Source organism: Apis laboriosa, unplaced genomic scaffold (genome assembly GCF_014066325.1).
Source record: "Apis laboriosa isolate Shangri-la unplaced genomic scaffold, ASM1406632v1 scaffold112_cov148, whole genome shotgun sequence".
NCBI classification, from domain to species: Eukaryota; Metazoa; Arthropoda; class Insecta; order Hymenoptera; family Apidae; genus Apis; species Apis laboriosa.
In genome coordinates, this window is record NW_025220865.1 from 2,035,353 (window position 1) to 2,099,297 (window position 63,945).

General features: G+C 27.3%; 3 protein-coding genes across 5 annotated transcripts; 1 reads left to right on the forward strand and 2 right to left on the reverse strand.

The window, feature by feature from the left end:
- Positions 1-7,402: 7,402 nt before the first annotated feature.
- LOC122712741 (transport and Golgi organization protein 1) lies at positions 7,403-14,897 on the forward strand. Of its 2 annotated transcripts, none has more exons than XR_006346411.1 (16): positions 7,403-7,810; positions 7,902-8,035; positions 8,312-10,010; positions 10,118-10,194; positions 10,283-10,420; positions 10,602-10,718; positions 10,791-10,868; positions 10,990-11,214; positions 11,470-11,637; positions 11,715-11,937; positions 12,008-12,146; positions 12,250-12,339; positions 12,419-12,515; positions 12,616-12,739; positions 13,220-13,919; positions 14,357-14,897. XR_006346411.1 is itself a non-coding variant. In XM_043932593.1 (16 exons), exons 1-16 carry the CDS (start codon positions 7,651-7,653, stop codon positions 14,413-14,415), a joined length of 4,002 nt encoding a protein of 1,333 aa, XP_043788528.1. In that variant the 5' UTR covers positions 7,403-7,650; the 3' UTR covers positions 14,416-14,897. The 2 variants fall into 2 exon arrangements, 1 of the variants encoding a protein (XP_043788528.1); XM_043932593.1 differs by having other exon boundaries at positions 13,220-13,693.
- Positions 14,898-14,974: 77 nt separating this feature from the next.
- On the reverse strand, positions 14,975-17,387 carry LOC122712751 (syntaxin-5). Its single transcript, XM_043932609.1, has 5 exons — positions 16,870-17,387; positions 16,340-16,596; positions 16,093-16,269; positions 15,629-15,750; positions 14,975-15,423 (listed from the first exon to the last, which is right to left on the reverse strand). Exons 1-5 carry the CDS (start codon positions 17,246-17,248, stop codon positions 15,264-15,266), a joined length of 1,095 nt encoding a protein of 364 aa, XP_043788544.1. The 5' UTR covers positions 17,249-17,387; the 3' UTR covers positions 14,975-15,263.
- A 1,120-nt stretch (positions 17,388-18,507) lies between these two features.
- On the reverse strand, positions 18,508-59,377 carry LOC122711781 (icarapin-like). Of its 2 annotated transcripts, none has more exons than XM_043930845.1 (4): positions 59,152-59,377; positions 33,959-34,162; positions 20,542-20,657; positions 18,508-19,336 (listed from the first exon to the last, which is right to left on the reverse strand). In XM_043930845.1, exons 1-4 carry the CDS (start codon positions 59,213-59,215, stop codon positions 19,061-19,063), a joined length of 660 nt encoding a protein of 219 aa, XP_043786780.1. In that variant the 5' UTR covers positions 59,216-59,377; the 3' UTR covers positions 18,508-19,060. The 2 variants fall into 2 exon arrangements, with proteins under 2 accessions (XP_043786780.1, XP_043786773.1); XM_043930838.1 differs by having other exon boundaries at positions 20,542-20,669; positions 59,152-59,374.
- Between the last annotated feature and the right edge of the window lie 4,568 nt (positions 59,378-63,945).

Sequence of the window (63,945 nt, forward strand, 5' to 3'; positions counted from 1 at the left end):
GACAAAATACAGAATAGATCTACTATCTTTGAAATATTGTATACTATATTCTGAATTGCTGACCGTATAAAAAATCATATAATGATATTTAATTATAATTTCTCTCATTCTATTAGCACTGTTGTCTCATTTCATATTATATCAATAATATCGTATAATATGTATCATAGATGAGATACAGGACCTGACATCTTACGGGATTTTTTGTATCTTATGTTCTGAAATATCGACTTTGAAAAAAGTAGAATGTTTCCTATATTCTTTGCAATTTACCATGGATAACATAGAAATTATATTTATCTTAAACTTAAAAAAAAATTATATATACAGGATCCTAAAATATTTATTATGAATAAAGTAATAAATGATTCATTATAATTTTTAAAATCAAAATAAAAATATTACCAATAACTTAATTAATCTCAATAATTATATAAAAAAATAATAATTATAATCGCATGCGCAGCCAATTAGCTCATATTATTTGCTATAAAATTTATAATTGTATTATAGATATAATTATGAATTATATAGTGAATAATAATGATTTTCCAGGTCTCACCACGTGGAGGTTGCTGCGAATTGGAGACCCACCCTATCCACGATCCCATCCACCCTCCTTTACGCAAAATTTATTTAAAAAATCAATTAATATCAATAAAAATAAATCTTCCTTTTGATGATGTTTGCAAAACATTCATTCTTTGATCGTTGTGCAAAATAAACAACAAAAGGAATTTTAAAGAAAACCGACGCGACAAGCTAAATCTGAAAGTAAAAATTAAATTATATTTTAATTTAATTATGTATAATTCTATGGGACACAGACATTCATTATCATAAAAATATAAAATATTAACAATTATAAAATTAAAAACTAAAAAAAAAATGAAATGCATTCCACACAGAATTATATTTATTTTATTCACCACCACCATTTTTATATATATATATATATATATATATATATATATANATATATTATCATTTATTATGCATATATTACAAATATATTCTACTTTAAACAACATTTTTATAAGCAGTATTTTTATAAACAGCGTTTTTATAAGCAGTGTTTTTATAAGCAACAGTTCTACAAGCAGCAATTCTACAAGCAGCAGTTCTACAAGCAGCAGTTTTACAAGTAGCAGTTCTACTAGCAGCAGTTCTACAAGCAGCAATTCTACAAGCAGCAGTTCTACAAGCAACAGTTCTACAAGCAGCAGTTCTACAAGCAGCAGTTCTACAAGCAGCAGTTCTACAAGTAGCAGTTCTATAAGCAGTAGTTCTGCAAGCAGCAGTTCTACAAGCAGCAATACTATAAGCAGCAGTTCTACAAGCATCAGTTCTATAAGCCATCTATTTATATTCTACTTAGGATTACTTATATTCTAGAACTTATATTTAAAAAAATAATTGTAAATGTAATTTAACAGGATCCTTAAGGAATATTAACTCAAAATGTTTCTATTTAAATTTACAATTCTTTGTAATTCCTATCTATATATCTATACAAATCTCAATAAAATCAAGGGGGTTTAAAATACAAATATCTCTTGGTTGCATACTGATTTCACATTGGTTTCTGAAACAAAAAAACTACAAAAAAAAGATTAATAAACGTTTTATAAAATATATTTATTTTTTAATTGGTCATAGAGTCCTTATTTATTTACTAAAATCTAAATGTTTTTTTCTATTTTTTTAAAAGCTAAAGGTACTAGTTATTTATATCAAACCTCTATGCAAATCTAAGATTTATTTGAGGGGCCCCTCTTATAGAAAAATAATATAAATAAGGAACAGAGAATATGTATGTGTCTTGCTTGATTGATATCTCAATACTTCCTGAAACAAATCAAACTAAAAATAATTAGTAAAGTACCAATATGATATAATTATTTATTTTCTTGAAATACATGATTGATGCATTCTCAAAGTTAATATATCTGAAACAAACTTAATTAATATAATAATATATAATATATAATATAATTAATATAATAATAATTAAAAAAGAAAAAAAAGAAAACAAAACTGAAATACTAAAGAAATGAAATAATATAAAAAAATAAAATTTATAATGAACATTTATCATTATTAGTTTTAAAAAATTTACTGAAAAGAATTTAAATTCGATATTTTAAAAGACTTGGAAAAATATTCATAAATAAAAATAAAGAAAAATATATATATTTTATAGCAATATTTTCTGCAACAAATGATAAGGGATGCTGAAAAAGAAAACAACTTAATAGCCAGAAGGGCCATTAAAAAAAAAAATATTTTCCACTCGATATGAACTCGAACAAATTGAGAGTGAAATATTTATTTTATATTGCAACATTGAAAAACTAGTATTTTTTTTATAAAATAGAAAATTTTTTAAATCAACTACGATGAGTGCTTTATTATATTTACGATATTGATTAGTTTATGAGTGACAAAAAAAAAAAAAGAAAATTGGAAAATTTCCGGAAACAATTATAACATTCTACGCACTCAAATTTAAATAACGTAATAATGAAATTCAATCTTTTTAATGACTATTATCGTAAAATTATCTTTGCAGTTTTTTTAACCATTTAAAGTGATTCAAGAGTATTGAGTACTTCCATAATCTCAATGGAAAAAATTTGGGCATATTCAATATTTGCAATATTGCTTGAACAAACGCGATTGTTTATCAATGCAACACTACATTTTAAAACTTTAAAAATTCGATAGAAATTATTATTTTCATATGACTAGAAAATCACTATTAATTAAAAGTAATGAATTTAATAACAAATGATATAAATTTTAATTAATAATTTTGTAAGAAATTATAAAAATTTTTAACAGAAAAATCGTGATATCTTATAATTCGCAACACTAATAAAGAATCGTAAAAATAACAAATAACTCTATTCAACCCGTTATTAATCAATCGCAACTCTAATAAAAAATCGCGATGCCCATGATTAGATCTAGATAATGGACCGGCATGCAATCGGTCAAACAACACAACAATTACTACATATTTCTAAAATGAGCACAGTAACAAAGTAGTAACAATGACTTCCCATTCTTTAGACCCAAATAAAATCCAAAAAATGAGAAGCCATTCGTTGCAGCCCTCTTCATGACAGTTTGTCGGGCCTCTTCGGTCTTCCTCCTTCGGGCGCAATGCCCGCTGAAACTTAAATCTAGGCTCGAGATTTCCTATATCGTAGATACACAAAAAAAAAAGAAAAAATAAAAAACTATATCACGGAAGCTGAATGCACATGCGCAATGACTATTGTCCGCGCATGCGCAGAATCTCGAGCATAACGTTCGTTTCGAAATTTATTTCGCGACCGCGAACGCGAAATTCGAAAAATTGATGAACAAAGCCAAATATAAGTGACTTCACTCGTTCTAGCTTTATTCTCGATTTTTCAAATTATATTTCCTGAAACAAATTGTCACACGAAAACGCGCCTACCCGATTAGAGATTGTGACAATCTGCCCGGCCCTACCTACTTATAATTAACAAGCACACAGAAGTATACTACCTATCCTACCTAGCCCTATATTTAAAAAAATGACAAAACAGGCATACCAACACATTCATTCCACGATTTTCTCACACATAACACTCGGGCGCAAAAGCCTACACTAGGGAAAGCGTCCCGGGACGCCTCCGACACCCGAGCTTGGCACACTACTTGCACACTCTAACTTTACGTACCGTTTTCCTGAAATCAACTGACGATGGCTAGCGACCATTGCGTGAAACACAATAAAAACACATCTTAATTTTAATTAATTTGAATATTTATTAATGAAAGTTTATGCTTTTTAAATTACTAAAGTGATACAAAATTTGATATCATTAAATTGTTATTGAAAATTTTAATGAGATTAATCGAATATTTTAAATATTTCAAATTATACTATAATATAATAAAAAATAGGCGGCGCAATTCCACAGCCTAACCTCACACACAATGTGGAAAATACGCCGTGCACGATACACTAACGCATCGTCAGTCGCTGAAAAATTATTATAAACTTATGAACTATAGTCATCATGCCTATTGCCTCTCTCTCATCCAAATAACACCTGGGCATGTGAATGAGATCCTGGTAATGGACACGGAAAGGGTTAAATCTGAAAATCCTGAGCTAAAAAGATGATTAGAGTATTTTTTTTTCTAACGGATTAATGTTTTCTAATTCAAAATCTGTTTATTTTATTTTAAACTTTAATAAATTTATTTTATAAATTCAATGAACTTCTATTAATTTCAAAAGGAAAAATATATAGACAATAAATAAGAAATTTATTTATAACAATTAATAATTAAATTTATATATGATAATTAATAATAAGAAATAATTGACTTTAAATGGAGTATTACTGAAAATAATCTCAGGCGATCTCTTTATCAAAGCACATTTTTAAAAATACAAAAACAATGTTCAAAACTTTTTGCTTTGATTCAAAAATCTACCTGTCGCGAATTATCTTCTTGCATATAATATTTCATATATTTTTTTATGGAAAAAATAAAATATTTACACTTCATTATTTAAGTTTATTTCAAAATATTAAATAATTAAATATTATAATTAAAATAATAACTGAATTCAAACTAATAACTAGATATATATAAAAAATTATTAATAATTATCAACATTATCTTTTTAAAAACATACAAGAAGATCTATCCTGATCTAATAAATAAAACACACAAAAAAAACATTACTACTCACAGGTAATAAGTACCTGCGGTTACTGTGCTCATACAAAAATCTACGTATACAACCAGTCATCCGTGTCGATTCGGATCTTTCATCCTACGACATGATTGAATGACCAGAGGAATATAAATGCATGCGACTCACCAATAGATGCGAAGAATCTACAAGAATCATAAGATATCACCATCAAAGTCACCAAGGAAAACTGTAACAAAATATGGAACATTATAATTTAAATACAGTAACTTATTTAAAAAAATTGAAATAAATAAGAGATAAATAAAAATAATTACCTCTTCGCGTGGTGGATGATCGCTTTACTCTCTTGAAGAAGCACTGACTTTATCCTATTCCGAAAATGAATAAAGAAAAAAAAAAAAAAAATAAACTAATATCTTTAATTTAATCGGTGAACAAACACTGACTTTAATTTCGCGAATATAATAAATAAATTTAATTAAGAGCTAGTGTGCTCTAAAATATTAAAAAAAACTGTTACGAAGCAAACACTGAATTTACAGACCGCATTGCACGCGATCATCAAAATTTTCTGGAACTAAATTAATAGTGGGAAGATTAATAATAAAAAAAGCAAAATAATTTTTCCTTATTTTTCTTCTCTTTTCCTATTGAACATTTGCTTCAGAAAATATTATTATTTTTTTAAAGCTACGAATTGTTGTAAATTTTTTATGATTAATAATAAGAAAGATAAAATAAATATTTTCAAATTATTTAAATAGAAATTTGTGATAAATGTTCATTACAAAAGTACAAATGTTTTGGAATAATAAAATAAAAACGAGCGAATAAAAATAAAATAAATACATACAGTACACAAGCGAAACATCAAATGTCCGTTTAAAAAAGTACGTTGGCATCCATATTGGAATTTGAAATTGAATCAGTAATAACTGAATAATAATCTGTATAAAAGAATATAAAAATTTTCAAATAAATACATAAGATATATAAAATTAATCGATCACATTAAAATAAAATATATAATTCAATAATTAAGCTCAAATTTTATTTTAGATGATATGAATTAGTTGAAATTATAACTATGAAATAAATGAATAAAAAAAAAAACGAATAATTCTTTTGAAAGATTGTTAATTATAATAATAAATACGTTAATTATAATAATAAATACGTATTGATTGAATAATAATAATGATAAATATATAACTATGAAAAGAAATATATATGTACTACGCAGCAAATAAATTACACACCTCAAAAAAGAATAGAATTTTTAATTATCATGAATATCGATAGCACAATGATATAAATCATTTTTTCTCTGAAATGATGATTATCCCGACTTGTTGCCGATAATCGAATAACAATTTATTTAAATGAAAATCAAAATAGTAAAATAAAGATATGAAAAAAGTCATATTAAGCATGAAGCAACAAGTGAATTCAAATTTCAACAAAGCACGAAATATCGATAATCTTAATAAAGTCAAAATACACAAAAAAAACATAAAAATAACTAATTACAATAACAAATTTATTATTAAATAATCGAAAATAATAATAATTTACAAATTCGATAACAAAATATGAATTACTTACTGCGTAATCGAATCGCCGAAATCGGTTAAGAATACGAATTCTGTTACGATGACTTTCCAGGAGACTGATCCGCGCGCACATAGTTTAAATAGAGATCTTCTGATTGGCTGACAGACGATTGACAGACAATTCTATAATCGAAATCGCATAATCGAAAAAGTATTGTATAATATATTTTAATTAAAAATTAAAAATACTCTAATTAAAAATATATTGAAAGTAGATTATTAATTTATTTTTACAATATTAATTTTTATTAATTATTAATTTATTAATTATTTATTTGACTGTTTATACATTCTTTTATTAATTCATTTATTTATTGATTCATTTATCGATTAATCGATTATTTACCAATTTATTTATTTATTTATTTATAGATTTTTTTGTAGAATCCTTTGTTTTGTTAATTTATATATACCTTAATTTATTTATTTGTTTATTTATTCATTTATTTGTGATTTATTTATAAGTCAAATATAAATAAAAATCTTAAATAAAATAAAGATAAATTAAGAATAAATTATAGTAGGATATAATAAAAATTGACTGTTTACGCCATCTCTGTATCAAAAACTTAAAAAATAGAATGATATAGAATAGAATTAAGAATCAGCGACATTTTTTAATGCCAGAAACTTCAAAAGAACTTAAGAGATTATTAATATCTATTCTTTCTTTGGCACTCAAAAGATGGTGCTGATAAATAATTTTTAGTATATCTTTGTTCTTTTTCCATTATTTATTTTCTTTATTTATGTTTATTTCACCTATATTAGATACTAACAAATCATCAATGACACTGAAATTTATTTCTATCCTTTTCCCATTATTTTGCTTAATTCATGAGATCAAAAAAATACATTGATTGTTACATCTATTTTTTAACTTATCTATGCTGATATGCTATTATATTTGTATATAAAATAGACTATGAGATTATATTCGACTTTTTATATTGCGCATGTGCATTCTGAGAGGGCGTAACAATAGGTTTGTTGAAAATTTGTATGATTTTATATCAGTTGGCACTCTTTATTCTTAATGCATACGTACCCACTTATTTACATATGTGTGTTAATTACATTTTCTATAACCTAAATTATATATATATAAAGTTCTGGAATATAATAATATGTGTGAAAATGTATAAAATTGAAGATTTTAACGATTAATCATTGATTTTTTAAAATTTTATTTAAATTCGATTGCCAATCAAACTGTGAAGTATAGTTAATGTTCATTTCAGAACAATATTAAATATTCCTTTCATCGAACCATCTTATTATAGATTACTTCACGGGTAAAATGTGCGTCCAAGGCTGTCTCATTATATGTTAGTAGTGATGTGGAACTGCAATAGTAAAATTATGACGAAAATGAATTTGTTTATTAAAATATTATTTTTAGTTATTGCAATAATATTTAGTGCAATATCACAATGTTCCTCAGTTTTATCAGACAAACGACTATGCTATGATCCTAATTGTTCCGGTAATTGAAGCCATACTTTATTCTCAATATGTATCTATTTTAAAATCTGTTTTTTTAATACATGAATTATTTAATGATATATTTTCCGTAGAACCTATTTCATTAGCTAGAACAACAATTAAATATATTCCAAATGAATTGGGATTATTATCGTTTAATGTTAATGAAAAAGTCACAGTTTATAGTAAAGAAGCAGGCAAGAGAAAAGATTTGTGGGGTGTAGAGGTAAATTTTATTAATTTTAATTTTTTTAATTTCACTTATTATTAATTTTTTTCAATCTTTATTATATATATAATTATTTGAAGTTATATAACAAAAATAAAAATTGGAATTTTTATGATTGAAGTATAATCTAAAATAATCAAATTATATGATAAAAATAATATAAAAATATTGATTATATTATATTTTTTTCTTCATTTTATGATTTTTTATTTTATTTTTATTATGAAAATTAAATATTTATATAAATACTATTAGGAACTTTATTCATTTTAGATAAATGGCAAACATGGATATGTATCAAAGTCATTTATAAAAGAATATAAAGTTTTACATAAGGATTTACAATATGAAGTGTCTATTGATCCATTATTTAATAATAATGTTTCATCTAATAATAAACTTCAGCCTAATCAAAGAAAAAATAAATCAGTATTTGATAAAAAGGATACTAAACAAATTGACAATTTAGATTTGAAATCCACAAAAGAACTGCCACAGAATGAAATTGGTGTAACTCCATCTTATCAGATTATTGATGGAACTACAGTTCACTTAAATCATAATGAACCTTCTATAGAACCAACTCTTATAAAAGATATCATACAAGCAACAGTAGTGCCAAATAAACAAAGTGCTATTGATGAAACATTAATGAGCACAAAAGATAAATTAGAAAGTAAGGAAAAAATTGTTGAAGTTGATATTAAAGATTTTGTGATAAGTTCAGAAAAAATATTAGATTTACCTGATCTAATTCACAGTTCACCATTAAATATAAGTGCAATTTCTGATAAAATAGAATATGCAACAGAGAATGAAAATGAGTTATTTACTGATGAAAAAGATCAATCATTAAAAAAAAATGATGATACTAATGATTTACAAATATCTATATCTGATATTTCTAAAGAAACATTAAATATTAAAGGTGAAGAAATAGTTGAATTAATTAAAAAAGATAATATCAATTCCAATGAAGTAATTGAAAATATTGATACCAAACTACATATACAAAATATAGAAAATACTGATCAAATTAAAGAACCAGATATTTTATCATCAGCCAATCATATAAAAACAGATTTACAAGATGCAAAAAATTCTAATGAAATTGATGTAAAAGATAATCAAGCCTTAGAAAATATTATAAATGAAACTAAATTAGAAGTACAGAATACAGAAATAAAAAATATTCAAGTTTCACAAGATGATACAATTGCAACTAGTGACATTAAGGTAGATATACAAAATATAGAAAATTCTTATAAAATTGAAATAAAAGATCTTCAGTCTCCAGAAAGTATTATGGCAACATCTAATGATATTACATCAAATATACAAAGTATAGAAAAATCTAATGAATTTGAAATTAAAGATATCCAGTTTTTACAAAATGTTACAATAAATACGATCAGTGATATTAAATCAGATGTACAAAATGCAGAAAGTTCTCCTGAAATTGAGACAAAAGATATTCAGTCTTCAGAAAATGTTATAATTACAACTAATGAAATTAAATCAAATATATCAAATATAGAAAATTCTGATGGAATTGAAATAAATAATAATACATTATTAGAAGATATCACAATTAATACAAAAAATATGCAATATTTTGAAAATGTCATTCAATCAAATACAGATCAAAATAATATAAAAAAGGAAGAAGAAAATACAAGTATTGAAAATTTAAATAAATATGATAATGATCAAGATTTATCATCATTATTCTTTACTCAAAATATAAAAGATAAAATGTCAATAATACCATCTGCTGAGAATATTGAAACAGAAAATATTGAACATAAAGAAGCAATATCAAAAATTGAATCTAATTCAAAAAAAATTGTAGTTGATATTGAAGATACTATGCTAGTAAAAGAAACAAGTTCAAATAAATATGATTTAAAAAATGAGGATATTTTATCTGTAACTAAAAAAACATCTGAAAATATTTTTCATGAAATAGAAGGTACAACACAGAAATCATTTATTGTCTTATAATAAAAAAATAATTTTATTTAGATTATTGTATTGTACTTACAAATAATTTTTATTAATTTGCATTATATTTTTTAGTTACACCTCCTAATGTTTGTATAGCTGATAATGTTGAATGTTCTTCAGAAGATGTTCAAAAATATTATTCATATCATGTAAGTATGAATTATATATATATAAAATATTTCAATTCTAAACTATATATTTTTCATGTTTTACTTATTATTTAGTTAATTATTACAGGAACAAACTTCTCAAAATGGAGAAAATGCTATAATAAGTGAAATACAGATTGAAAGCAATCATTGGTTAACACTAATGTATTTAAGTGTCACTGCTATTGCAACACTTATATTTTCCTTAGGGTACTATTGCATTGAGGTATTAATTAAATACAATAAAAATATTTCTGTTATAATATATTTTATATTAAATATAAAATAATTTAATAATAATTATAATTTAATGATTGATATTAATAATACTAATCAAAAGTTATTTGAAATTAAGAACAAAAATATATAATTGCATATATAATTTTATTAATTTTATATGTTTATAGAATATGAGGAGTGATAAACGACTGATAGCTAGAATCAACAAACTTGAAAAAGATTTACTTATTTCAGAAGCAGAATGTACAATGGTGAATGAAAATCTAAAATCAACAAAAGAAAAGGTAATACAATATAATATATATTATATTATTATTCTTTTTTATGAATTTATATTATAAGAAAATATATTGTAGTTAAGCCGTATGGAAGATGAATCATTTGGATCTGATGAAATGGTAATTTCTTTAAGAGCTGATTTAAAAATTTCACAGGTAATATTTTATATTTATTTAATATCTAATATTTTGTAACGTTATTTAAATATTTATCAATAATAAATATATAATAATGATAATATTAATATTTATTATTTAATTTAATATTTTTTAATAGAATGCAAAAGCAGAATTAGAAGATCAAGTAGCTATGTTAGAGAAAGACCTAGAAAGTGCTACTGAAGCTGGATTAGAATTAGAAAAAATGTTGCGAGAAGTTCTTTCATCGAATAATGAAGTTAATCCTTTAGCTCAATCAGTAGAAGACTTACAAACCAGATTGAATGCTCAACAAGCTGCAAACGAATCTTTAACGAATGCTTTAAATCTTAAAACTCAAGAGGTAAGCATGCATATTTAAATTGAATAATTTTTTATAAAGAGATGTATATATTTAATTGCATGTTATATTCTACATGTTTATCGCAGCTTGAATTCGATAAACTTGAGGTTCGTAATTATAGATATTTTGTAATGTTTGTATATTTATTAAAAATATTATTTTAATATATTGGAAATATATATTTATATTTCATATATATTGTATATATTTTATTGTATTGTATATGTGTAATTTTTAATACTGAATATTTTACAGAACGAATCTTTATCAACAGAGCTTGCATTTATTAAAAAAAAATATGAAGAATTTGAAGTTGAATTTACTAGAGTTACGGAAAATTTAAAATTGGAAATCAACAGTAAAAACAATGCCGAACAAACGTTGATCGATAAGGTGCAACAATTAGAAATGCGACTCAAAGAAGTAAATATTAAATATATTTAAAATTATTATATAATATTATGTTTTATATATATTATAACATTATTTATCTCTCTAAGATTTCTATTGAAAAAGCAACTTTAGAAAAAGAATTGAAAGGTAAAGAAGTAGAAATAAAAGATCTCGTAGATGTTATTAATCGATTGAATTCTAATAACTTGGATTTAGACAAGTTATATGATGTATCACATATTAAAGCAGAGGCAAAAACATTGTTTGAAGAAAGAAATGAATTAAAAATACGATTAGCTGAGATTGAAGGAGTTCATAATTTATTAGAAGGTATATTTCAAACTATCATTTATAATTAGATGATTAAAAATATATTCAAATATAATCTTTTAAATTATAGAACATGTAAAGGTCGTTAAAGAAGAAATGGCAACTTTGACTGAACAATGCAAAATAGCAGAAAAAGAAAAGAAAGATGCAGAAACACGACTTGAAGTATTGACAAATTTTTTCGAAGAAAAAGAGGCACAACGGCAAAAGTATTAAAAATTTATCTAAGCAATTAATAAAAAATATTTTTTTTTATTAACTAAATAAAAATATTTTTTATTAATTAATAAAATATATAATATATTATTATAGAGAAGAAGCTATTTGGTTGCAACAACAGGGTGAAGTTGTATCCACTGTAGAACGAATACAAACAATGCAAAATGAAATACAAAATTATAAGTAAGTTTTCATTATTTAAAATATTTTCAAAAAATTATTTTATAGTTATTGTAACATTAAATTTTTGAATTGCATTTAGACAACAAGTAGAAGTATTGAAACGTGAAATATTAGATCAAGAAAGAGAATATAAAAATCAAATTTCTTTGCTTGAAACAAAGGCACATGAACAATGGGTATGAATATTTTAATAATTTTTAATTGTGTTAAATTATTAAATCTTTTAATATGTAATATTTCATATAAAATCTTATAATGTATATATGTGTATGTAAGGTTGTAGCCCGTCAAGTTGAACGTCGTTTAGAAGAATCTAAAGTTGAAGCAGGACAATTACGTAATCGTCTTACTTTAATAGAAAAGAATATAAATGATGTAGATCCTGAAGTAAAATTGCATCGTAAGTATAAAGAAAAAATATTTCTTTTGATATATATTTATTATTCAAACTTCATTTCATAATTACTTTAGATAGTAATTTTTCAACTTTACCTTGATAAATAAAATGAAAGTATTCAAAAATGTATGTTTTATAGTTGTTATTAAATTGTTGTATATTTTTTATTTAGTATTAGTAGAAATTATAGACATAGAAATTGTTTTTGTTAGTTATCGAATATATAAAGTTAAATTATATAATGTATAAATATTAGTAACTCAGTAATTATGTTATCGAAATATCGCTTTATAACAGACTTGACTGAGACATGCTGTATTTAAATCTTGCACTGAATTATGATGAAAAATATATATATACATATACATATATATAATATATGTATATATTATAGGTCCATTTATCATCAGTGAATCTTTTAAACTGATATTGTAGAATATTCTAATGTAGAAAATTGTCTTTTTTAACATGATTTTTAAACAGGACTGGAGGCAAATGGAGAGATGACAACGTCACCTCCATTATATCTAGGAGCAGAATCATCCAGTTCTCCTATAATGTTTTCTGGTTCTTCGGGTGTTCCGCCACCGCCACCACCTTCTTATTTACATTCACTATTTCCACCATATTTACCACCTCCATTGCCAAATGCATCCGGTGTACCACCATACGAAGTTAGCCAACGACCACCACCATTGGGTGGTCGTTTATCTTCACCTCCACCTATGCCTTTACATCCTCCTACTTCCAATAGGTATGATAATGCTGGTTCCCCACCACCAATGTCTCCACACATACTTCCACCTTTTGATCATAGATCACCTCCTCCACCTCCTCCTGCTTCAATATTACCACTACCCCTTGGAACGTCGCATTCATGGGGGGAAGAATCACTGCCGCCTCCACGCAATTCTGGCTTCCATCCAACACAACGAGAACGAGTTCGAAATCACAAAGGTTTGTGTATAAGATGACAAGCAACTGCAAGAAACTGATTTGATTGACACCCATTAATGGTCGATTTCATTTTTCATTGAAATGATTTTCTTGCATTTTTTTGCCATTATTATTTTCTTTTTTCTTTCTTTTGTTGTGCATGCAAGGACGCAAGCGATTCTCTAAAGTGAGACAATTTTGGAGTACTATGGAAGGAAATAATTGCAAATAAAGTGCAATATATCAGGTTGAATGTTTCAAAATTGATTTTGCTAATAATACAGAAATTTTTATTTCTATCGATACAGAATATGCATGAAGTGACAAAATTAAATTACAAAATTTTTTAAATTTTTATCATATATCTGTATGACATATCCTGTATCGATTTTTTATTATTTTAATAATATTGTTAATATTTATTAATATTATCGTTAAAATATATTTTACATAAAATATACTTATATAAAATATTTGTGATTTGAATTTAATATTTTTATATTCTCTATTATATACGTACAATATTAAGATCGTCCTATTTAAAATTTTTATTTGTTTTTACATAATAATTTTCTAAAATTAATAATTTTTAACGTTTTTTTCTTCATATTTGTAATTAATAATAACAAAAAATAAGATGATAATAACTACAATATGTTATTCACAATTTAATACTTTTCTCAGGTTCCTTACATTCTTCAGGAGAATCACTAGACAAGTCACATCATAACAGCAAAGTTTGAAACTTCTATTTTGTTATAAAATAATTCGTATGTGCGTTCAACTTGTCATTAGTAATTGAGATATTCATTAACAAAAAAATTCAATAAACAAATAACAGTGATGCAGAACATATTAATGCTAATAGAACGAGCATTTATTACTTCATGAGAAATAAAATCATGCATTTTGATATGGTATTTATTGTGATAAACATATAATTAGTTTATTATAAAAAATATATTTGTTAATCATCACTGATATTTAAAAAAAAAAAGAAGCAAATTGTATATACGTTTAATTATTTCTTAGGGATGTATTGAAATATACAAATAGACAAAATTGTAAAAAAATTTCTTTATATAGTTATATATAATTCTTTAATCAAATTGAAAAAATTATCGTCTTTGTAAATCATTCAAACGGGAAATAAATTGTAATATGAATTTAGATTAAATAATTGTTATATAAAATTTTAAAAAATTGAAATAAATTGTAATTTATATTATTATGTTATGTTTCATAATTTTTTAAGAAACCTACTTATTGTTTATATATACATGTTTCAAAAATTACCAAACATTGAAAATTATACATTTATTATTCATAGTTTTCTTTTTACATTTTACAAACAATGTAGCTCCTTTGTCTACATTGATGGACCTTTTAATAAGTAATACTTACAGTATTCACATTTCAACAAAGAGGTCAAGGAATGCAATGATTATATTATTATTCTATAACTAATGAGTCGTAATTTTATAAAAATTCGTCTTGTTCTTCGATCATCTTATATCACAATTAATGGATATGGATGGTCAACTATAAATTTGCATAAAGAAATATGCATAATAATAATGTAATAATTATTTTATGCCAAAAACACTACAAAAAATATAAAGAAAAATATAAGAACCGCGAATATTTTTATCATTAACCACCTGTTATTAGTTACAGATTGAAAATATTTTAAGATCTCTGCATGAGCTGCTTCCACATTTATTTCTGTATCTTCTATATTGGAATCTATCCTGAAAATTAATAAAAATTTTATCAGTATTTGTATAAATGCAAAATATTTATTAATATTTTCTATATATCTAAAACAAATAAACATTAAAAGAAAAATTTTTAGTAAAATTATTGAGCATAAGATAAAATATACATACATATATATATATATGCACAACATTTAATAAAAATTAAAAATTTTATAAATAATTAAAATATTTATACCTTTCCACCATTTCCTCTTGTTCTTTAACCATATGTGCTAATTGTTGAAAAATTCCACCAAGTTCAACAATAGTAGATTCTATACTTTGCATTGTTTCTGCTCTTGATTGAACATATGCATCCTAATGAATTATTTTTAAATTTATTTATTTTTGTTATATATATTTTTGGCTTATTATACAAAATGTATTATGTCTATCTTTTCTAAAATTGAAATTTTTATATGCAATATAATTTTTAACTTTTTTTCTTTATGCTATATAATAACGTTTCTGTATAATAATCATTCATATTTATAAATTTATTAAAATTTTTGTTTATTGAATCTATATGTGTTATGTATGTAAATTTTTAAACTATTTTATTAAAAATATTAAAAGTGCACATATTATACATATTGTACAATAAGCAATATTATTATAATTAGTATTAAATAATATTATTATATTTACTATAGAACTTACAGTATCATCCTGAACTGCTTGCATCATTGCTGAATCCAAATTTATAACTACAGAAGAAGGAGAAGTTTCTTCTTGCAATAACAATGAACCTTGTTTTCCAGCAACACTTGGAGGTAACAGAGTAGATACAGAACCTTGAGTAAATTGTTGTCTTCTACTTTGTTCCTCTCTCATATTCTATGCATTTTAAAAGAAAATTATAATATATAATTATTTTAATCTTTTTTAACTTTTTTTTCTTACATACCTCTGATCTCATTTCAAGAACACTTTTAAAATGATTTGACATATTTGCCAATTTTGATTGTAATGTCATAACAATTGAAGATGAATGTGAAGCTACGTGATGACTATGAGATGCACTATATCCTTCTCGTTGTTTTTTACTAAGTTCTTGCAGCTTTCCTATTTGATGATTTAAACTTTTTAAATCTGTTTTTATGATATTTGTTAATTCTTCTATTTCCACTTGTCTATCATTAAATATCGATTTTCTTTTTGCCACTAAAATAATTGATCTGATAAGTATATTCTTTTTTTATATAAATATAATTAAATTTATTAAATGTTATTTACATGCTTATAATTTATACATATCACACATATGAATATATGAATCTCTTTTTATCAAAAATTATTATTTATTAGAAATAAAAGTATAAATATATGAATGAATTTAATAGAAATAGAAACTTGTAAATGATAGAATTTATTAAAATGAAATAATATTAGATAAATATGATTAGATGTGATAATATTAGATCATAATAATCTTACACAGAGCAAGTTTTTCTAATTTAGTATAAGTGCTCGCTATATTCTTTCCAATACTCTTAGCTATCATCATGAAATTCGAGTAACTTTGCAATTGACGTGCTCGACGAGGGTTTTGCGAAATCACCGCTCGTGCCACGGTTCTGCTTTGCATCATTCGAATGGCATTAATGAATTCATTAGTTCTATCGCGGGACGTCATTGTCGATGGTGCGATGTCCGCTTGCTTTTTTGAGTTTTGTGTTAAATCGCACCCTTCACTTTCATGATTAGAACTCTGCTGACTTATGATATTGCCCTGCCAAGGACTGTTTGAGGTTGTGATCACGAAACCATGGTCTACACCATGCTCCAAGCCAACGTGTCGTCTACGTGCTGGCATTGCATTCTTAGTTTTTTTACGAATTTACACTTTTACGACTTTAAAAAACGCAATACGTATTACTCATTTATCTAAAATATTTTTTAGCAAATGTATCAACAGATTGAAACTGACACGTCCACATGACAGTTATATTTATATAGTGATTTTTGTTCCTATATTCTGACAACGTCGGATGTCACGTTGTGCATTCCCTGAAATGAAATATTACTAGGATTATGTTTAACATCATGATGAAATTTAAATTTAAACATTATTTATTCTTAAAGCACGAAAAAAATATTTTATGAAATACTTTAATGTATATTCATATAATTTTCACAATTTTCAAAATTAATAATAAATTTTAATAATAATTTATTACTTATTGTTATTACAAAATATTTTCAAAATTATTTATAAAAATTTGTTTTTTTTACGTATATGTATATACAGTATTTATTTACATAAATGAAGTTTAATATTATAATATATTAATGCAAGATTATTTAATTTTTTATACATTTTTTATATGAATTTATATTTTATTATAATATTAAATAAGATCTTTTATTTTAATATATAATTTTATTATAATTTTACAAGATAAATCAATTTTCATTTTTTATGTTAAATATTTTTTCATTCAAAAGTTGTTTTCATATAATAATTGATTGTTTTAAATTATTTATTTAATTATATTGTTCTAGAATTTATAAAAAAATAGATCAATTTTTTTTTATTTTTTCTCACTCAAAAATTTAAATAAAGAATCATTCTACACCAAAATTGTATTAATATTAGATATTAATATTAGATATTAAATTGCATATTTTTAATCATTTGCTATTATGATACTTACACATGTGCTTTTTTAAATATTTAAAAAATTTTTATTAATGTAAAACATGATTGATCATTACAAATACATATATAAAATTTCTGTTATATGCTATACGTATTTTTGCTAAGAGATTTGAGATAAAAAAAAGGAAAGAAAGGAAGAATTTAAGAGAAATAAAAACATTTCAAACTATATTTTTTTTATTTAAACAAAAATTTAAAAAAAGATATTCTCACTCCCTTTTGAAAATTTTACCATTGAATAATCATAGATAAAATATAATTTGTAATACAATCTTGTTATTATATAATATGATAATTTTATAAAATAATCGTATGCAAATCTGTAATTCACCTATTAATCTTTGAGGTACATAGAATAATCGGCTTCATTATAGGCGAATCATTATAAATGTATAACAGATAAAACTATAAAAGAACATAAAATATATGTATATTATATCTCTATTAACTCTCTACGATAATCAACATTTTTTTTGTCTCACGATAGTTTACAATTTTCGTACACGAATGTCAGTTTGAATCCGAAAGAGCTTCGCGGACGGAAATCTTATGTTTTTTACTTTCTCTCTCTCTCTCTCTCTTTCTCTCTCTCCCTCTCTCTCCCTCTCTTTCTTTCTCTTCATTCATTTACTATATCACTTCCATCTGATTCAACTATAGTATATATTTATATTATATCTATTTATATTGCATTACGATATAATCAGGATAGTATATAGCATATAGGTTTAAGGAAGATTAAATTTATTTTTACAAATTTTGAGATGGATAAATTTTATTCGAAAAAGGATTATAGAAATATTTTTATAACTATAAATGTAATAACTTCAAAATTTTTTACATAGACACATGATATAATATACAAAAAAAAAAAAAATTATTAGATTTTCATAGAAAATTAAGGAAAAATGGATCTTTCGGATTCAATTAATCTGACATTGCCTTTTAAATTATTTCTTGACTGCTTTAAGCAGTTAATACATCTCCTTGATTCTTCGGTATCTCGTTGTCAAAATCTTCGACGCTTTCTACACTCCTTGAAGATTGGGTGCTGGTATCATTCTTTCCGATAAGTGTAGGCAAAGTGGTTACATCGCTGTCCGCTTCGCTGCTTACCGTTGTCAAGATTGTTTCATTCTGGGGTCTCACGTCGATTACACGGACGCGGATCAGTGTGCTGTAATCGTCGCTACCATCGGTATAAGTCGTTTCATTAATGGTTACCACGTGTCCATCGATGATCTAAAAAAACAATGATATTAGTTTATAATATAATATACAAGATAATATAATGATATAATATTTATATCATTATTTATATAATGATAGAATATTTAATTTAATTTAAAAATAACAGTGATAAATAGCGATATAATAGCGATGATAGGTAATAACAATGATAAATAAATAGTGATAATCAAAAAATCCTTAGTAAAGAAAATATTTTTAATTTCTTTTTAAAAGATTGAAAAAAAATTTTCAGAACAACAGTTTTTAAATCAATTTTTTTCATTTTGTAGAATCGTATCTATATTAACTTGAATATAATACAATTATATTTTAAGATGAAACACACTTTTCAAGGAATGATACATTAAAAACTAAATGCTGCACATCAGTTCAAGTGGCACAGCAGTTAGTTCATCCCAGGAAATATAGCAACCAGATCGGCATTGATGTGCAGATTTCGTTGTGCAATTCATTACGTAAATTACGACAATGTATATTGCACGTATTCAGAGGAGGACATGTACATGTTACTTGTACTTCAACTCTTAAGTAGTACCATTAATTATATTTGAGTAATGCTAAAGTTGGAGAATCTTGTTTCATTATTTCATCTTTCACAAGAGGTAAAAGGCAGAATTATTGTGGTACATTGTCTTTATTTTGAGCTTAAAACTAATAACGTAGAAATATCTTTTTGAAGAAAATATTTAAAGACGATTATAGAATCGTTTTGTTGATTTATAGTTATATTTAACATTTCGATTAAATCTTGATTAATTTTAATTTATAATATTTTACAATTTATATATAATATTTGTTGTATATCGTTAATGTAAAATTATTTTTTTAATAATGTAAAATTAGACAAATATTAAAATAATTAAATATAAAAATTATAATTTTTCGTCTAATTGTTCTATTTTCGATTTTCCAAAATATTTTTCTTAGACATTTGTATTTCTTATGATTTTTTTCGTAAATCGAATATTGAAGATACAAATCATCTCATAAGATTTTCATTCTCATGAATAGAATACTTCTTACAGTATTATATCTATATTCAAATGTATCATTGTACAAAGATAATACTACATATATATGTATGCATATATATTGTAACGACAAAAGATTTCAACCGAAGGAACGAATTTGAGTCAGTGAACTGATTGGCCGAACGAGGCAACCGGAAATGAGCGTAATATTTACGCGTGACTAACCTTGGTGGTAGAGGTAGTATTCGCTCCTTCAGGAATCTTGTTCCAATTCACAACACCTTGCTCGGGAATACGTGACAAAATGCCAGCCATCTGCTCCCTCACTTTCTTCATGTGAGCTGAAATTGCACCTAAAAGATATTATTATATTGATAAGAATATAAATGATTAATTGAAATTTTCATTGCATAATTATGATGATATTAATCAAGGATTGGATATAAAAAAAAACGAATTATACTTATAACGAATTATATCGTAGATATTAATAGATCTTTTTTGAGAACATTCATTTTTTTTCTTTATTAAATTTTAAGATTAAATCCTTATTTTAATAAAAAAAAGAACATTAAATTAAAATCAAAAGTTAAAACTAATTTGAATTTCTGATCTGATCTAATGAAATTCTATATTTGTGTTGTATATAATATTATTTATAAATTGTTATCTGGCAATACTCTTTTGAAAAATAGATTGAAAACTTTTATCATCTGCTGATTAAATTTATTAATTAGGAAAACTTGGAAGCTTTCGAAGATAATTGAAAGAGAATTAAAAAATCCGATTTGATTTTTTACAATTTTTTTATAATTTTTTTCGGATTGAATCTTGGATTTGTTGAAATGGAAATAATTATATATTATTTATATTTGTATAAGTATATATTATATATTGTTTGTAAAAATTTTACAATCTTTAATCAATCTAATTTTAATTAAATTTTAATGAATGAAATAGTGAAATTCTAAATTTTAATCAAATATATTTTTTTCTAATTATAATAATATTTATAGTATATATAATAATAATATTTTTAAGATGTTGATGCCAAGATTAAAGCATTAAATATTTCGTCATCATGTATCGATCAAAATATGTATGTATTTCTGTTTCAGATCAACGAGTATACATTGAACTTGACCCTATTACAACAAATATAAACCAACCAATAAATAATCTGTCTGAAATAAAATATTAATTTTAACATACATATAAATGTATATTTGGAATTAATTTCAACAGCCAATATTTAACTTTTAATGATTTAAAGAGAAAAATATTCTAATAAATAATATTACAAGATTATAAAATTAAATATTAAATTATATTAATTTCTACCATTCCATCTTCTATCAATTTAAAATATAATAGAAAATATAATATCACTATAACACACGTACACATTAATAATATTTCTATAATTTTTAACATTTTGAAATAGTTATCGTCGCAATTTCAAAATAATAATAAGACATCTTTTTTTTTTTAAAATATATTTTTATTTACTATTTCCTACATTCTCATTTGACGGGCTATTTCCCAGGAAACCAATAAAAGAAACTTTAATATTCTGATATTCATTCGTCGAGTAAACACGCGCCATTTGTACAAAAATGAAATATCTATCGATATTAATATCTTGAATCGTTAAGAAAAAGAATCCAGAAACTAAAATCGGACTTGCATTGTAAACCTATAGAATATTTTCTTTTGAGAAACATGAGAAACAGAATAATATTCAAAAAATCTTACAATGATGTAATCTAAAAACATCAAGTATAATTCAAAAAGTATTATATATAGGTACACGTATATATTAAGAGAAAATTATTAGTTGAAAGGCAGATACGAAAATAGAAACTGTAATTACTTCTATAGACTATTGTCGATTGAAATTGCGCGTTTAACCGCTTTATCAGTTGAGAAATAATAACTTAATATAATGCAGATTACATGATTTTTTTCATGTCAATCTCACAAGGATATTTCAATCGACGTAAACAATTATACAAATGTTCTGATTGACAAAATTATATCGTATATGAGATATATATTAAATGATTGAAAATCAAATTTAGTAAGTAATATTTATAACAATATTCTTAATTATATTTTAAATAATGTTAAAAAATATAAAATATCGATTATAATTTTAACAAATTATTATTTTAGAAGTATATTTTAAGTTAACCTATTTTATAAAAATGAATTTGGAGAAAATTAACCGAAAAAAATAAAAGATATAAAAATACAAAAAACATTTTTAATTGATAATGATTATAAAGTGATATTTTCACTATTACAACTAAATATAGGTCAATGAGAAAGATTAAATAAAAACATCTTAATCAGAAACATTATATGAAATCATAGATTGATAAGAGTCAACTGATCAACGCATCCATCTTTTTTCGTTCTATTTGTCTGAGCATGCGCAGTTTACAGTTCTGAAGTTGTATATAAGTAGGTACTACGTGAATATAACAGTGAATATTTCTTAGGCAAAGGAGCTGGATACATGAAACTTTAATTAATTCAATGTAATACATATATTTGAGTAAAGAAGTTGCTCTACTCTATGTCATATATATATATATATATATGTTTGTCTTTAGTAAGTTGTAAAGCATAGCTATAGACTCGTATATGACAAGAGACTTCCAGAACTTGGTAATCATAAACATGTGATACGCAATGCAGGACAAACGGAACGCGAGGGATACAATAAAGACAACCTCGAGTTTGTAAGGTATGATGTAGACCACATGACAGTAGTGGTCGAATACAAATCATCACGAGCTCGTGTTTCCCGATAGAGATTATTAAGTACTTGGAGAACGCAATAAAGATTAAACTCTCTAGGATCATTGAAATTCGGCAAAGACCACTATTAAATCGTACGACATGATATACTTATGTCATATTGCACTCATATGAGAAACAAGCTCTTTCATACAAGTATATAGATTTGAAGGAATAATAGGATTGTAAAATTTGATATACATTATTTAAAAATTATTATTTAAATAATTAATAAATTTCACATTTAAAATTGAAAGTTATTACATATATAGGAAATTTGATGAAATCTAAAAAAATAGAAATCATTATTAGATTGATGAAACTTGATAATATTCACTTTCGAAATAATCATTCATTAATGCAATATAGCATTTTATAGAAGATATTTAATAAATCTTAGTTTATTCATATAATGCAATGACTGAGATCTGATGTGATATTAAAATTCATGAAGATTTTAAAAAAATGGAAAAATATAAAATATATATAAATGTAAACTTCAAAGTTTAAAAAATCAATTTTGTGATTGTAGAAATCGGATTGGCTTGTGATATATAAAATTGAAGTGGATTGGTTTGAGATTTGTAAAAGTAGAATAGATTACCTTGGGACACATAGAAATCGAGTAGATTGGTTTGGGACTCTTAGATATTGAACAGCTAATAGAATAGCTTGGAATTCATAAAGATTAAAAAGTTTAAAGAAGAAACATATATAGTTTGTAAACATTTGCTCAAGACATACATCAATCAAGTGAGATAATTTGAAAAGTATAAAAATTGGATAAATTGATTTAAAATACACAAAATTTGGAAATTGGAATTCATAAAAGAAGAATACATTAAATTTTATATGGATTAATAAATTTTATTAAAAAATCGAATAGATTGAAATTAATTATTGAAGTTTATAATTATAATTGAAGTCAAAAATAACAAATATGAAAATTTTAAATAAATTTGAAATTTGATCAAGATATTTAAAAAGTTTTTAGATTTTTGAAATTCTGAAATTTCTGAATTTTTGATGAACTTGATTTTTTGATCTGGCATCTTAGTAATTTACGAAAATGCATTTTTGCAAATATGAAAAATTATTGTTTTGAAATATTCTATTATAGGATATCTCGTTTTAAATTCTCAAGAAACAATTAAATAAATAAGAACAGTTTATCTTATATAAAATATTCTTGACAATATATATTCTTAGGATTATATTCTTGATAATCTTAAATTGTTTGAATTTTCTCAATGATCCATATATGAAATTTATTCAATTCTTATATTTACACAAGGCAATTAATTATTCAAAAAATATATTTTTAATGATGAATTTTTTCCACTATAAGCAGAACGGCATTGATGATAACCCGATTTCTATCCCGATAATGTAATAATAATTTATTTATAATTGAGGTCATGAATGCATGGAGATAGGTGATAATCGTATCGATAAATTCCGCATATTTTATTACGTCTACAATATAGAATAAAATTCAGACTATCATTGCCACATAGAAACTTAATAAGGATATAACCTATATTACACAATGTTTCTTGATAATATCCGCATTTACGTTAGAAAATTAACGAAGAAAAAAAAGAAAATTTATTGAAATAGAGATAGTACATACAATAATATACAATGTATCGTAGTTGATATGTACATACACGTATTACGTTTGACCATTGTTAAAAGATACAAAGGCTCTTCGTAATTGTTCCTAATTTATTTTCCAGTTGGGGAGATTGGAAACAATTATCTGCCGTCCCATTTATTAATGGTCCATGTACGAGTTAATTTCGTTAAGAGTATCAAAGACAGTGAGATACAATTTCTTTCCTCGTATCGTGAGATTTCCAACAAGACAAATCGAATTTCTAGATGAGAAATGGAACAATTCTTATAGTTATATAAACTGGATTAAATCGAATGATTAAAACACATTGTTTGAACTTTGTGAAAAATTCAATAATCAAGAATATTAAATATAATTCGCTTCAATGCGATCTGCAACGTATGAATTAAATAATAAAAAAAAATAGTACAAGTCCATTTTTAAACAAACAAGATAAGTATTTTCAAGTTTCAAAAATTCCACAAAATCTTACGAAATTCGAGTTTTTAAAAATTAAATTTCGGAAAATAAAAAAAAATATTTCGTAAATCAAATTCCCTAAGTAAATGTTAGTTCTCATTTAGAGAATGCTATGAAAATCGTGGTATAATGTTTTAATAAATTTTCGGAACTACGGTCACTGGCACTTCCGGTTAGAATAACTTTTTCTCAAACGTGAATTTACCTTTGTCCTAATGAGCGGCGATTCAGCGGCAACGATATTATGGTAATTTACCCGATAATCGATTTCGTGGAGCGTTACTCCATGACCCTACCTGTGACCGCGATTTCACTTTTCCGTTCCTATCCGGACAGCCGCGAGGGCAATAACGTTTTATCGCGGTTACGCGCGGACGCCGCCATAATCGCGGAGAACCGCTGGCGATTCGAGCGCCAACCTATCGTAGAAAAAGGTTGAAACTTGACGATAAGACCGTATCGCTACGAGTGATTACATGTTCGGGCAACTGAGCAGTGTTAAACTTAATTTAAAGAAAAAGAAAAAAAACAGTGATGTGAAAGAATCTTGAAAGGAATATTGCTTTTGATCTTTCCCCCCTTTTTTTTTTTCTTCTTTTTATATATTTCGTGTGGAAGAGTGCGTGTGAGAGTTCATGTATTTCGTTAACTTTATAGGTTAAGTTATTAAGGACATAACGCGATTCTTATAACACGTATGAATGTTTATTATTATATGATATATAGCAATTTTGAACATGAATTAAGTGATATGAATATTTAAAATTTTTTTATCAATGGTAGTTTATTATTTTTGTTGTTTACGAGTTGATCAAAATTTGTTTATAGATGGTAGAATATTTTTTACGTTTTTCAAGATTTTGTTTTCAACCAAATATTTCAATTGTGTATCATTATAATTCTCTTCAATCAATATGTATAATCATTGTTCTATTGAAATATAAAAAGAAAATTAAATTAATATTTGAATACTATTGCATGCATACAAATACATTGTTACTTTCACTTTCGTTTATCTAATGAAATTTTCGATTAAGCGATACATTGTGTACTGAAATATGCATATACAGATACATATCTATTTGCTTTTAGAAAGAAATAAAACAACATGCATATATTGTTTATCATATCAATTCTAGTTAACTCGATACGTTACATGCATGCTTCAGATTAATTAATATAATATTTCGAATCTTCGCTATAAAAAAAATATTCAATCAGATAATTATTCCTCCGTTCTGGTTTCAGCAATGATCCCGTTAATAGGATAATAATAATTTCACCTTGGTCGCTGCGAGAATTGCATTAAATTATGTAAGAACAAGCGAACCATATTCAAAAACCAGTAAAACGAGACCCTGACATCGCTTTTATGATCCTTGTTCGTTGCAAGGTTATAAAATATATAAGAAGTTAAGAAGATTTGCTTTGGAATGAATTTTTTTTTATATTTTTCATGTTAGTAATATCTATTTTTAATAAATTTTTTTTTGTAAGTAGATTCAATTAAAAAAAGGATTAACCTAATAATCTTAACTTAAGTCAAAATGTTTATCTTTGATTATACGATTATCTTGATTATAGTTTTTTCCCCAATCAAACTTATAAATTGAAATAAAATATTTACTTTGATTATTTTAGGTTAAGTTAGGTTAGGTTAATCTTTAAATGTTCAGCAATTGTTACTTTACTTTACTTTGAATGTTTTACATACTTTTGCATATTACTCATCGTTTATATTCCACAAATGAAAAATTTCAATCATCTATTCACTCTCTCCAAATTCTTCCACAATTTTATTTAAATTTATGAATCTCTTAATCCGTCACGAATCCTATTAAATCATTCTCCAATTTTCCTCAATCGTTTCAATCCTTTTCTTCCCTACTTAATTATCTTCAAAACCTGAATAAGAATCGAAGATCGAAAGATTCGACGAAATTTTAATTTCCTCGAATAATTAATTTCAAAGAAGCCCATTATCAAAAGTCTCCCCCCTCCTCCTCCTTCATAAATTTAAAAGACATTTTAATCCACGGACGTTGACAAATATTGCACGATTTCGTCTCTATAGCGGGGATCAATTCGAATCAGTTGAAAACCAGTTTCATTAATCGAATGGATATTCGAGCGTGTTGAACAGTTTCGAAAATGGCGTTTCGAAGGGAACGAATTATTCGGCTGGCGACGACAGTTCCGATTCGGGCTTTTCTTGTTCGATCGGCCGAATTTCGTGGGCCCCCTGCTCACCATCGACAAAACGCTTCATTGCCGCGGATAAAATCCCTGACATTTCCACGTAACCATGGCCCGTCATACAATCGATATCGTTCGTCAAATATCACGTATACCGGACGATCATAAGCTCGATCAATAGGATTTATAGATCTTGCTATAATATAGTTATCGGCCATTTTTTGGAATATAGTTATCGATAAACGAGTGGAAAATCGAATATAAACATCATCTCGTATTTAGATTAGATAAAATTGTGCGAATAATAAATAAAATTTAAAATTCATGAAAATCAATTTAATTCTTACATTCTTGTTTATTTTTCAATTTTTTAAATGAATTTTTTAAATTTATTAAAATTTTCGATATTAATTCGTGGAAAAAGAAATTGGAATAATATTGATTCAGTAAAATTACTTTACAACGAATTGAAAATACAAAATGTTAATTTTTTATGGTTTTTTTTTTTTTTTTTTTAATTACACGAGAAACCACTCGATGTAAACATATAAATTTCTAAATTTCTACTGCATCCTTCGCATCTAAGTCTCGGAAACAAGACAATATTTACCAAAAAACATCCTCTCGACTCTGGCTACATGAACGCACCATTCTTTTCTCTGGCGAAACACCCCGTACATCTCGAGCCCTCTCGTTCCTCCTTTTCACCGTGCGGCATCTCTTTTCAGGCGTAAATTTTCTCCCCTTTTTAACAACGACCCCTCTTCCCCCTTCTCCACCGTCTCGTCTGCACTCGAGCTCTGCAACTTTTAATCCTGAAGACCCTTTCTTCCACTCTGGCTGCCAGTCCGGATACGTAACGCGGATCTGAATAACGACTCATCGAGTCGTGCAATCGACGATTACCGAAAATTGCTGTCCATTCAACAGTTCGTCTCTCGACTAATGAATTACACGATCGACCCGTGCAATTATTCTCCTCTTATTCCTCTTTTCTTTCTTTCTTTCTTTTTTTCTTTTCTTCTTTTTTTTTTTTTTTGTTCTTCTTGTATTCATTGCCTCTTTGTTCCTTTGTTTCGAGATCGACAGCGCGTTAATAAAAAAAAAAAAAAAAAAGGGTATCTCGATGGTGAAAGTGATCGTCGATACGAGCAAACCAAGAGCTACGATCGCCGAGACTTTGGCAGAAGTCGACCTTTCGAGTGCAAAACTCGCTTTTGCAAGGATTGTGCAACTAGCGAGATAATAGTTGGTTTTTTTCTTTTTTTTGTTTCGCGATCTCGTTGTTAAATAACGTGGCCTTCTGTCTACGTATCGAGATCGTTCCATTTCCTTGCAAATCGATGTTCATAGGATATTATCTTTTGTTATCTCTTTCCTATTTTTTTTTTTTCATAGATTTAAAAAGAAAATTTACTTTTGTTTATTTTTTTTAGTATTACTTAAATTTCACGTATTAGAAAAATATAGGATAAATACGCGATATATTTATTTATGCGAATTTATTTTTTCTCATTCTGCCATCTATCGTCTAATAATAGATTCTATTTTTACCGCGTAAATTTGAATCGTATAATATTTTTTCACCATTTTTTTTTTTTTTTTTTTTAAATATTTTGTTGAATTATTATAGATGTGTACATATGAAATTTGAGATGAAAATTTTATTTTCGTTTGAATAGATAAATGGACAATTAAATATAAAGCTGTTCAACAGTAAATTTCACATTTCTAATCAATTTTAATTAATGAACGTCTTCCGGTTACTCGACGCAAGGTTTTCGGCAAAATATCTCTATATTTACTACTCACAGCGGAATGCGTTTTAACATTGAACAAACTGTATTTAACTGGTCGAGTGAGCATGTTTAACAATTCACACCAAACAAATAATTCCATGGTGTGAGACGTTGAAAAATTCATACGACAAGCGTTCAAAGTTTGCAACGCGTTAAATATGCAATCGATTCAGCGGAGATTGTTCTATTCGATTATAAATCCGGCTTTAAAATTTGATTCGATGTTTGAAATGATTAAAACTTTGAATAGAAAAATGCTGAATTGAAAACGAAATTATATTATAAATTATAAAAGAAAAAGAAAAAGAAAAAGATTTTTTTTAAAATTCCGACATAAAGAATAAATTTAGAAATTTGAATACAATGAAAATACTAAATATAAGAATATCTAAATATAGAATGGAAATGGACGATGTATTAAAATATATTAATAGATAGGATAAATATTTATTTAAACGAAAATCAAGTTACTTTAATAATAATAATTGAACGATTGACAAGTTTTAACAAGAACTCGGTCTTTAGAACTGACGCAAAAAATTTTAAAACAACTGCTCGAGCAAAGTTATAGTCAGCTATGATTCATCGCGGGCAAACATTCAACAAGAATGATTAATCGTTCAACTAAATGCAGATGGTTACAATATTCTTCTTACTGGTTTCATAATATTAACCAACATCCTTGCTGGCTATTATCGATATTAGTGGTAGATTGAAATATATATATATATATATATATTACAAATAGAATCTAATTAATCTATTTAAAAAAAGAAACTACTTCTATATAATCTATTTAAAAAAGAAAAAGAAAAGGAAAATTGTAAAAACAATATACTTTTATACAAATTTCAAATTTTGATCTTCTCACAAATAATTTGAGAAATGTATATATATATATATATGTAATAATTTGAAAAAATTATGATAATATTATTCAAATATACGCGTTATATTTCTCGTTTAACACGGATTCCAACTCGATCCTCTAATCGCGGTGAGCGGACACGTAACTACATCTGCAGCGCTTAGGGACAATATAGGGATCCCTAGTACCGTTGAATAGTACACAACCATTACGCGAATCCAGTTATGGATTTTCGATTTCTTTCTATTCGATCACGGATCATACGTAGTGTATACGTTTCCAAGAATATCGAGTTCCTTTAAATACCTCTTCATCTTAAATTCCACGCGATAATGTCATCAATCTTCTCCCATCCCGCTCGCATCCTCACCGATCCCTCTTCCCACGTTGTTTCTTTTCTCTCGTTTCCCTTCTCCCATTCCCTCTCTTTGCTACGTTTCTCACAGCTTCCCTCCTTTTTTCTTTTCGAAACTCGTTTCTAACGGTATGCAGATATATTCATGAAATTGCTACGGGAACGTGAGCAGAAGCGCGTGGAACTGGCAACACAAATTGCAGATGTTCGTCTCGAAGACTATAAAATCAATTTTCCGTTACGTAGAGGAGAAGGAGGAGGAGGAGGAGGAGAAAAGAAGGTATGGAAAAGAAAGGAGGACAGAGAGAGAGAGAGAGAGAGAGAAAGAGGAAAAGGAAGGCGAAAAAGGATCCGCAGTTTCCTGCGATGCCGCAGTAATCACGACCAGCTAATTAGGGCGGTAATTTCTGCTAATTGCTTTCATTAGTACAGCCTCAAACTACAGTCTTCTTTATCGCCGATATAATTTTATAATTATATCGATTTCACGGCATGTTTTATAACTGGTGATTTATGGTGTCAATCGGCCAATTTCAGTGTTTGACAGTTTGAACGAATTATATTGTTATTATTACGTATTCTATAAAGATTTTCTCTAAAGTGTTTCTCGAGGAATTTATATTATATTTTTTTCTTTAGCCTGTGATTCATTAGCCTTGATTTCCATTTTCAATTTTATTCGTGCTCCGCTACCTTGGTAAAATCTTTTTTCTTGGCGTGTTATAAATATAAATAGGAGAATTAATTTCTCTTGATTCGATAGTTAATATAATAAATAATTTAACTTAATCGAAAATTTGATTTGAAATTTGATGTGAAATATATAAATCGATTTTTAATCGATAATAAAAGTAACGGATTTGTCAATTGGAAAAATGACAACAAATTTTTGGTCGACAGATATTTTTCGATTAATTGTGAGAGATGATGATTTCTACAGGTTTAATAATTTCTTGGTACAGCGGAAGCGATAAAATGGCGATAAGAAATCTTGAGAAAAGCATGATAATTGAAACGATTTTACGGTTGAATTGCAATCATTTATTTGCTCGTTATAAAACAATTAATTCAATTAAGTAACTCATTTAACGGTAATTAAATAATGGATACGAAAAAATAAATAATTATCCATCATCTGTAACTTAATTGCATTACTTACTACGAGATCGTTCTATTAATATAATAATAATAATAATAATTTTAGAATGCTTTCTCAATCAGTTTGGTCATTAAAAAGTAAAAAATTTATTAAAAAGAATATAGAAAACGGAGCATCACGTATCACGTGCTAAAATATAATATTATTTCGAAACTTTTGAAACTAACGTATCGAAGTAATTCTGATGCTTAAGGATAAGAGTAACTGCAAAACCATTACATTTATGTTGAAAAGTAACTTGGAAAACTTTAACAATATTTCATGACGAGGAAAGTAACTTCGGAACTCCTATATTATTTCACGCTCAAGAATAGCTTCAACACTTAACGCGGAAATGACTTCGAAACTCCTGCGTTATTCCAGGATAGAGGTTCTCAGTTTTCGTCGATTAATTTATTTAAGCGTCGATAAATTGCCAGAGATGTTGGAATCTGTAAATACGCTTCCTTTCGAATCTAGGTCGTGGTACGAGTTTACGTTACAGTAACTTTAATGGAAAAATAATATTTTACGATTAAATCTCATTATTAGAAATCTTTTTAACACAAAGATATATATATATATATCTATACATACGTACATGTACGATTTTACCGGCCGTCGATAATCGTGCAAAGTAAAAATTTTTACGTAAATATAGAAACTGAAGAGATAAAAAGAAGCTTAAAAAGAGATTTCGTGTACTGTCACGCGTGCTATATATATACCTTGAATATTTTATGCCCTCTTTTATAATCACCAAAACAATTTTTATACATTTGAACAAACCACCATTCCAAATTCATATATCATAAAATATATAAAAAAAAAAAAAAAAAAAAACCTCCTATCTATTATACCTATTATATCCTTAAGGGATACAATATCGCTTATTACATTTCCGTTTAAAAATATATCAATTCCAACTAGTTTCAAATTCTAAAAAAAAAAAAAGCAAAACCTCCTTCCTTTCGATATATAACCGGGAAATAACAAGATTTCTGAGTTAACCTGAAACGATCATGCGGTTATCAGTTTTTCAACCCCTGAGCGTGTAATTCCCCTTCCCCTTTCCCCTCCCTCGTTATCGCGCATACCGCCACGATTCTTCCTCTGGACGAGCGGCGATAAAAGCGAAATTCGAGGCGAGACACTCGTGGAAAATTGGAATGGAGTACGATGCACACACTTGGGGAAAGAGGGAAAATCGTAGATCACCGCGGGAAAACGACAATCGGTTATACGGGAAGGCCGATTGCGCATCGGGTATTACGGAAGTTACGTTTGACAAACCGCATGTAAGCGGAACAGGGACACGGCAGACCCCGATTCCGTGTGTAATTTTATGTTTGTGCTTGTTGAACCGTGATCGCGTTTCTGCGGCGGCCTAAGCGGCCGGCACGCGTGCGGTTATACCCGATCACGGCCACTATCACTCTATTTGGCCGTTTCTCTGTTACGCGGCCACCGAATCGTTCTCTCGATATCATAATGCCCTATCTCCCCTGATTATCGCGCCATTTCCACCGGAATTCGATTTCGAGCTCCGTTTCGCGATATTAATTAGGAGTTGAGCCGGATCGAACAGCCGGGAGGGAGGAAATTTTGCCGACGAGTGAAATAAATATTTATCTTGCGGGATAGAAATTATTTCTCGTGTAATATAAATATTAAATTTTCCTCGATGTTTGAAAACAATTTTGACTTTTGTTTTGTTGTTGTTTGCTGGGTTAGAAGAATTATTATGATCGCGATTGAAATGAAAATTTGACAAGGGACGTAATAGCGACAATACGCGAGTTTAAGCCGATTTTCTGTTACGTGGTCAACGGAATTGTTCTGATACCCGATCATAATGCCCTATCTCTCCGATTATCGCGCCATTATTCCACCGGAATTCGATTTCGAGCTCCGTTTCGCGATATTAATTAGGAGTTGAGCCGTTGAATGGTTGGTATGGGATGTAAGAGAGGAAAATTTTTTTTTCCTCGCTTGAATAAAATATGATGTTTTACGAATGAATCTGGCGAATAAACTAACTTTTCTGAGGAATAATTTTTTTTTCTTTCTTTCTTTTCATTTGTATCGAATTTTGAAATGCAAATCTGAAGAAAATTAATTTCTTCGCTATTCTGATTTTTCTTTTATTCTATAGAGAATTGTGGCTGATATTGAAGATATGAAAAAGAATGATTGAAATGTTACGTCAAGAATGTGCATGTTAGTAATCTCTTGATTAAAAATGAAGTTTGTTGATTTATTTTGTGATATCTAATTCTGAACTGAATGTTAAGAATCTTTCAATGGAGAAAATTAACAAAATCTTCAAAATGGATTAGATAATTGAATATATGAATGATGTAGAAAATATTTTGTGCTTTACTTTGTAACGTTTGGTACCATCCATCCAAAAAGTTAGGTCTGAGCAACGTATTCCAGTTCCAGTTCGAGCTCTCGTCGCTGTCCTCGAAGCTCAAACTCGGGAAGTCGAAAGTCGCAGCCATCATTTGATCCCTTTCATGGGATGGTAGAATGAGAACAGTGTCCACATTCTTCCTTTCCTCCTTACTATCCTCATCGTGTGCACCTTCGTGAAAAAATAATAAATGTGAAATTAGAATTTCCATTTCGATGATTTACACGCAATTGCATTGAAGAAATCTATATAAATCTATATATATATATATATATCTTCTAGTCGCTTATTTATAAACTGGTGAAAGGTTGGATCGTTATAGAAAGTTTTAATGCGAAAAATATGTATTCATCATGTGCAATGTTTATAAAGTTAAATTGACAGTGACGTAAGCAACTTTGCATACACATGTGTGTGTACACGAGAATAAAAAAAAAAAAAGTGGATTAGAAAGGAAATTTTCACGTTTTAAAATCTCATAAATAAAACTAAATTTACTTAATCTAACTTAAATTGATCGAAGAAATATTGATATTCCTTTTATACTCTCTTTTCCTCTCTCTTTTTTTCTGTAAAAAAAAAAAAAAAGAAAGAAAAATCTCATTATGATAAAAAGATATTCATTCACGAGAGAATCTTAGGTTTAACCTTCGAATCTCGGAGAATCGCCTTCTCCAGGAAAGAATTTGCTTGATCCAGCTTATATTCCTCCTCGAAACCGTACAATCTCCGTTTAACCTATTTTTGTAAAGATAATATCTATAAATCAATTTGGTATTTTTTGAAGCGCATCATATATATGAAAATAATTTAAAGAAATTAAAAATTACAAATATTCGACAGTTTCCAAGACGTACAAATATTTCAAGAATTATCCAAAAGAAGGAAATCTGGGAAGTCTCTATAATCTCGTTTTAAACGTAGGATAAATCCATCTTATGATTTTAATCCTCTCATTTGTCTAAGAAAAAAAAAAAAAAAAAAAAAAAAGAAATAAAGCAGTTATCAAATATCCAATCTTTACATAGATAAACGAGTTATATTCAAAATATAAATCGATTTGAATTGAAATTAATTAATTTATTTCTCTATAAGTTAAATACTAATAACATATATTAATAAAATCGAAAAATTTGTGAATCGATTAATTTTATATATTAATTTAAATATTTTAAGAAAAAATTTTTTAAAAAATTTTTCTTTTAAAGATACTAATAAATATTTTACTAGTTAATTTCAAATATAAAATTTGTTAAAAAAAATGATTTACTATATTATAATTTAATAAATAAAATAAAAAAATAATAAACCAGTTAGAGACTGTAAACTTTCAAACGTTGAACAGTTATGTATTACGTGAAAGGGGCTTAAAAATGAAAAGCAACGGAATGCAACCATATAATTATTCTTACTCCCGGCGTTCTGACCCACGATCCTTTCAAACGCCTCGCGGCACTTAGTGCTTTATAAGGAATTTGCCCAAGTGATTTATCGTCGAGCCCTTTTAGTGCCACGCTACTGAATTTGCTACCGACCTCCACTGTCAGACAGGAAATGCAGGATTCTGTACTTCTGTGCGGGTAGGTTGACACGATGGACAGACTCGATCGGTAATCGATAAGTGGAACACGTCGGTAAGGATTAAAAAAAAAAAAAAAAGAAAGAAATAGAAGGAGGGAAAGAAAGAAAAGAGAGAAGAAAAAAAAGTAGGTATTGACCATTTGCAGCGACGTCTCATTTGCAACGTGTCAAAGTGTTGCGTGTAACTAAAGTCTCAGAGCTATCGTTTCGGAATGATCGATCGTATCTTCTTTCTAACAGCCCCACCTCTCGTTTGTATATCAAACGGTCCACCACACGTTGTGTTTCTTGCTCTCAAAGAATCTCGACTTTTCTTTTCTTTCTTTTTTTTTCTTCATAAAACACGATGCAGCCTTTATACGAAACGAAATGTAAAGCAACGATGTTTTTCTGAACGAGGCGAAAGTGAGGTTAGGATCGATCGTGATAGTTGAAAGTAACACGAACACGTCTAAGTTACGATATTTATTTTTAAAATATAATTTTGTTTTCTCATAAATATTTGAAGTTAATCTAATTTTAATTTAATAGATGGATGAAAACGGAAGTATATGCCAAGTTGATAGTTCGCAAGATTTTGAAAGACAGGATGCTTGTTAGAAATAAAGGTAACCTGAGATGCATTAAGGATGTTTTTGAGATCTTTGTTTTGAGTATACGAGATATTGTATATTTTATATACCTCGCAGTGCTTTCGAAATAAGCAATTACGCGAAATTATTCCAAATTTTAAATATGAGATAACACAATTTTGAGATTATATAAAATTATATAAAATTGTTTTAAACAAATTTATATATATACATATAAACTAAAGTAATTTTTTTCTGTGAACTCATTCAAATCAAAATAAAACTTTTTTAACTTTTTAAAATCTGCAAATTAAAAAATATTCGCCGAGTTATTAAATTTCAAATTTTATTTCGACATTCCACATCAACTTAACGCAAACAATAATTTCCAATAGAGATAGCACTTTTATTACATTATCATCATTGCAAACAAACGAAATAAAGCTAATAAATCCCTGTTAATCTTTTTAAAATCAGTTAAGATCAATTTTCTCGAAAAGAATCAAGTTATCATTGTGACAGCACGAGGCATATATATATATATGAGAAACGGTTGGAAAATAGAGCGAGACGTGTATCAACGAGGAATATTTCTCCACGGGAGATTTTCCTCGAACGCTTTTGGCGATTATCCAATTGACTCCGTCGTCAATTCATATTGACGCACGTAGAAACGTAAGAGTCAATTTAAGTCAATCTAATTCCTACCAACGGAACCCTATTGCGCAGGAAGACGACACGCGATCTATCATAGCTCGAGGAAATCCGCGGCCATGGGTTTCGATGACGAAAAATCGTTGAGATTGCTGCCACGAATGGAATGAAATGTTTTGACAGACGACGAGATACTACCCTCTTATTGAATTCCTCCCCTCGAGGGGGTTCTATGGTACAGAAGAGATGAATTTGACATTACACTGTATATTACATTTCTTCTTTTCATGGAAATACGATTATATTTATATTTAACTTTCGGTTGAATAACCTCGATGATTTCATTTATTTAATAAGAAATTAAATAATAATTAAATTATAATTCATGGATATTTTTGGATAATTTTTTGTAATTTTTTTTATACGACTCATGGACGTATAATTAATGGATTTATAACATATATATGTTATTTTATGGTTCTATGGCATTCACAAGTTAGTAATAAAGACACAATGGCAATGATAAATGGTTTTGAGCAAAATTAGTAATTATATTTTCCTATTCTTATTCAATAATTAATTTTAATAAAATTTAATTATGAATCAACGATTGAAAGATTGAAAATGATTTTTGAACACATTTGTAAGTTAATTTTTTCTCACAATTCTTACAATTTTCATTACTTTATATTATAAATATAATATTAATCATAGTTCATATATAATAGTTCCTAGTAAAGATCCTAGGATAGAGAATATATATAATAGATTCTAACTCTATCCTAATATAGAAAATATAATAAATATTCTTCGCTGTATTTTATCGAAATAAATATTATAACCTTTCACAAGGTCCATCATCAATTGTGCACCTATACAATTCATTATAACAGCGCTATAAATTTCTTCTTCTCTTTCAAAAAAAACTTTTTGTTATTTCTCCATCGAGAATTTCCAACATCAATTACTGTTCTTTAATGATTCTCATAAACCAGAAAGACTGTTCAAAAGTAACTTTTTATTAGCAAAAATGTTCCTCCCTCATTAATTCAGAAAGTATCGAAGAATCAGCAAACTATATCCCTAGACGTTACAATTAATTTCTAAGAGTACATTGTTCATAGTGGACGCGCTAGAGCGACCAAAGTTCGACAAGTTTCCCCAAACTTCAACCCCTTAAGCAGTTTATCGTCGACCATTTACACGGTGAAACGCTTAACCGGTAAATCTGCTCTATCCTGAATATGGTAAACTATCTACATATACAGGGTGTTCCCAAAAATGTTGGAACATTTTGCTTTCATTACGCCTTTGTTAACGAGTTATTAACAAAAAAACACGAATTATTAACTAACCAATCACGTAATCTAATTTAGCTACAACGACAGTAGCGTTGGCTACGTGCTGTCAACGAACACGAACAAGTGCTTGTCCAAGTAACGTATCTCAAATATACGTTGAATATAACAAATATTTTTTTATCGATAAAAAATTATATCACGAACAATGAACAAATAAACAAATATAATATTCAACACACTTTTTTCGAGATATTTTTGCTTGGACTCATGTTCATGTTCCATCGACGCCACGTAGCCAATGCTATTGTCTCGATTAGGCTACGCGCTTCGCGATTGGCTAGTGTTTTTCTGTTAATAATTCGTTAACAAAATCGCAACGAAAGGAAAATGTTGTTTGAAATTATCTCAGGAATCCACAGTTTACGGATGTTGAAAAATTTTTGAGACGCTCTATATACACATATCTATACGTATCTAGGGGACCCTAGATTCTTCGACACTTTTACCAAGTCGTGCGTCACTTTTTTTCCATCGCTTTCCCCGGTTGTACACGGGCCTCCACGCTTCCCTTGAGAAATTTGAACCTGATCGATTTATCGGACGCGGTTCTCACCTCCTTTCCACCCCCCCCCCCCCCCCCACCACTCTCTTTCTCAAGTGGCATTAGGCAGGTTTAATGCGATGCCTGCAAAAAGGGAAACAGAGTGTAGAGGTACGGCGAGTAGTAGGTGCCGAGTGCCATTGACTGCGGAATAAAATAGACGGTGGCATTTCCAGCGCGGCTCAGCCTTGGCAAAATTCCATTTCTTTTCCACGAGGTCCGCGCTCTGAGCAAGAATTGATATTTCCTTTTCCTCCGCTCCTTTTCTTTTTTTTTTTTTCTTCTCTTCCCCTTTGCGTTTTTCCTCTTGCTTTCTTCGTTTTCTTTTCTTTCCTCTCTTTTGTTTCTCTTTTCTTTTTTTTTCTTTTTTTTTCTTTTGGAATTTTAGTAATGAAATGGTATACTTACGTATCTGACTGGATTTCTATCTTTTTGCGAAAATTGTTTTTTCTTTTTTTTTTTTCCGGAGAAAATGATTTTAACTTCTTCTATAAAATACAAAGATTTTTCGTTCGATTTTTTTATTTTTCTCCTCTAATGATGCGAAAAGGAAGAAAACGCAAATTAATTTATTGTTTTTTCCAATTTGTAAATAAGTGAAACACCAATCAGTTTGATGACAAAATTAAACATTTTTCAGAAGATAAAATCAATCAATTTCTCTTCTGAATATTGAATACTTTTGATCACTACACCCATTAGTAGAAATTTTAATAATAAACAAATTTTACTAACAATAAATATATTACATTGGACGCTACTCAATAAAAAGTATTCTCGCGATTAATTTCATTTTTATTAAAAAAAAAGAAAAATTGGAAATACTTTCGAACGAATTTTTATCACATTGTCACATAATTTGTCTTAGATATTAATTTCAAGCACGAATTTAATAATCGAGAAAACGCTTATCAATTCGATAGTTCGAAACCGATCGTTTGTTCCTGGACACCGAGTAATTATAGTAATTATGGGCAAAGGATCGTGGCTTGCTATATATATACAACAGATAGGAGGATACGGTAACGTTCTCGATGACAGTAGCCTAGGCTAACATTAGGATGAACCTCTTAGTGTATACCAGACTGCATAGCCTATAACCATTGACACAACCACTTGAATTAATAGCCGGCAATTAAGCGGATGATAATGTTTCCCCTCCAATGCGCACGACCCTACATAAACACACTGTGTAACACACGGTCCAGTGCCGATAAAAAGCCAATCTCGATATTTACTTCGTATATCTTCGTATGGTTTGTTTATGGTTTGTCTTAACCTCGAGAAAATCTCGTTTCGAGGTGTTCGAAAAAAATAAAAATTGATCTAAAACGTATAAAAGTAGTGAAATTTATCGTCGATAAATGTTACGATAAAGGGATATTATACAGGATGAATGACACGATATGTTTAATAAATATATATTTTTTATGATATATTATTGTTTAGGAGTTATTAAATTTAGAATTTATAAATAAAATTTTATATAAAGGGAATAATTTAAATTTTTACAAATTTTATATCATATCTCTTCTTAAATAGATATTTCTTATAAAAAAAGAAAAAGAATTTTGCCTTAATGTCTAATATAAAAAAAGAACATTTCTATATCTATATAATTTTTAATTATTTTTAATTATTTTTAATTTATTTTTTAATTTTTAATTTTTAATAATTTATCTATATAATTTTTTAATTTAATATCTATAAGTAATATCTATAAGTATATTTAATGCAATTTCAATATATGAAATATTTTCAATATTATAACTTTTTAGAGTTATATGAATCGGCCTATACAAGCATGCATGTAGGAAACGTACGCGGTCCGATATTCCCATTGAATTTATACCGCAGTGTATCAAGTCGTCGCAATTGCCAACTGCAGGAAATCGTAGAGTGCAACGAACGTTGCGGAGGAGGCTTTATGGAAATCGATGCGAATATATAATGATTACAAGTGGACCTTGCGTTATTTTAAGTACCTTATGCTCTCTGTTCTGTCAGCTTATCACGAGCTTTATCAAGCCAAGACGACGTATTTTCAAAGACGACGTGTTTTATGATGGTTAAACAGCTCGTTATTTACCGACAGCTTTCTTCGCATCGATGTATTTGTTATCGGTACATTTGATTTTTAATTGGTGTAATTTCATTCGATCAATTCACGCCTCGCGTGGATAAATGGTTGTTTTAACGTTTGTTTGATTATTTATGCAGCTCAGGGCAGGGGATTGTATTAAGTATGAATAAAGTTTGTACGTGTTTATGCCGTGTTTTGAGAGTTAAATACACCGAGAAGTGATAATCAAATCAATGAAATATTTACAATGTTGAATGAAATTTTAAAGAGGCTTGTTGCCGAGAGGTTATATTATAGCGAGAAATTTTGTTGTTGAGTGGATTTAATTTTTATTATATGCTCTTCGAGAATATCGAGGGAAATTTATTTTAATTTATGTTTTTCAATTTTTTTTTTAAATCTCTCTAAATTCTTTCCATTTTAAATTTTCAAATTTTTTACAATTTAAAAATCACGAATTGATTTATCCAAATCAGAGATAAAAAAAAAATGTGAATCAAGTTTTCAAATTAAAAGATTTTTCAGATTTGAATTTTTTTAATTTCAATAAAATAAATAAAATAAAGAAATATATTTGATGTAAGATAAAAAAAAAAATCTCGAAAGTTCGAGGGAATGTGGCTATCTGGGAACACAAGATTTCAATTATCTCATTGACTTTCAACTCGGAAAAGGAAACTTAACTCGGAAGCGAGTTAATCTGAATGAAACTCAACATTTAAAGTGCGATGTGCTGTTGCGGTGTCCCCAAAAGGAGTATTTAGACATCTCGGAGTATCTATACAATGTCACAGAATCCGTCGTTTCTTAACCTATAAGTCTATGAACGTAAAATAATTTCTACCACATTATTGGAAAATAATTTCTCACTAAAACTGTGAAAATTTCAAATAATATCGAATTAATTATAAATTTCTAAATTTTCAAAATTTCAAATTGTTAAATTTTTAAAATAGCCTTTAAAACTTATAAAATATAAAACTTGTATCTATTTTCATTATATAGAGAAACGTAACTACAAAACAATATTTAAAGAAAAAAGTGAGGTTAGGTAAGAGCAAACTAAAAAACTGTAAAGAAGAAATAATGACAGGAAAAATTGGCGGGAAATTTGAACTGGTGTAGAAGAAAGAATATTATGTTAATATTATTTTAATTAATAGTCAAATCAACTGGGATTAAATTATGCATCAATATTGATCGAATAAACGATTATCGAATAAATCGAGATCGATATATAATTCGATTTCGTGTAAGACAAACGTTTCAAATAATTACGCAATAATATATTATATTTGCTTTTGATAAAAATTATGCTGATTAATGATAATTTATAACTTATACGACTGAATGAATAAAGTAGTATTTAAGATCAAAGATGACAAGATAAGTTTCTCGACACAGTGGAAGAAACAAGTTTTCCGCAATCGTGTGTGATTCATAGCACACATGACCTACGCGTGTAAATCTCGTCCAATGACATTTACCATCCACCTAGAACCTTGCCTGGTTTCCTGACCATATTGCATACCATTTGTACCGCAAACAATTTTTTCCAAACAACGTGGTTATTTATACGTAATATGAGGTATTATGTGAATAGGCAATTCGTTCCAATCCTAATTATAATAATAGTAAAACTTGAACCTATTAAATGTTTATATATTATTTTAATGTAATTATATTTTTATTATATGATTTTATAATTTTAATCAAAGTTGGAAATTTTTTTTTTAGAGATATAATAAATTTGAGAATAAAAATGTTTGCAAATAAATTATGAATTTTAATTAGAGAAATAAAATAATTGCAATTTTTTTCAAAGAAAATTTGAATGGAATTTTTCATTTGTAAAAAATGTTCGTTTCTCGAAGTGATAAATGTTGCATTTACGTGTTAACAGAAAGAAGAAAAAGCAAAACTATTTATATATTCTAAATTAAAAGATTCGAATAGTGAATTTTATTATGAATTTACATTGGGAATTTTAAATAATAACTATAATAATTTTACTTAAACGATCCAATATTTATATTATTTTCAATATTTATAAAAATCTTTTAAAATTTATAAATTCTACGTTTATACCTTAGATACTAATAAACTTTGCTCTCAAAAGTGGAAATGTTATTACACAATTTCACTAGCTACGAGACAGATTTAATTTTCTCGTCTTTGAAAATAACTCTTTCCACGATATTTGAATTACAGATACAAATTTACCTAACTGATATTACTATTTATATACAAAACGATTTTACCAAAATATACAAAACTAAAAATTAATTATTCTTTTAACATAATAAATTCTTTTTTTAACACTGTCTAAAGTTATTCTAACTTTTCAAAAAATTCAAAAAAAATTCTATAATAATTATTAAACTACAATCATTCAATGAGTCAAATATTTGAAATCTCGTTCAATAAAGAATAAAAATTTAAAGTATTTCTCGCTTAAATGCACAATTTTGAATCCTCAAATTAAGACAAAAAGATTTATTAAACAACTGAAATATCCAATTGAATATTCACATTCTCAAAAAGATCGTTCACAACACTGTTAAACTTTCTAATTTTTTTATTTTCAATCTATCTTACAAATTAAATTCCAAGAGAAAAGAAAATAAACTTGAACAAAACAAAAATAGCGTACAGAAAGACTATTGTATAACAGGTAATCGAAAAAAGATTACATTCCCTAGGAAGCTCGCATCAGAGCGAATCCCGTGGGAAAAAATATGAAATCTGGCCGAGGTAAGTGGTTGGAACCGTTTTCATCGTAATGTTGCATCCATTTTACCGGGAAGTTCTACTTTCTACTCAAGCTGGTCGAAAGATACAGGTTGACAAACGGGTGGGAAAAGGAGGAAAATAGGTGAGGAGGGAGAAAGAGAGATGGTAGAAGGTAAAGGTTGAGGTTAAAAAAAAAAGAAAGAAAAAAAAAACGGTGCCAACAATGCATCCCCGGTTATTATGAAACTTGAAATCGAAATAACGTGCGCGAGTACACGTACCATGAGTACGTGCTTGATGCCAAAGACGTAATAACTCGGAAGTACTCGCGTGTAACGTAACGTTTAGGCGCGAGTGCGCGACCCTTTATGCTCGAGGGCTCGTTAATTACGTGAAAAGACGCGACCGTACGCGCACGCGAAGTTGCGCAGCGTTTATGCGTAGAGAGGAAGGGGAAAATGGTAGTAGTGGTGGGAGAAGGTTGTTCGGTGAGGATGAGGTTTCTATGAACGTTAGGAAAAGTTATATTATGAAATTGTAGAATTCAACAGAGTATTTTAAAATATTATTTCTTTTAAAATATCGTAAAGATATTCAGGTTTTTCTCGTTAAGTATGATTATTATATAATATGTCTGATATACAGAATATTTCAAGTTTTAATTAAATTTAAATATAAATAATGATTTTTAAAGATTTTTGTATATTTTTAATAATTTTTTAAGGTTTATTTTTTTTTTCTCACAAATGTTTCATTATTTCTGAACGAAAATGTACACTCTGCTCGTATTTTTCTAATCTTTTGATCTTCTAATCTCTATGAATCTATATGTATTTGTTACGTGAATATATCACGTGTATGTACTAGTTCTTATGTTTCCTCACAACTTGGCAATGGTAATGAGCGTAACAAGTCCGAGAGATGTCTCTTCACGGTCAATCGTATATCCTTTCAAGAGAGTCAAGACGTATGCACTTCCTACATCACGTTAATAAGAACATACACGTACAAATGAAAATGAATTTCATTATGTTAATATCTCTGCATTACTCGTGTCGTGTTGACAAAATGTAATATGTATGAACCTCTTGTATGTGTGGACACGATTTATAAGCATCTAGGACACATCGTACTAAAATAACATGCTATTCTGAGATTTCCATTATTACGTGATAATTGTTTCTGCGATTTATCTATTTTTTTCTTCAATTATTTAGATTTCTATAATAGTTACATAGAAATTATAAGAAAAATCGATATTTCTTGAACTATTGAATTTTAAGATTTTAATTTTATGAAAATTTATTACGTTTATATATGAATTAGACCACATAGAGTATCATATCAAATCAGATATGATCGATAAGCGCGCAATGCGTAAGAAACGATGATTCGCAACGAAGTCCTTCAATGTGCACACTTCCGCCAGACGGCTGTCGATAATTGGAAGTCGTTCCAGTTCTTTGCCTTTGCCAACTCTCATCTTGGAATGCGACCGGTTACAGTGTGCATGCCGACACGTTTCATCGAGGTCTGCACGGCCAACCGTGTCGTAACACAGCAGGAAACGGTACAATGAACTTCTTCATACTCGAATAGAGATACATAGGTAGAAGTGTGCTTTTGGAGATTGCTGACATTGTCATTAAAAGGAAGAAGGATAAGATGAATAGATTATATTAAGAATGCAGGTAAATCGATAGGAAAATATGAATTTTGTTGAAGAGGAAGAGAAATTACATGGATGTTGCTATATAATTGATAATTTGATTAATAAACAGTTTTGAATTAAAAAAAAAAATTGATTTGAGAAATTCGATCTTTGAAATTTATCGATATATCAGAAATTATCAGAATTGTTGTAATTATAAATTTTTTCAAAAATTTTTTTACAAATAGAAAATAAGACAAGGAAAAATATCAGGGAAACTGATATCGATTCGATTCAAGAATCCCAATCCGAAAGCGTCTAGATATTACACCCAAAGGAAGCAAGAGGATAGAAAAGGAAAAGGAATAATACTAAAAAAAGTTAACTGGATCGGGCTCGAAAAATCTCAGATTGAGAAATTCACGAATACCACTTTATTTATAAAATTATAACTTTAAAGAAAGTTCCGCGTAAAAAACTAATCAAAAAACAAATGAAAAAAAAATAAAAAAAACAAAAAAAATTGCTTATATAATAAAATAAAAAAGAATTAAAGAAAAATATCGATTCATGATGTTCATGATCCATTGAATTCTTTAAATTTAAATTCATTATAGATTAAATCATTCTTTTTTTTTCATTTCTTGTACAAATAATAAATAAACAAAGAAACAAAGACAAAATTGTAAAGAAGAGAAAAAATAAATTAATTCAATTCAGTTCATCAATTCAATAATCGGCAAATATTAATATTAGCTAGTCGCGCTATAAAGTGACTCCGTTGCGTATCGTATTCCATTCCGATTGGAACGCACGTGAATTGAATTTTAAAAATTCACTGTGAACCTGATACGCGATTACGCGCCTCTGTAAGCTAAAACGATCCGTACAACTTGCTGAACGATCAACGCATCGATTTAATCTGATGCTTGATCCGCGTTTAATCGATGCATTCGTTCGTAATTTTCCATCTACGAGAATATCTGATTAAGAAAACATTAAGCATAATAGACAATAGTTAGTTTCTAATTCGCTTTCATTATACGTCTCATAATATAATAGTGCCTCAATGACAAGTTAAGAAAAGAAAAAAGATGTTCACCCATAAATTCATTACGAATAACTAGAATCTAAGCTTCGGGATGGATCGATAGAATTCGGTTAAAATCGGAAAAAGTTGGATAGAAACTAACGATATCTCGATTTAAGTAGTCCAACTTCAGATCGGTTCGGCTAAACTCGGACGCGATCAGATTGCGAATTCAAGATCCAGTTATTAAAAGTTTACAGTCGTCTAATTTTTATCAAACCAATCCGAAGTCAAACTGTCTTCTAAAGATTTCGAATTTATCAAAATATCTATTCCAATTTTTTCCAATATATCCTGTAATGTAGAATATGTGCACTTTTCTTACAATGTTCGTGACGAGAAAATTTTAAACGGCTCAACGATGAATTCCTTCACGTTTTATCAGTGTTAAATAGTTTCATTCTTTGGCTATATATTTAACAGACAGCGTAGTACAAAGAATACTCGTTTCTGCATTTGAACTTCGAGTGAGTATACCGTGGCGCTATAACAGTTTAGGAGAGTAGAATTTGAAGAATATATATACGTTAATGAGCAAAAAATGAGGGAGCCACGTTTAATGGCGTTTGGAAACTACTTAGTTCTTATCGAAGGAGGACAGTTAGGAATGGTAGAACGGCGATTTTCTGGTTTCAAACGATAACATGTGTTCGAGCGTTGAAACGTATAATTTATGTTTACTTTTTACATTAAAATAAATTATAGATAACTTTTTTAAATTTTTAAATTTAATAAATGATTTTCATTTTTATGAGAAATTTATTATAAAATAATTAATTACTTAATGAATTATATAATAAGAAGAATTGAAGAATTATATAATAACTTACAAATTTTTAATAAATATTAACAATTTATTTTAAATTAGCAACAATTAAAAATATTATTAAATTATTACATTATCATTATTCATTGAAAAATAGAAGTATTATGAATGTTAAAAGTTCTGTGACTTTAGATTAATTTTCTACATAACGGGTTTCTACAGAAGTTAGAAAATGAGGAAGAGGAATAAAGTCAAGAGGATAGAACAAATTACGTCGTTCCACTAAAGTATCTCGGCGACGAGAATGAGCCAACGTCAATCAAAACGCTTCTTCATTCGTATCTTCGAGAATTATTAACTACACGATAGACGGAATTATTAATTGTATATCGTTATCGGTCTAAACAACATTCATGTAAAACGCGATCGTCTAGTTGTTTTTCGTTCGAGTACATCCACTCGTCAAGGAATATTTCTTGCAATTCTCGAATAATGATATATCATTTTAAATTGGTTCAAGTCTCCTCTTGTATTCACGAAGAAACACTTCCGCGTGCGTAGAATCAAGTCTATATTATTCAAGCCATGATAGAGGATAAGTGGAAATCTGGGATATAATTAGAATTTCAAATATAAAATCTTATAACTTTAAATAAATATTTAACCTCAAATATAAAATTTTTTAACATTAACATATAGGTTCACGTAGTAATTTTTATTTCTAGTTTCTAGACTAAATATCCAAAATTTAAATAGTTCTATTCAGTATTCAATTTTGATCATGCATTCATATTTCTAAATTTTGAAGAACAAGTAACAAATTTTTTTCTCCATCAATCGTTTTCAATCAAATTTCGTCTGTCTGCATTTCATGAAAAAACGCATACGTTACTTCGATTAAAATCGATATTATCGAAGCAACGATACCGTACGAGGTATATAGGTACAGTTGAGGGAAGAAATAACGGACGGAAAAGAGGAAGATAATAGAAGGAACTTATGATTGGCTCCAAATGAATTTCCAACTAACCAATTTAATTCCGATTTCCGTGTGCGATATGCACTCGACTATTCATAATTACTCGATAGTTAGCGGCCACAGGGATCGAAGTTTATGGCTTCGCAACTCGCCAGTAATCGGATTGTCTGTCGACTGACCGAACGAACGCTTCCATAATTCTTTGTACGTAGCATAAAATCGAAATGGAGGTTGCGCTTTGCGCATCGAGCCACGTTGGCACGTTCTTCGCCGGCTAAAATTCTTTAGGATTCTTCTTAGCAATTTTTAATCCCGTGTTATTTATATCCAATATTATGCTTAAGTATTACTTATTGCAATAATTATTTATGAAGATTATTGATTTTGATGACTTTGAAATACTTCTGTCAAGAATCTTAAATAATTTTATCCGCCTCTTAATTTTGATTTTGGAAATATACGCAAAAATATTTTTTGACATTATATATTATATTTTTAAAGCTCAAGATAAATTTAATATAACTTCTTTTATATGCTAAATTCTATAAAATTAATCTTTTAAATTATTTTTAAATAATTATTTAGAAAAATAAATTTTCTCATATAATTTTTTTTTAAAGAAATTCTATTCGTTCCAATTGCATAGTTCATTATATTTCACGACAGTGAAAAAAATCAGACTCATTGCTTGCTATAAGTATTGCATTAAATAATTATTTTATAGTTTGACAAAAATTAGCATATATTTATTATTAATTTTTTCATTTCGTTTTTTTCCATTAAGTGTTTCATATCAATCGATAAAAATTATCAGATATATTTTCGTCGGTAAGATTCCTTTCAAAATTGTGTTTAACCAATCGTTTTCGCAAAGATGTTATCCTGTCGTGTCTGGCGCGAATCGAAGCGTTAATATGAGAAGTTTCGCGTGAAAAGTTTCGCAAAATTACATTACGTTGAAAAGTTTTCACGCCTTATTAAGATCTTATTAGAAGAGGGCAGAACGTTTTTAAAGATATTTTCGTTCTCTTTTTCTTTTTATTTTTTTCATCTTTCTGTGAAACACATAATATTCTCGTTTTCGCGAATGCTTAATGCTGTGTTATAACGTTGTTTACGATATATTTCGAAAACAATATCACGATGCTTTAGAAGTTTCGAGTATACAATGTTGGAAAATATTACATTTATGGATGTTTATGGCTGAATAAAATTGATTGTAAAATGACGAAAGCATCTTTATATTTATTATATTTATTTGTTTATTAAAATAAATATTATTTTTTTTAGGAATTTACAAAAATTGGAAAATATTTCACGTTTTTATTTATTTATTTTTATTTTATATTTGTTAAATTCAAAATGCACAGTAATTTAGTAATTTATTCAAATAATAAATATCAAAATATTCAAAAATAATGTTTCAAAGTTAAAAAGAATACTTTTCTCTCATAAATAACTTAAAAAGTTAAACTTAAAAATGAGAAAATAAAGTTATATATATATATATATATATATATAATATATCTGTAATGAATAATCGAAATGCTTTTACGTTACGTATTTACAATATAACTTTACAACAATACAATTTAACGTATGTAATAAAGTACGACTACAATTACAATATAAATAATATATTGTAATGAAATAATATATGTAGATAATAATTGTTGAATTATCCTAATTAACAGATAATGATTTTAATATGAAATGTACGATTCTTTCCACTTTTATTGTTTAAACCGATAATAAATCAATTCACACAATTATATTTTTATTTTCCAAACAATAATGAGAAAGCATTTTTTTCTCCTTTTTATAATAAAAATATTCATTTAATTCGGAATTGTAGTCTGTAAAATTTCCTCATGCGTAAATAAATGAAAATCACTTTTGGAATAATACTAGGTTGTTTTGAGGAATGCGAGTAATTATTAGGAACATCGTATTATTAGAACTGATAAAAATCGGCTCGACTCGGTAAAAGTCGGATGAACTCGGTTCGAGGATCCGAGACCTAGCTTATTATAGCCTTCATTTGATCATATCCAATTATTGCCGAGTCGATCCGAAGTCACTTAAGATATTGAATCATTCGGAATCCAAATTTTTTCGATTTCATAATCTTAATAACTCTTATACCGCTATGTATTATGTATTACCATAACCGTTAAGCAATCTCAAGAATGACTTTCAACTACGTTATATATTTAAAACGATTTAAACTTATCAAAAGATAATTAAGAAAATATATTATTCTAATTAAAAAAGTTCACTCTTGTGTCACATTATGCTATTTTAAAATTAAACAAAACTGATATAACAAATTTTTTTATCGATTATATTCTTTCGAAATAAAATTGAACGATACTCTATTACTTCGTCGTTACAATAATAAAAAATTTCGAACCAACTTCTAATTACACTAAAAATTTTGCACATGTCAGCCGACAAAGTTGATAATATAATTTTAACGTAATTATCAACAGGCAAATGAAGGGATGGCTTTCGTTGATCGCAAAGTTCATAGATTAAAATTTAATTTTTCGCTGTTTAAAAATTTATACTTTTCCTGTGCATAATATGCGCAACCAGGATATTGAATTATTATTATCGTTCGCGTTTCTCATCTCATCCAACCACGGAAAACGCTAATTTACTTCTTATTTTCATAAATCAACCGTATTCCTTTCAAAGATCCATTACCATCATATAAAGCGCGTCTCGTGCATTTCGAGTAATAATATGCATATGTATATTTCAAAACAATGTTGCAACCGATATTGCGTTTTTACGTAATGCAACATTGTATTAATCAAATGCTGTTTTGTCGCCTCGAACCGAATTGCAACATTTTAATGGACATAGTTAAACCATTAAAATCCATATTATTTGCAATAACGTTGTGACGTGTACAAAATTGTGTAATTTCACACGAGGATATATTTCATTATATAGCAAAAATTCAAAATTTTTATAAAAATAATTCACTCTGAATCGGTGAATCCGGCAATTTTAAAAATTATACAAATTTTTTTTTAATATTAATTTTTTAACATATGTAAATTCCTTTATTTTTAATCTTTCTTTTTCCAGAATTTTTTTTTTTTTTTTTTTTTGAAACAAAATATTCTTTTCAACGATATCTAATCTAACGAGAGAACTTGAATGTAAATACAAGGATATCTCACATTTTTTCACAAACATTTTCAATTATCCGACAAGTTGCAAATTGCAAGTTTCCATGCTTCTGTTATTTCATTTCAGCCGTATATATCGATTTTGAAAGAGGGATAGATCTCGACTTAAATGCAAGTTGCGCGTAAGTACATAGTTCGAAGACGGAAGGAAAAGTTTAATCCGTGACATGTCTCTTTCTGGCGATACATCGCAAGTTATCTAGGGCACGGAGCGTGGAGCAACCCAGCAGATGTAAGTATCTCATGTCCTGTTGAGTACAGAGTATTGTCCTCCGCGCAGTTCACGGAATAATAAATCCTTGGCCGCGTATTCTCGACCTACTGCCCCCCCTCCCTCCACCTTTCCACACTTCCATCGTGCATCCTTTTTTCTCTCTACGTGAAATACAATGAATTTCGCTCTACATGACACGGTATGCGCATCGAGATATCGCTAAATGCAAATAACCCCTTTGGATTCGATACCCGGGTTGGCCAAATTTAATTGGAAACATTCGATTAACCAAAGTAACACAAAGAGAAGTTCGTCGAATTTAACGCGGTCGAAATTAATTAGAAAAAAAGGAAATCGATTGAACTATTTGAGACGTTGCCTCTGAGATTTATTTTTAATTTAATTATTTTTTTTAATTAGAATTATTTATTCACAATTTTTGTTAATCCTATTTTGTTAATTTATGATAATAATAATGATAATAATTTATGATATTAAGATAATATAAATTATCTTAAATGATTTTTATTTCTGAAAGAAATAATGTACTTTTTGAAAGACGAATTAATTTATTAAATCTTAATTTTTATACTTCTTGATTTCATAAAATCTTTGTTTTTATTGAATATCGATATAATATATATCGGAAATATTCGAAAACAATTTATTTTTTGAATAAAAAATATTCAACTTATTCGAAGAAAATGTTCATAGGATGTAATCAAACTGCTTAGAATATAGTTTTGAGCAATTTCGATGGAGTATTGCAACGACAAGTTCGTACTACGCGATAGCAAACAGAAACTTCGTTTCACCCTATCCTGTCGAAGTGTCAGATACACTTCGACCGACCGACTAATTTACTTCAACGACACTATCGACTCAACTCGTTCAACTTTTGATCTGAAATACGTATATATTCCAATGATCTTTATAATTACTTAAAATAGGAAAGTGCAGTATAATTTTCATTTTAATAATAATCGAACTTCATGACCCTCTATTATCTCGTTCATTGCCTTATATGAATATCTTTTACATTTTTAATATAAAATAAATTATGGAGTTTTAGATTATCTTAATCTAATTCTGGTACAATTAATACTATAAGAATGAAAATGAGAAGATAATAAAGCGAAAGAAATAAAATGAAATATAATAATAATAATAATATATCATGTGATTTTTTAATAATTGAAATTAATACAATAATTAAATTTATCATTTTGAGGCAAATAAAGACAATTTTATTAGTATGAATCAAATTATATTATTTGGCAATATCGATACATTTAGACAGAAAATCGTAAATCACTTATTCAATATCTATTATAGTGGAATCGATTCTCAATCCCAAATATCAATCAGAATTCGAAGAGTTTTTCTATTCTACCAAACACGATGAAACTATAATGAATAAAAGAAATGAAATAATTAGAACAATTAAAAGAAATATATTGTTTCGTGGCGAAAATAGAATTTTTTTTTAGTGGTGGGGATGACTGCCACACTTACGCCATCTAGGTAGTTTCGAACACTTATTCATTTTTTACTGTGCGACTATAACCTCAAACGGAGCTATATATGGTAGAAACTGTTCTACAGATAGGACTATATCTTATCTCCTCATACAGGGCTGTCGACTATCATGTAACCCGAGAGTTCCCATGATCATAAACTCAATCGTTGATAACGTTGATGATCGTGCGCTAAATTGACCCTCCTGAAGAGACCCGTTGGCAAGGCGAATGTGTTAGCCAAGGGACAAAACGGATGCGACGATCAGCGAGGAAAAAGCGCGTGTCAGTCGGGCAAAGGGGTGTACCCCCTTTTTTCATTTAAATTACTCGAAGGCGGTAGTGGCGCGACGCGGCCAGCATAACTAATAGCCTTATATTGTGCGCTGCCACTGCCAGTCAAGGCGACCCAAGCGCACTACCACGTCAACCATTTTGCGAGCCTGTACACGACAGGAAAATAATACGGGTTGCACATAATCCGTGAATGCTTTTCGTCTGTTTGGATCCACCGTTGCACACGGCCCGACAGTACATACAACAATACAGGATATGTCATAGTCACAAGCGAGGAAATCACGTAATCGTTTATACGACTAGCAACCAGTCAGTGAGAATGGAAATTCTGCGTAGTAGGTAAGTATGCGTTCTACGTGTCCTCATGGGAATCAAAGATTGGCTATTCGATGATCTATGCAGTAGGGAGAGAAGTTGAACGCAGTTGAAAGAGGTGAACTTGACTGAGAATTGAATAGGGAGAGTCTAATAGATTGAATGCTGGTGATTAGAATGCTTGATTTAGATAATAGATAAATGGATCAAAGCGTTAAATTAGTTGTTGAAATATTATTAGTTTTTTCAAGGTGACGTTCTAATCGAGATTATACGAAAATTATTATTACTTTTTGTGATATATTTTTACGCATTTCAAATTAGATTTATATAAATTACCAATACTAAAATTCAAAAATTATATGAAAATATAAAATTCTTCGTTTGAAATTTACCTTTTATTTAAAATTGAACCATAACTTCCGAAACTTTTTAAATACAATTTTAAAATTTGAATTTAATCGAACTTAAAAGGAAAGAATTACATTTTCAATATACATTTCTCTATTTCCTCTATCGAAACTTCGAAGCTTTGATTCCACTGCGTATATAAAACGAATCCAAGACATTTGTTTCCTTCTCCCCATTCTAATTCTCCAATTAAAAGTTTGGATTCCATTGAAAGCATCAAGGAATCGAAATGAATTTTTCCACTTTTCACCCACTAGACAGATCAACTTATCTATGCACACTGATCACAACAGACAAATTAAAATTCAACGTGCCAAGGATAGCTCGAACCATATTCCCGCTATTGTGCATCGTTTCATCGCGGAAGGTTATTAAGCCCAGCAGATAGGGAGGCAAAGGTACGTATACAATAAACCGAGCAACCGAGCGTGACACGAAACGGCGCGAGGAAGCGCAAACATCCATTTACGCTCGCAACGGATGCGTAAATACGTGCGCAGAAATAGAGGAATAAGTGGACGTTGAGCGTGGCTATTGGCCACGTGTGTACAAAAAGGAAAAGCAATATATACCTGGTCGGCGGACAGGATATGTTGGATAAACTAATTAACGATTGAACGATGTCGGAAGTAATTAGTCATTTATCCTATTCGTGACGCAATTAAATGCTGGATAGATTTTTTTTTTTATAGGAAATTAATTTGTATATTTTTGTCGTTTGCGAATGACGAATAAACGAAATCAATCCCAAGTAAATGAAAATATATTTTATAGCAGATATTAAAGAAATATTATCTTTATATATATATATATATATATGATCGTTAAACAATATTGAGATAGAGAACAGATTTATGAATGATAATTTATAATTTATGGATAATAATTTTTTTTATAACCGATTAGAAATTATAATTTATAGAAATGTTGCAAAAAGTTATATCAAAACAAGCAAAAAATTCTTAATAAAAGTAAAACATTTTTATTAAAATGTATATTAATCTATGTAATAGATTAGATAGTTGAAGACTAATTTTCATAAATATTAGATATTTCATATCATAAATATTGCAGGTTTTTCCAGAATTATTTAACCTTTAACAATCTTCAATAAACCAAGAATATTTATTTATTTTTTTTTTCACATTAGCATAAATAAAACGTAGTTATATATTATTTGAACTTCATTATTAAATTTATATTTTTTGTCATTCAATATGCATATCTATTCAAATAAATCATTAAAGCTTTAATTGCTTTAACAAATATTGATGATATATAGAGAGACATAGGTAAATAGCTTTTTAAAGAAATAAATTTTAAATTTTTAATTTTGATTTGAATTTGAAAAATTGAGAGAGAAAATTTTGTATCTTTAATCTTTATTTTTTATTTTATTAAGATGAAAGGAATAGATAAATTAATAATTTTCCATAAGATTAAACATTAGAAATATTTTTACGTATTTTTTAATGTTTTTAAAAATAAAAATAATAAAAATACGATTGTGATAAAAGTACATTAGTTATACATACATTTTTATCTCATTTTTATCTTTATCCATGTAAATTCTCAGACTTGTGCTAACTGGACATTTCTTGTTCATTTTCTGCAAATAACGCGTACCTTTGTATTTCGCAATTCTATCTTTAAGTCGCTTTGTATCGAACAATTTTATCTTAATAAATATTTGCAAGATATATCTGTGTATTACATTATTATTTACGTAATTTTTACGTAATAATTTTTTAGTATTATTTATAAAAAAATTTAAAAAAAAATCTAATAAGATTCGAAATAATCATGAAATCTACGAAAATCAATATTTATTAATATTGAAGAAAATAATAATTACATTATATAGTATTGACTGTAATTATTTTCTGAAATTATTTTGTACAATTATATTGATAACCAATAAAATACATTTCAACAAATAAAATATTACACTTTATCATGAATAACAAGATATATTTTCCAAGATAATTATATTACAACCATGAACTATGTATAAATTTATGTATACAATAATATGAAGAGAAATTGTACAACGAGCATGAATGTAAGCCAAGCTTTAATAATATGCAGGATACCAAATTCTATAGTTATATCCGGTGAATCATGGAAAAATCATATAACAAATATGCTAACAATCGAGCATAATGCATATGCATTCCCAAAATTCTAGTTAACTACAACACGGTCCATAAATTACTTTCAATATCTGTGAATATCAAAATATAGTGAACATGTATCTCAATCTGCAGGGATTTTTACTCGCGTAAGGTTGTACAAACTTTTATGAAAGCCACATTAAATGCACATTTGACACGTTTGATAAAATCGAAATAGCACTACTCTTTGTACTCAAATAATAATTTTCAAATAACAATTTTTTTAAATCGAATTTTTGCTAATTATGTTCAATTGGATTAAATTGATTAATCAGAAAAATAATTATCTTTTTTTCAACATAGAATTAAATTAAATTTTTAAATTATTTCAGATATAGAATACAATTTTTTAATAACAAAATCTTTTGTGTATATTATATTATACTATCAACAATATTATACTATCACAATATAAACAATTCTCATTGTAAATAAATTGTAAATAATTTGAAAAATTCTATTCTAAGCGACTAATAATAATATCTATTTTCCAATTCAAATTTACAATAATATTACGCAACAAAAGTACACATAATAATAAGAACAATAATATTATATAAAATTATTCTTTCATGTCAATTCATGCAAATCGAGCAAAGCTTAATTAATCTCTCGATATAAAATTACGTAAGTTTAATTTCAAAAAAAAAAAAAAGAAAAATAGAAAGAAAATCAAAAAAAAAATAAAAAAAACAGGTCAACGAAAACACGTAATAACGATGCTTGTTTTTCTTCAACTTGCAACCTATATATCCCAACAATTCTCATTTTTCCCCTACTTTTTCATCAAGAGAGACAACAATACGAGGCATATTTGCGGAATAATGAAGCAAGCCGGGACAAGGCGCGACAAAATCTTGACTGACAGGAAACTTGGATCAAAACTACAAGAACTGGAGTAAACTCTCGGTGTTCGACGGGAAATTCATCCGAACAATTATCTTTGGAATGAAATGGCACCAATTAAACGAGTTTCCCCCGGTTCTTCCCTGCAAAAACGACGTCGGTACTAATTAGCAAAGTCCACGCTCCAAGTGAATTTCATACTAATCTATCTACGAGTCTTGGATGCTTCAACAACTATCTATCCTGCCTCATACTTCATAAACGATCCGAAGTACTTTCAACATTGCTACTCGGCAATTTCTTCCTTACGATACGATATATATCCTTAGAATTTCCCTTAGACGCACAGTATTTGGTTAATTTTAATTTCCACCATTGTATGACGTTATTTCGTTATGAAATACTTCTCTTGGTTAATATTTCAAAACATTTGTTTATTAGATAACCAAGAGAAGAAAGAAAGAAAAGAAAAAAAAATATAAAAAGGAAAAGATTTTGAAAATAATAATAAAGAATTGAACATATATATATTATATATTAGCCAAAAGTTGAAAATCATTAACAAAATCACTTTTAGTAGCTTTGAGGAATAAGTAACTGAATCTTTAATACACTATTATATATTATATATTAAATATAATTAATTTTGACAATTCTAATAAATAATTTCTATATTAAGTAACTTTCATAATTATATTTAAAATTAAATAATATATAAAAAAAGTAATTCTACTTAACAAAGATTATTTTAAGATTATAATTAATAGTGAACATATATTTGATAAAAGAATTTAAACACTAGCGCATTTAAGAAAACGTATTAAGATTTAATCCATACAAATTATACCATGTTAAGATTTATTAAGATTATTAGACATTACTTTTATCGTATATAATATAAATAAAATAGACATATGCCAATTGGCAATATTCCCGGCTTGCCTTCTACTAATGAGGAAGAAGAGGAAACGAGCATTCGTGCATACGACTATCCCGCGTATAACTTTTCACATAAAACTACATAAAACAACGGCAGCCACTGCATCTCTTGATTTGCCAAGTTTTATAGCAAGATGGCATTGTTCCGGTACGAAAATGCCCGGTATGAGAAAAGTTAAGTCCATTTACAAATATACACGCGCCTACGTATATTTCAGAAAAAGAAGATTCATAAATATGAAGCATGGAAAATTCTCGAAATCTTATTTACTAAATATGTAGAACATATGTATTATATATCTTTTCTTATATATCGTGTAATTGACAGTTATATTCAATTTATATTAGTATTATATATATTGTATCACTTTGTTTCAAAACTTTCTAGATTGTCGAACATATCATCGATAATAAACAAAACAAAAATTTTTCAATCCTCTCAATAATGATTTGTTTTGAAATATATTTATCGCGACTGAAGATTTGTTTTGGATCTTGGCCGATGCGTATGATGAGTCACTAATGTTCGAACCAGTTCATTCCGAGAGCTATTTTTAATAAATACTTGATATGATTTATCAATCTTGAATATTCCTTAGAGTATAAAGTTCACATTGACTATTTAATATTATCTTATTTAAAACTTTTAACATATTAGTGAAGAATAAGAAAATATAACCTCAAAATTTTTGTTTCGTATATCTATAATCTTTAACAAAAACATCTTTAACAAAACATCTATAATTTAAAACAAAATCCGATGAATATATTAATTTTTCGAACACCCTGTAATTCTGTCTATATATGTATATTTCGCCCCCACATGTATTCAGTATTCACGCATGCTCCTTTCGCTCGGAATAGCATTTATTCAGTTGTCACGCAACGAGATCACGAATATGACCTTAACAATTGCCAAGGAATTCTATCGAGCGTACTTTATACTTTTCGTTCATTCGTCTCTCTCGAAAAATTATCGAGCTATTTGAAAATTATGGAATCGCGAATCGAAAGTTATATTAATTCATTGTATCAAGAAAAACTAATTTCAAAGGGAACTTCGAAAGATAAGCAATGATATCGATAACCAAACATCGAACATGACGGTCCATCTGTCAGCGTAATCTCAAATAAATTTTCCCTTCAAAATTACTTTATGTTGAATTTTAAAGTCGAACAAAAAGAATAAAGTTTTGATTTGTTGTAACTATGTATAAAAAAACATGTACTTACCAGGGAAACTGTGCGTGCATGCGATGAACCACGCTGCAATGAATAGAACGCCAAGGGTCTTCATTTTTCTTTGCACCAGAAAGTTGCTCCGGTAACTTTCTACGACGATGATTCGATTAGTACTGACGGGTTCGGCTTCTTGCGAACGGGACTGTCACAGAACTCGCGAGAGGATCAAGGTCACTCACAGAACCAGCTCACTGAAACTCCCTGACGCTTTGCACCACGACTTTTGTCTCGCGCCACTCTATATGTGATCGTTCGCCTACTGCTCGACCAATCGTCACGCTTCTTGTCGAGATCACGTGAACAGTAAGTCACGTGATCGTAGGGCGCGCTGCTTGACTCATAATATATCTTTTCCCGGTATTACTAATCCCATGCTACGTCTACCGTATTTAACAGTTGTCCAATCATAATCATTGTGCGAGCATTCCCTGCAATCATAAATTTTATACTGAATTATATAATGAAATCATTGATAATATAATGATAGGGAATCAAATGTATTTTTACATTACATTACATTGGTACATTAATTTGACGAACAAATTTTTTCTTTGTTTTTCAAATTTTAATCATGATATCACGTTGATTACAGAGTACAAATATTTTGAATGAATAATTAATAAATAAATAACTTGTAATCAATAGTAATTGTATTTGTTCTCTAAAATGCATTTAATAATATAATTATTTTAACATTATTTTAACATAATAATAATTTTAACATTCATAATAATAATTCATAATAATCTGAACAGGAATATCATGAAAAATTTTATATTTTATAGCAATGATATTCAATAATTATCATTTTAAATATAGAATTTTCGTATATTGTTTTTTTCTATTATTGTCAAAAGAAAAGCCACATGAAATTTATATAATAATAATTATTTGAAATAACTGAATTTAATGTTATTTATTACGTTTTTCTAATATGAAATAAATAATAAAATAAATAATAATATATAATAAAATATATGAATAATTATAATTAATTAAATTATAAATTTTTTTATTAAAATTGTAATTAAAATAATTAATTTAATTTGTAAATTGCATATTTTTATTTAAAATACATGTCCAAAGAAAATATTTATAAATCATTATCAATAAAAATATCATATCATATCAATAAAAATATTAGTATACATTTAGATTGTTTTATATTTTGACTTTGATATATTTTTTTTCAATATTTTTAGAATTATTCTAAAAATTAAACTGTAAACAATTTGTCTGCAAATTCACGCTGCAAATTATGTTATGATAATATCTTTGATTTATTTATAAATCTTTTAACGTAGTTAAGTAATTATGAACAAGTCTATAATCACATAAGTACTTGATTACAACAGATTAAACAATGTACATAATTTGTTTCACTGCTTCCGTATTCAAATGCTTATATATAATTATACAAATTATTCTTTTTTCCGCGAAGTATCGAATAGTATTTATATCGACAAATAAGACATAAAAAGCAGAAATAGTATTTGCGTCAAGTTTCGATGTCTTGAATATAAAAAATGTGATTAATTTTCTTATTCATCGACAAACAAACTAATATTTTTAATATTTAATAACTGAACCTCGATAATCTTTTCAAGGTTATAATTAATTTTTCTTGCATAATTAATAAAGTGAACTTATATAATTAATAAGCTAATAATGTCTCTTTGCACAAGAGCCGGTTTATTTATTATGTGCAATAATCATTTAAAGATGAATTAGATTTTTCTTTGTTGCTTTATACAAATGTAAATACAGAATTCAAAATTACAAATCAACAAAACAAAATATGATAAGTCATAATTAAATTAAAAGATAACTATTTGTCTTCTATTCTCGTTTCATTTTCAACTGAACTTATAAAATCGATTATTCTAATAAAATATTAATTTAATAAATTTTAATATATTATTTTTATTTATATAGAAAATAAAATAAAACTAAAATTTAATTATTTAAATAATGTTATACTTTAAATCATATTTTTCAACAACTATATAATCACAATATCTCGTATTAAACGTTAATTATAAAACACGCGATAGATTAATTCTCATATTTCATTCGAAATGTATTTTTAATCTTTTTAATAAATCTTACACACACAAATAATGCACAGGTAATACCTTCACAGTTAATAATATCACCAAACATATATAATTAATCATTTTTTATAATTATACCATAAATAGAACGATAAAGTAACTTTTTACGCAGTACAATATAATAATTTGTTGTAATTGTCAGGGGAACAGGAATATACACTTTAACCTCGTTTCCATTAACCGGCCAATGCGTATCACTTTACGAATCCCAAGTCATCATTGATAAATTAAAAATTTTGAAAATGAACGATCTTTTTTTGCAATCAATTCAAACAAAATTCAAGCGAACAAAAATTTATCGATCAGATCACGTAGTTCGTCTTAACTAATGATGTAGTTTGAACGGGTCACTGATCACGTAAAGGTATAAACCATTCTACAAATAAATGTCCGACACTACATATGAACCGTTGTAACGCACTTTAAGCGATTATACAGCTGCAGAATATAAATGTGAAATTTTATCATTGACGTTACGCGTATGTTCCAGCAAATTTTCGAGATGTTATTTATTTGAAAAATCGGTATCAATCAATAAAGTTCAATTGTTACCATTGTTTTCATCATTTCTTTTTTTTTTGTTTTATATTCATTTCCTTCGCACTTTCCATACAATGCATTTTGTAACGATTTATCCGGAATTTATATTAAATGTACAGATATTTAATATAATATTCAATATAACAAATTTGAAATATTACATACCTAGTTCCAAGTATTGTGAGTGATTGGATTTGATCTGTATAACTAAATTAATTGCAGCGTCTGATAATATAAAAAAGATGGAAAAAGAAAAGTAAAAGAACGTGTTTTGTCTTTGCTTGTCAGTAATTAAGAGTTGGAATAAGGGCAAGGATTTATAAGAAAATTAGAATTAGTGAGACATCTAGTGGCGAGGATAGAAAGGGCCATCTACAAATAAAGTGAAATTGTTTGAAAAATGTGTACGTGTATATCATATTTTCATAGTATATAAATATATGTAATTTAGTTTATTGTGTATAACACGAATATGTTACGTAATCCAATGACAAGTGTGTTGATAATCGATGTAAATATTAATATAGAAACCAGAAATAGAACAGTGAAGACATATCGAAAGATTGGAAAATAAAAAAATAAAATAGATTACCGACAGGTCGTGCAACCAAGATAGCGCCACCAATCCCCTCATATCCTGTAATAATTTACTTTCTACGTTTTGCGACGTTTCTCTGTTATAGATTGTTGAAGTCGCAAAATTCGAATGGATTTATTTGGAAGAGAAAATTAGGTGCCAGCGTTAATTTAGTCTCGTAAACAATGTGGTTTTCGTTCCAAATATACGAGAATTTCTGGTGTTTTATCAGACTTTATAAAGTCATGTATTACAATTAGTGTGTCGATATTATGATCTTCTTTAATAATTTTCTAGTATATTCTCTTCGAAACGATAGTGAATTTTTTTTCCCTTTTTTTATTTGTTCTTTCTGATGTATCTTACCATGCAAATATTTTTATACCGGTTTTATCAGTTGTATAATTCGTGAAAAGGAAGTGTTAATCGAAAATTATAAGATATGATTTTTATTTTTTATTCGATTATTTAAGAATAACAAGATAGAATCAATCAATATATATTATAATTATATGTATTCATAAATTCATGATACATAATAATATAATATATTATTTTAACGATTTTGTAAAAAAAAATAAGCTTGTCAGATATATTTGCAATACAAGGTAAAACAACTTTTAATTTTTGATTTTATATATGAAAATAAATTATATATTTCATAATAAAATAATATATAAAAATATAAAAAACAACATATTTATATTATTTATATAATATTATATAAATGTGTTTTTTTATCTCTTTATTATTTAATGTAATGATTCAATTCAATAAATGCACATTTATAATTATTAATGAGAATCCATATTAACATGATAAATTTTTCTTTTAATCTTTTGAAACTTTTTTAAACAATTATTATGTGTATTTTAAATATATATTAATTTCTCTCAATTTTTGTTATGTCTTACATTATAATCGGAATATATTTTCGTATTATTTCCCTACTTTTCTTTATCATTTTTCTCTATCATTTTTTATGTTTTATGTTTTTCTACTTATTACACTGTTAGATTATTTTTAAAGTATTTTGCATATAATATTATTAATAAACTTTTCTAACAAAATTTTTGAAAGTTACAAATTATCAATATTATAAATTCCTCTTGCATAAAACTATTAATTTTCATTAACAAATCATTAACAAATAAATAAAAATATTTTACAAATAAATCTTATAAATTATGAGTCATCTATCTAATTTGATATAAAATTATAATCCATAAAATAAAAGTCCATAACCTAAAATTTGTAACCTATTAATTTATCAATAATATGAATAAATATAATAATTTATAAATATAATTTATAAATGAATAAAATAATTGATTAAATAGAAATAATAAATATTTATAAATTATCTTAATATTTATAGATATTAATTTTAATCGAGAATAATATAAATTTGTTGTTTTATGATTTTATTTTCAATAATTCGTAATCATAATAAAAAAATAATTCACAATTTCAATTTTTCACGTTAAACGAAATTTATGTTTCAGTATCGCAATTTACAAGCAAAGTTTGAATAGATTTCCTTCATTTTATGTA

What these genes read in the sequence shown, in the direction of transcription:
- LOC122712741 (XM_043932593.1), top strand. Translation starts at nt 7,651, where the DNA reads ATGTTAGTAGTGATGTGGAACTGCAATAGTAAAATTATGACGAAAATG. An exon ending in AAAGAGGCACAACGGCAAAA is followed by an intron (nt 12,147 to 12,249) that starts GTATTAAAAATT and finishes ATATTATTATAG; the next exon opens with AGAAGAAGCTATTTGGTTGC. An exon ending in TCCTGAAGTAAAATTGCATC is followed by an intron (nt 12,740 to 13,219) that starts GTAAGTATAAAG and finishes ATTTTTAAACAG; the next exon opens with GACTGGAGGCAAATGGAGAG.
- LOC122712751 (XM_043932609.1), bottom strand. Translation starts at nt 17,248, where the DNA reads ATGCCAGCACGTAGACGACACGTTGGCTTGGAGCATGGTGTAGACCAT. An exon ending in TTCTTGAAATGAGATCAGAG is followed by an intron (nt 16,270 to 16,339) that starts GTATGTAAGAAA and finishes TAAAATGCATAG; the next exon opens with AATATGAGAGAGGAACAAAG. An exon ending in CAAGAGGAAATGGTGGAAAG is followed by an intron (nt 15,424 to 15,628) that starts GTATAAATATTT and finishes ATTAATTTTCAG; the next exon opens with GATAGATTCCAATATAGAAG.
- LOC122711781 (XM_043930838.1), bottom strand. Translation starts at nt 59,215, where the DNA reads ATGAAGACCCTTGGCGTTCTATTCATTGCAGCGTGGTTCATCGCATGC. An exon ending in ATGGTACCAAACGTTACAAA is followed by an intron (nt 20,670 to 33,958) that starts GTAAAGCACAAA and finishes AATATCTTTTAG; the next exon opens with GTGCAATTTCAGCTCACATG. An exon ending in ATACTACCTCTACCACCAAG is followed by an intron (nt 19,337 to 20,541) that starts GTTAGTCACGCG and finishes TTGTTTTTTTAG; the next exon opens with ATCATCGATGGACACGTGGT.